The 72,089-nt window shown below is 39.7% G+C and overlaps 2 protein-coding genes and 2 long non-coding RNA genes across 4 annotated transcripts; 3 read left to right on the top strand and 1 right to left on the bottom strand.

Annotated features, from left to right (window-relative positions):
* Positions 1–10,085: 10,085 nt before the first annotated feature.
* LOC124271529 lies at positions 10,086–12,295 on the top strand. The gene is made up of 2 exons (XR_006897067.1): positions 10,086–10,167; positions 12,205–12,295. It is a non-coding gene; the product is annotated as an uncharacterized LOC124271529 (long non-coding RNA).
* A 12,500-nt stretch (positions 12,296–24,795) lies between these two features.
* LOC124271524 (ras-related protein Rap-1b-like) lies at positions 24,796–31,322 on the top strand. Its single transcript, XM_046706667.1, has 3 exons — positions 24,796–24,946; positions 28,720–28,893; positions 30,672–31,322. Exons 1-3 carry the CDS (start codon positions 24,805–24,807, stop codon positions 31,034–31,036), a joined length of 681 nt encoding a protein of 226 aa, XP_046562623.1. The 5' UTR covers positions 24,796–24,804; the 3' UTR covers positions 31,037–31,322.
* Positions 31,323–46,972: 15,650 nt separating this feature from the next.
* LOC124271530 lies at positions 46,973–48,299 on the bottom strand. The gene is made up of 3 exons (XR_006897068.1): positions 48,287–48,299; positions 47,487–47,492; positions 46,973–47,110 (listed from the first exon to the last, which is right to left on the bottom strand). It is a non-coding gene; the product is annotated as an uncharacterized LOC124271530 (long non-coding RNA).
* Positions 48,300–53,354: 5,055 nt separating this feature from the next.
* Positions 53,355–56,160, top strand: LOC124271522 (ras-related protein Rap-1b-like). Its single transcript, XM_046706666.1, has 3 exons — positions 53,355–53,556; positions 54,168–54,341; positions 55,006–56,160. Exons 1-3 carry the CDS (start codon positions 53,415–53,417, stop codon positions 55,368–55,370), a joined length of 681 nt encoding a protein of 226 aa, XP_046562622.1. The 5' UTR covers positions 53,355–53,414; the 3' UTR covers positions 55,371–56,160.
* Positions 56,161–72,089: the final 15,929 nt, after the last annotated feature.

The raw sequence follows: 72,089 nt of genomic DNA, 5'->3' as shown, positions 1-72,089 counted from the left end.
TCGATTTGTGGGTGTGATCTGACAATAAGAGGAAAAGGCTCGCGGCGACATGGTAGGAGATAGTCTCTCTAATTGGACACGTTTGCTGCACCAAATGCTCAACAAAACAGATCTGATAATAGTGATTCGGGATCATGTTCTTGTCTCAAGTTAGCAACATCTTTCAACAACTTCCGCGTAAGGACGGATGGGTAAGGAGGTGTTATGTTTCTGCGCTTATAGTGGTGTGTCAAATTATGAGACAAACAACTAAACATGTGGTTATCTGTTTGTAATACAGAATACATACATTTATGATTGTGCATCTGCAGGGCACACGGACCACAGCCTTCTCTAACGAAGCTTCGCTGGCCCTGTCATCTACACAGGGTTTGTAATCAATGTACACAACGGTATATGTGGACAATTTTGCTCGCTTGTTTATACGCATTTTATGCATGTGAAAGGATATATTGTCATATTCAGACTTGTTTCCAGCACAATGCACCAATACAGTGCTCCTGTAGTTTTCTGGTCATTTGCCTGCATTTGGATGGATGTGGTATATAACACTAGGTAAAAGATCTTACGCAACCTGACACCCGGCCATGCCAAAGCAGGCACTTGCAATACCTCACCAACAAACATTATAAGGTTTGGAAAATGTTACGAGGGTGAAAACTGAGTTGGTGAAGCACTACAAACTTAAAACCATAAACACGGCTATGACGTCATATGAAAGGCAGCAGCATCAAATAGCTGCCTCGTTTGTTTCAGCCACCAACAAGAGTATACATGTACATCTTTTTGTCCGACAGTGTGAGAGAGTTAATATTTTGATTCTTAATGTTTCACTGTGATATAACTTGTTATGGGGTAATAGTCACCCTTTACCTGTGTTATATCCCCAGTCTGACCTCCGTGTTTTTCCATCAAGCACAGGAAACCAATGGAAATATGTGACCCTATCTTTGATTTCACTACAAAGGAGATGTTATTACGTCCATCCATGGATGTGTGTAAACTAGATATATAATATTCGATTTCATCCAATTTTAAAACATGCTGATTAATAAGAACAAGTTTTCCATTTTTCCATTTCTCTTGTAAAATTATACGGTAATACGGCAACTGGCAAGAGAATGGGATGTGTTGACAAACAGGGTGATCATGTTCTTGTTCCAATAATGATCTTATCGCCAGGACGCTACGACTTCTTATACTCTAATATTTGCAAAAGTAGAACTGGCACAGCTTTGTGGAATAGGACCCAGATCACTTACGATCCCTGAGAAGATTGTCAACAGAACAATGCCTATCTTCTCAGACAATCAAATCACGAAGCCATCTGTGGTAGCAATACGAGGATATTTATACTTTCCTGTCACGTAACATGTTTATGTCATCCAGTGAGCAATGTGGATAATTTTACGAGTGGTGAATTGTCACGGGGTGAAATGAACATGTTATTTGACAAGCAAACTTATTTCTCACTGATTTTCACGCTCGTACTGCTATGAACTTCTGTAAACTAGAGTGTCCTTGAGCAGACTAACGCATGATACCGCAAGGCTCGCAACTGCGGCATACAGTGTTATCATGATACCGCAAGGCTCGCAACTGCGGCATACAGTGTTATCATGATACCGCAAGACTCGCAACTGCGGCATGAAGTGTTATCATGATACCGCAAGACTCGCAACTGCGGCATGAAGTGTTATCATGATACCGCAAGACTCGCAACTGCGGCATACAGTGTTATCATGATACCGCAAGACTCGCAACTGCGGCATGAAGTGTTATCATGATACCGCAAGACTCGCAACTGCGGCATGAAGTGTTATCATGATACCGCAAGACTCGCAACTGCGGCATACAGTGTTATCATGATACCGCAAGACTCGCAACTGCGGCATGAAGTGTTATCATGATACCGCAAGACTCGCAACTGCGGCATGAAGTGTTATCATGATACCGCAAGACTCGCAACTGCGGCATACAGTGTTATCATGATACCGCAAGACTCGCAACTGCGGCATGAAGTGTTATCATGATACCGCAAGATTCGCAACTGCGGCATGAAGTGTTATCATGATACCGCAAGACTCGCAACTGCGGCATACAGTGTTATCATGATACCGCAAGACTCGCAACTGCGGCATGAAGTGTTATCATGATACCGCAAGACTCGCAACTGCGGCATACAGTGTTATCATGATACCGCAAGACTCGCAACTGCGGCATACGATGTTATCATGATACCGCAAGGCTCGCAACTGCGGCATACAGTGTTATCATGATACCGCAAGACTCGCAACTGCGGCATAAAGTGTTATCATGATACCGCAAGGCTCACAACTGCGGCATACGGTGTTATCATGATACCGCAAGACTCGCAACTGCGGCATACGGTGTTATCATGATACCGAAAGGCTCACAACTGCGGCATACGGTGTTATCATGATACCGGTGTTATCAAGACTCGCAACTGCGGCATACGGTGTTATCATGATACCGCAAGACTCATGAAATCTTTATTAATACATCTGGTTTTCCAAAAATTTCCGCCATTCCTTTTGTAGCTGAATTATACTTTGTTTGATAAAGAAAGAAAGAATTGATGCCGAACAGTCATCGCACTTTCTAATGCATAATGGGCATTGCGAGTCTAAATTACCTTGCGCCTTACAGCAGTATACCGTTCCTACGCTGTCTGGGTTATATCTGGGGCTGTGATTAACCGCTCCTCAATAGAGGTCACATGTCATGCCATTACACTGCTGCAATTCTAGAGTGAATACCGTGCGTAATGTCATTTTACTGCACACATTATAGTATTACCTATTCCTTTCCCAAAATACACCATATTACATTTGGAACGGTTGCTTTCATACTTAAAGGCACAATGTCACACCACAGCACTCTAAATATACTGTAGGAGTTCGGATAATTTATACTTTAGAAATGGGTTGTTAGGTGGAATAGAATAGTGTTATAGTGTTACGGGTTGTTTATATTTATTTATCGGCAGATTGGGTGATTTTTATATACGTGGTTTGCTAATGTAAACAAATAGGTTGGGTGGCTTATAATTACGTTTCTGCCTATTTTGCAAGTACTGTATTGACGTCGTTATCTTGTAGTCATTTATTCTACTTATTACTCACGTTTAGCAGTAAAATGCCGTTGGAATTTCCTTCGTCGGTCATGTAAGGTAGCTGGGTATCTGTCGTATCCCTTCGCTGTCCGCCATGTTGGGAGCGGAAGCGGAAGGTGCGCAGTGCCGCGATGAAGTTGTTTACTGTTGCGTAGCCAATCATAACACTTCGTCGTGACCTTTCGGAGGTTAGCTCACGGGGTATATAAGAGCCTGATGCGACTGATATCGTTGTCTTGCGTATCGGTGTTCCGAGCAAGTAAGTCCACTGCCTATACGGGGGATGTTCCCTACGGCTCGTTAGGGTTGGTTTATTTTTTTTAAGACTCGTACTGTTGAAGTAGTTTCATACTGTAGTCGGGTGAGGTAAGAAAACATAGATTATGACATAGTTTATTTTCTCGGGTTTAACATGTAGGTAGTGTGGGTTGGGGGAGAAACTAGTGTTAGGAATTAATTAGGTCATGTAGAACTTAGGAATTAGTGTAGGGAATAGGTTTGTTTTAGCGAGTGAAAGAGAGATATTTTTGTTCAGTTTTTGTTATCATTTGTTTTGCTTGTTTTCCTTTTTTTTATTTAACAGAATAAATTAGTATTATCTACATTTCTGCCTTGTGTCATATTTTGCTGCAAGAGTTGACAACTGCCACTGTACCGAAGAAGACTGTACACTGTTCCGCTAGTTTTTTTAAGCTTTCCATCATTTAATAAAAGTACACAACGCAAAGTCTATAATAAAACTATGAACAGGGAAACACCGAGGTACATTCTACATTGAACTCCTGTCACTGGGTTGCCTACTAGAGGGCGCCTATTACAATACATAATGCATTTCTCTCAATAATACTATCCATCAGCCCTCAGGGAAGCTACCATATAAATTATTCCTAAAACAATTACGTATTTAGATTACAATATTAAATTAAAAAGTTTGAATGAATTAATGCAACGTTGCAGATTTCAACGTACGGAGCAATCGTTTATATTCCAAAACCATAGCATATGGCAAGTGTTTCTGTTTGGAAGCTGTTCGCCTCGAAGTTTCAATTATCGATTTCAGGCAAGTCCTAAGGGATAATAAGTCTTTTATTGCATCAATAGGAAGCTAAAGGGAGGGCATATGCCCCCAATATATAAAATATAGGCCAAAATATTGTAATTGTGCCTTTAAGCATGCTTCCGTATTCAAGACAAACATAGTCCTAATGAATACCTCCTACCCCCTTCCCCGTCCACGCGCACTAGCACACTCGCCCACCCCAATGGAACCTTCCCAATTACGTGTTTCATAAAGACGTGTTTCTTACATCCATGCCCACGTCTCCCTCGCCACCTTCGTGTTGGAGTAGCCATCCCTTGCTGGTTATTACTTGCCCAGGTGTATACACCACGATGAGCTGGTTAATGTAAGGCTGCTCTTGTCTTCACCAGACCTCTGTCTTATTAATGAACAGAAATCAAGCTAGATATCCCGTGAGCATTTCTTCTCTGAAGTGACCGACATCACCCTGTTGTTGTGTTTCCACGTCAGTGTGGGGAGCAAGCACATGTCACAAGCACGCAGGATAAAAGGGACCAATCAGAAGCATTGCTGAAGTCCAACAACTGATCGCATGATTACAGTAAAAAATAAAAATAGGCATGTGATGCCAGATACAATCCTCTATAACATACTGACACGCATTGAGAACGCTCCAGAGATGTAAAGAGAAAATGACGGTAAACAAAGTGATATGTGATTTTCGTACACTCTCATTCGGATAACGTCGCAAAAATATTCGTAATGATAAAGCTCATTAGAAAGTACATATATTTGTACAGTAAAGGAAGACACGGGAGGTCAAAGGACAAACTCGATATCAATTACAACCACCTCTTGACGCAATGCAAGCCACAGCACAGCTCCTAACTGACACTATCAGGATATACCACTATACTACGGTCTTATTGGTCTTCATTAACTCATGCTCGTCGTAAGAGGCGACTAACGGGATCGGGTGGTCAGGCTCGCTGACTTTGTTGACAGATGTCATCGTATCCCAATTGCGTAGATTGAAGCTCATGCTGTTGATCACTGGATTGTCTGGTTCAGACTCGATTATTTACAGACCGCCGCCACATATAGCTGGAATATTAATTGCTGAGTGCTGAGCTACATAGACTCGATTATTTACAGACCGCCACCACATAGCTGGAATATTGCTGAGTGCTGAGCTACATGTATGTCGAAAATGCCATTTTCATTTAAGAAGTATCGGCAAAGTAAGGCATCTTATATCCCAGGAAGCTGCCTCTGCATTAGTTCGAACACTGATATTATCACGCCTGGACTATTGCAATAGCCTATTGTGTGGTGTGTCACAAGATTCTGTTTCAAGGCTGCAAAAAATACAAAATACTGCAGCCCAAATTGTGTGTCTTGCTCCAAAGTTTGCACATATACAGCCACTTCTACGATCCCTACACTTGCTGTCCATCTCAGCTAGAATTGAGTTTAAAGTTCTTGTACTCGCATACCAGTGCCTTAACGGTATCGCGCCATTCTATTTGTGTGAACGTGTAAACCAGTATAATCCAACCAGAACTCTCAGATCCCAGTCCCAAATTCTGTGCACAGTGCCTAGATACGGACTGAAACGATTTGGATTCAGATCATTTGCCCACCAATCAGCTGTTCAATGGAATTCTCTGCCTGAAGATCTCAAAACAGCCCCTAGCCTGCTCTCCTTCAAAACTCTCCTCAAAACGTTTTTATTATCACACCGGCATGTAATGCGGAGGGATATAGTCGTCGCCTCGTCCGTCCGTCCGTCCGTCCGTCCGTAATCATTTTGTTTCCGGAGCATAACTCAAATACCGTTCGATATTTTTCAACAAAAATTGGTAGATATGTCAAACATAACCTAAGGTGGTGCCTTTTGCTATTTACAGATTATTGTCATTTTTATTTTTCTCGGTTTCCATGGAAACGTTTTGGACTTAGTCTTAAAGAAGGATGGGCTTCGTTTCCGGAGCATAACTCAAAAACCGTATAATATTTTTCAACAAAACTTGGTAGATATATCAAACAGATCCTAAAGTTGTGCCTTTTGCTATTTGCAGATTTTTGGCATTTTTATTTTTCCCAGTTTCCATGGAAACAATTCGGAAACAATCCCAAAAGTGAGGGGTGGGCTTCGTTTCCGGGGCATAACTCAAGAACCGTTCAATATTTTTCAGCAAAACTTGGCAGATATGTGAGGCAGATCCCAAAGTGGTGCATTTTGCTATTTGCAGATATTTGTGATTTATCATTTTCTCGGTTTCCATGGAAATGATTTGGAAAACTTCTTAATATCTTTCAGCAAAACTTGGCAGATATGTGAAGCAGGTGCCAAAGTGGTGCCTTTTGCTATTTGGCAAAATTTTGGCATATTTATTTTTCCCGATTTTCATGGAAACGATTCAGACTTAATCCCAAAAGGGAGGGTGGGCTTCGTTTCCGGAGTATAACTCAAGAACCGTTCAATATTTTTCAACAAAACTTGGCAGATATATCAAACAGAACCTTAAGTGGTGCCTTTTGCTATTTGCAGATTTTTGGCCTTTTTATTTTTCTTGGTTTCCATGGAAACATTTTGGACTTAGTCACAAAAGGAGGGGTGGGTTTCGTTTCCGGAGCACAACTCGAAAACTTCTCAATATCTTTCAGCAAAACGTGGCAGATATCTGAGGCAGATCTTGAAGTGGTGCCTTTTGCTATTTGCAGATTTTTGTGATTTATTATTTTCTCAGTTTCCATGGAAACAATTCGGACTTAGTCTCAAAAGGGAGGGGTAGGTTTTGTTTCCGGAGCACAACGCGAAAACTTCTTAATATCTTTCAGCAAATCTTGGCAGATATGTGGGTCAGATCTTGAAGTGGTGCCTTTTGCTATTTGCAGATTTTTGTCATTTATGTTTTTCATGATTTCCATGGAAACGATTTGAACTTAGTCTAAAATCAAGCTGGTCTCGAAAACCGATCATTATCTTTCTTCAAGACTTGGTAGATATATCAGACATAAGCTAAAGTGGTGCCTTTGGCTATTTACAGATTTTCGGCATTTTTATTTTTCTTGGTTTTCATGGAAATGTTTCGGACATAGTCTCAAAAGAGAGGGGTGGGTTTCGTTCCAGATCACAACTCGAAAACCGTTCAATATCTTTCTACAAGACTTGACAGATATATCAAACAGATCTTAAAGTATTGCCTTTTACTATTTACAGATTTTTGGCATTTTTATTTTTCATGCTTTCCATGGAAACAATTTGGACTTAGTCCCAAAAAAATCAAGTTGGACTTGACAAGTAACTCTCAGATGATTTGTTCTTTCAAAGATGTGGGGACCGGGGGGATAGGTCATCTTCTGATGACTCTTGTTTAACAAGTACTTTGTCTAGACTCTCGCCCAAATAACTTTACATGTAGCGCCATGGACATACCAGCTGGCGTGGAGTTTGGCGCGTTACAAATTCACTCATTGTTATCATTCTTATTATTATACCTGGAATATTGCTGAGGGCGGAGTTAAACAACAACTGACCAACCAACTAAGGCGACGTCAACCACGTTGACGTCCGGTTGCATTTCTGAAGTCAAGATTGATGAAAACCCGAATCAGTTGGTGATTTATGGTCGAACCTTGAGTGACTTAGAGAACACCATGTCAGTGTCGACGAGCATTTCGGTGTGTTGGGGTCAGAGATCGGGCACGTAAACCAGCAATGAATGATAACGGTGATTGAGTGAGTATGGTTTTGACGGCTACCCCACCGACCCTGAACAGTAAGGCACTGAAACCTCTCTTCGAGCCAAGACGGTAGCTGTGCAGGAGCTATATATACTAGACAAAAATAGTTAGGGAAATATGTACATTTTGAAATTATCAATAATGATCTATTTATTCATTGAAACACTAATAAAATATCAATCATAACAATACCAATATCCCTAACTTATTTTGTCCAGTATATATAGCTCCTGCACAGGAAGCATCCGATGATATTACCAAATATCGGGGTTTAAAAAAGTGCCCTTTTTTTGTGCAAATTGAGTTTAGAATGTAATTATTTTTATCATTGATTTTCCCAAAGGTCTTACAAGGATTCGTGTGCGTGCGTCAGGTGACTACATACAGTATGTGTGGGCGGTTAAACCATGGACACATGGAACGGCCATAGATTCAATCAGGCTCAAAATACACCAATTACAAAATCTTTAAATGGGTTTTCTCTGTGATAATGTGCATTGTGAGAATTACACTGTCGTCACCGGAAATTACAAAAATTATGTTACATTCGTCCATATAATATGAGCCCATGGTCTGTTGATAAAGTCTTGCCAGCAGCAAGGAGTGAGTGAGTGAGTTAATATTTAACGTCACATCGGTAATATTTCAGCCATATCGTGACGAAAACAATTTATACAATAAAAAGTGAACACATTTTGAAGATTAAAACCTGTCGACGATGGACAGTAAAAATACTAGATAATCATAGATATAATATAAAACTAGCGAGCAAAGCTAAAACATTCCAATATAAGAAGACAATACAATGTGAAACATGGGCTATAGATCGCCAACAACTGAAGGTAGATCACCATACTATGAACCATGGGGACTTACATTACTTTTGCTACCTGCATATAGCCTAGCTGGATTTACACCATTCCTTCAGCCGCTGGCCATTGTAGGATAATTTAGCCGAAATTTGAAAGAACAAAAATACTACCGTAACGTTTAAAAACCTGGTACATGAAAATTTTACTTTGAAAGTTTTGGGGACTTACGTACCCTCGCCAGCAGCAAGGAAAGCGAGGTAGATAGTAATCGATCAAATGTCTACACGGAAAGATTAAGGAAGACTAATTTCTAATTGCAACGTACATTTTAGACTCAGTATGTTTTACACTTAGTCTATATTATAGTATTGATGTGAAAATGCGAGGTTACAAAGAATTCTGGGCCGATAAACAGCGATGACGTAGGTCTTCTTCGCGCAGAATAGTTTACTTTTAGCTATAAACACACAAACAAAGAGGATAAATATATTTTGGATAATTGTAATGTGGTACACATAAAATATATCAGATTATTCTTAACAAATACATGAAATGCAACTCTCCTATTGTCCTCTCCAGAAGCACTTAATCAGTAACCCGTTTGCAAAACACAAGATCCACTTCCGACATTACTGTTTCATACATCAGCTCTTTCGACTATAACTTTAGCATCAGTCTTAGGCCGCAATACCATCTCACGTATCGGTTGTGGATTAAGCAGTAATGGTAGGTGGCATTTTCTTTTTTTTTGTAGAATGTTTTTATTGTTCCCAAGGGTACATCATTAGAGCACCAATTAACATTCTTGAGTTTGTTAGATAGAGTTCAAAAATACACAAAAATGCACATTTTCAAATTAAAATAGCGAACTGAGATTATTTTCATTGTTAGGTTGGGAATATAGATCTCCATTTTGTGTCATGACTTTGGAGGCTATTATTTTTAATTGCAATGAACTTTTCCACATTATTACCTCAAGTGACAGCTGCTTCAGGTGTAGATTCAGAGGCGTAGCTACCATTATAAAACAAAGCCAGGGCTTACACATGATTTTTGCGAAAACGGTTGGGCAAGCCCTCAATACTATCTAAATATAAAGCTTTGCAACCTATCGGGCTTACACGAAAACATTGGATTGCTACGCGCCTGAGATTACACAGTAGCCGTGGGTGCATGGCTAACTCAAGCAGCACTGGAGTAAGCACGACACTATAGAACTAGGGAAATCAACATTGACAACCGCCTGAACAGGAATGGCCTGACCGCCACCCCCAACATCCTCAGTGTAATCATTGAGGAAAACACCGTGTGGACAGCGGGAATCTGTGTGTGGGCCACAAGAGCAGCTGTTGTAAAGGGGGAAAACACTACTCTTCAGCCAGGATGCAGATAGGAATCTCCTTTGGAAGATTTCCAGACTCTTCAGTTTCAGTCAACAACAACAACAAGTAATTGGCCTGCTTCTTTCGGTTGGTTGTGTCATTAGTTTCAGTCAGGTGTCGTTTATGGCAATAATGCAGAGACGATCTTGTCACCTCTTGCACACAGACTCAGACTAACCCTTTATGATATATGTCAAATCTTGTGTGGATGTTCCGAGTCACAATTAGCTTTATGTATTTGAGGTAACAGACAGGATCTAACCTTTTGCAAGTTGTTTCGGCGTATGCTTTAGAGGATACCGTACAAAAACACCATATGAAACAGGATTTGGAGCCTTATCACTAACTTTAGCTGGTAGTTTGGCGCACCAAGCGTAGGAATACATTGTTTTCATTTACTAAGACGTTTAGGGACCGTTCATAATTTATGGCTTGGGGTTGTGATGATGATTTTAAGGGGGGTCACCCATTTTGTTCTGGGGAGCTAGGGGGGTCAGCAATTTTGTACACACGTACGGGGAGGGGGTGTTCAGCAATTTTGTACATAAAATTGTTTAAAATTATACTTAGAAATTATGGGAAGGGGAAGGGGTCACTGAATTTGTTCATGACATGCATGGGGGTCACTTATTTTGTACATAAATTTTAGGGGGGGTCATTCACATTGTACATGCTTCAACATAAAAATCATCATCAGCCCCCTAGCCATAAATTATGAACTGTCCCTTAGCCATCCTCAGATGTAAAGTCGTATATACTTTGGTTCTATAACGCCAAATGTAGATGTCAAAATTAATAACTCAACATTTTACCTCATCAAAACTTGGTTTACTATACTGAAAGCCATTAAAAACGCAATTGGTATTTGTTGTCCTGAAACTTACAAAAGTTCTATTGAAGATTTTTTCCTGCGATACAGAGAATGTAGGGATAAAAGGCTGTTATTCTGGCCCATTTCAAGTTCGAGTCCCGGAGCATTCCTCTCACATGAACTTTGATACTTAAAACTGAACCTTTGACATTTCTCGTAAACACAACCACATTCATGAAACACGTTGTGCACATGCATTACCTGCACCCAGGCCCTGTAAAAGCACAAGGAATTGTGGAACTCAATCACTTTGAGAAAATGCCACACTTGACACAAGACGATAGGAATCAGGTTATCGGTATGGTCAGCCAAGGCGCTTCAGATGTGATGATTGTCATGCACTTTAATGTGCATTCATCCACTGTAAGTCGACTCAGACAACGTTTTCGGGCTACCGGAAGTGTTGCTGATCGTCCGCGACCTGGTGCACCACCTGTGATAACAGCTCGACAAAACCGCAATATCCGAGTTTCAAACTTGCGAAATCGGTTCCAAACAGCTGGTGATTAGGCAAGGAGGACAATTGGGACAAGTCAACGTCATTTCAGCGCCACAGACTTGCCAGACAGCGATGGGCAGCAAATGGGGCCAATCTTGGCAACAGGACATGGCCAGATGTCATTTTTTCAGATGAATCCAGGTTTAACTTATCCTTTGCAGATGGACGTCAACAGATTTATCGACGTAAAGGAGAAAGACTTGCGCCAAACTGTGTCCTTGAACATGATCGTTTTGGAGGGGGGTGGTGTCATGATCAGACCACAGACCATCAGAGGCTGCAGACCATCCAACAGCTGTTCCTGAGAAATGTGTGTCTTTCAATGCCCCAAAGACTGCGAGCATGTCTTGCAGCGCACGGTGGACACACACGATATTGACTGCAAGTGACCCCTCCTTTGTGTGATGTCGTTGTTGCGTCACTGATGTTGTTGTTGACTGGACATTTTCAGATGAAATTATTCACAGATGTTCACTTAAAACATATCTGCCAGTTAGGTTTTTATATGTTGAAATTAGTGTGAGTAAAGAAAGTATGAATGTCAAATTGCATTTTTAATGGCTTTCAGTATATGTGTTCACTCATCACAGGTACGACCAATGCGCCTGATAACATAAAGTATACCTATGTACAGTGATGAAAATACACCTGCTTCGAGATGTTTTAGTACTTATGACAGTGATTGTCAGGTGTGATCTTAGTGATGTTGTTTTAAAACAATTCACTGTTCTAGTGTCCCCGTAGATTCCGTATTCGACCTGGCCTACATCAACAGCTGACCCTCTTTACTGGAACGCTGTAAAACAAGAAACAGTTCCTTTACATAAGAAGCCCCGTCGGAAAGTCAAATTAGGTGCGTATTATATATCATACGGTACATTGTTTACACAAGGCCAGTCTTTACACGTACCTGCCTGGTGTATTGAACATAGGTCTCGGGTAACCAACAGCCCCGTATGAATTCAAAGGCGATCTCATTACTGTAGAACTATTATGATATATTTCGACACGTTGTGCACCTGGCCCTGTGTGCCTGCGTCTGCACTTGCACCTGCACAACCTGCATTGCGTTAGCATGTGCACAGGATGAATGAAATGCACATATTTAGCAGTACCTGTGGGTAGGAAGTAATGGGTTGACAGCTGTGTTATCGTCCTTGCCCCGGACAAAATACCACTTATACAAGATATTGACACTGGTACTATGTTGACATCCATAGTCTGGGAGACTGTGATTCCACAACAAGCCCCTGACGTGGATTCGTTTGAAACCAGTGCCGGTGAGGTGATGGAGCTCGTTGTGGAGATGGAGTGTAGGCGTGTGGCGAGGGGCCGCCTCATGATACAGTCGCCGATCTGTACATACAGTGACCACTGACAATGTTCCGATAATAAACACCAGAACTCTGGTGATGTCGAAACCTTAAGTGATGAATTTGGTATGTAATCAATACAGGCATTATGAACATTGTGCACATAACACTTCCGTCGGCTATTCCTAGCACTGACATTATCTGTAGCTTATATCGACGGACGGATTTGTTCAGAGTGTACACTGTTCGAGGTGAGGTGAAATTGGGTTTAATGTCGTGCTTGAGAATATTTCGCTCATATGACGGCGTGCATGCGTGCGTGTGTGTGTGTATGTGTGGCTGCTTGTACTAGCCCAGACTTAAGCTGATTTTATAGTGCTAGCCCACTGAGATACCATGCCGCAGTGAAGCATGAATACCCCACTCAGACACATTATACTGACTCCGAGCCGACCAGTCCTTGTTGTACCCATTAATGCCGAGCGCCAGGCAGGGACCAACAAGTACCATATTTTAACGTCTTTTGGTATGACGCGGTCGGGGATCGAACCCGCGACTTTCCGCTCCCCGGCGGACGCTGTTCGAAGACCGGACAGTATATACCTTTATGTAAATCAAGTGTAATTACTTCATCGAGATCGAGAGATCGAGATCGAGAGTTTCCTTGCACGCCTTACCACACCCCTCTTCCTGATTTAGCTTCCTACCGTTTCATGGGTTAATCCCCACCATATGTTGCGATACGAATATTTTCTAGCAGAATAATTGTTCCTCAAGTGTCTGTTTCATCTTCTTTAGTTCCCTCCACTTGGACGCCGCTACCACTATGTTTTGCAACTTATAACCAAACCAATAGCATTAACTCTTGTCTTTTTCCAAACCAACCCTGCTGTCTTCTGTCACGTTTTCCAACACCCATTTCCATTTTAAATATATCTCCAATAAATATTTATAGAAGACTCAAGTACCATCAATCACTTTCTAATGTAGATAATTTGTATAAATACTGACACATTAATGCCTGGCGTGAGAAGCTGTAACATAACTGACCTAATTAACACGCTCATGAGCTGTGTACCATCAACATGGGTTTCTTTGCAATATATCTCTAACAGTGGTGAGTGTAGTTTTATGCGGAAACGCCCAACTGCACTATTTATAAATATACTACCCATCAAAGGTTTAGACTGACTGACTGACTGAGTTTGGTTTTACGCCGCTTTTAGCAATATTCCAGCAACATCACGGCGGGGGACACCAGAAATGGGCTTCACACATTGTACCCATGTGGGGATTCGAACCTGGGTCTTCGGCGTGACGAGCTAACGCTTTAACAACTAGGCTACCCCACCGCCCCTCAAAGGTTTAGAATCACTTAAAGCACTCACTATATGTTATGTATATATATATATATACGGTTACAATTAAGAAGAAATTTCTCCACTAACTTGGGGGAACCATCTGCATACCTTATGCAGATAAATTGCACGAGGATCATGCATCAGTTTTCTGAAAATCATGTACAAATATCGTGCATGTGAACAGCTGCGTTTTGGCGAAAAGTTTTGTTAAGATTTCACCAATTTTCACTGAGTTTCATGATTTATTGAAAATAATTTTTCAACGTTACGAATTTGTTTGAAAATACATCAGTTCATGTGTAAACAGTACCTTTAAACATTATGGAATATTTAGCAAAATCTAGTTTAGAACAGTTGACTGAAGTAAGTGGCTACATTTACACCACTGAGTCTAAACCTTTGATGTGTAGTATATTTCCCACCGGATGCACTTAAGTTCTAAACCTTTGATGTGTAGTATATTTCTCATCGGATGCACTTAAGTTCTAAACCTTTGATGGGTAGTATATTTCTCACCGGATGCACTTAAGTTTTAAACGTACATGGACTGTCTTGAGTTTCGTCAAATGTGCAATCAAACCTGCTTGGGTTCAGTATAGATCTGACATGCTGTTTCATGACGGAAATACTGTATGAAATACTTCAACACTACATGCCATCTCGAGATAGACGTCACCTCCAGAGTGATGGTTAAGGGAAGTAAACAGAATAAGTTTCACGAAGGGTCCCCATGCTGGGTATCGAACACTGGTCCTCGGCATGCCGAGCGAACGATTTAACCACAGGACTACCTCACTGACCTGTAACCATATTGAAACTGAACTGACATTTCCTTTGATATACTTATTGCTGTGCCAGAGGTTTTCATGTATATCAACAAAGAGCCCATCAAGAAACTCGAAATAACACGTTCAGTCCTGTATCTGAGGATAACTGTTTGATCGGCATTCCAGACTTTGTTGAGTAAATAACGAGTATTACATATGGCTTTAAGGATAACAACTTCTTGTTTATTGCATAGAGTGACGTTTCGATGTAGATCCATACATTGTTATCAAGACGACGTTTTGCCTAATAACGAAAACCACATCGAAACTTCGCTCCCCGTGATAAACAAGAAGTTGTTCCCATAAAGTCATACGCTTCATTATTTATTAAAAGTATTGATTCCATTCCACAACTCCGAACAATGCAGCTAGATAACGAAAGCATTTACCCTTCATTTCGGTATATCTGTACTTAAGTCATCATATTTACAGCCTGTTAACTTATTACCGAACTGTCATCCACTTGCTGATTCCGTCTACTCTCCATTTCATCAGCTACGCTCTGTTCAAGCGACAACTCGTTGTTCATGCTAAGACCAATGTAGAGACGGAAGATATATACCACTCCAAGAAGCTATTAATCAGATAAAGAAGGAAGACGGTCCTTGTGTTGAGAAGACCGAAATGGAACAGCTGAACTGTGGGGAGTGGATGGCTTTCAGCGTGATCAATCGGACGACATCCTTCTGTCAGTCTCCATACGACTCAGTACTCACGGAGATCAGCACGATTCCATGACAGGAAATATCATCAGTCCACCTTCAGAACGTAGCTCACAGAACATCAGGAAACAGTTCAAGCGAACATGTATCGTTTGAAGGGGATGCATTCGTAGTCTGTACATCTCGTGGTATTTATAGAGCGTTTCTACGCTATATTACTCATCTGAAGTAACGGTTTTCATGACCATAAGAATGCAGAGTCTATTTATGCAAATCAGACTATATGAGTGTTTTGGAATCACTATCAAAATGATCCCCATGGTCCCTAGTATGGTGATCTACCTTCAGTTGTTGGCGATCTACAGCCCAATTTTACATTGTATTGTCCAGAAATAATTTTCTACTTTTAAAGATATATGCTAGCTAGTTTTAACTCAATCTGTGATAATCTAGTGGTTTTTACTGTCCTTCGTTGACAGGGTTTTATATATCATATGTATGTATTATAAATTTAGAACTAGTTTTAGTCACGATATGGCTGAAATATTGCCGATGTGACTTTAAATCTTAACTCACTCACTCACTATCAAAAAAGTGAGTGTATCTTGTCCTACCTGTGGGAGGGGTCACAAACGCATGCAAGGGCAAGTACGTATTTCTTGTTCACGTTTTATAAGGGGGACACATATGGTACCAGTCAAAGTAAGGAACAAATGTGACACCTAAAATGTACATTTAGATATATGTTTGGTGTAACTGGGAGAATGTTATCTCCCAGAGACATGTTATCATACATGATGTACCTATAAATTATCGGATCCATGAGGTGTATCAATAGATTCCTAGGATAGATCTGGCAACAAATGATTGGACGGGTAACGCTTAAAGGTTTCCAAGAGCAGGAACAGTGCGGAAGAGTGAGTGAGTTTAGTTTTACGCCGCACTCAGCAATATTCCAGCTATATGGCGGCGGACTGTAAATAATCGAGTCTTGACCAGACAATCCAGTGATGAACAGCATGAGCATCGATATGCGCAATTGGGAACCGATGACACAGTGCGGAAGAAATGGCAACCCGTTTGGACATATTTAAATCACCGTGGGGACTAAGTACAGAGGGGCGGTGGGGTAGCCTAGTGGTTAAAGCGTTCGCTCGTCACGCCAAAGGCCCGGGCTCGATTCCCCACATGGGTACAATATATGAAACCCATTTCTGGTGTCCCCGCCGCGATATTACTGGACTATTGCTAAAAGCGGCGTAAAACAAACTCACTCACTCACTAAGGACAAAGTATATCATGAGTGTCATTGTGGAAGTCGCGGTGGCTGAGCGGGTTAGGCGGTTGACTTTGTGTGCTAGCGATTAGGTGCCTGATTGAGAAAGTGTAATCCCAAATATAACATATGTTACATCGTGAGATCAGATTAATTATGAGTGAGTGAGTTAAGATTTAAAGTCACATCGGCAATATTTCAGCCATATCGTGACTAAACCTAGTTCTAAATTCATAATACATACATATGATATATAAAACCCTGTCAACGAAGGACAGTGAAAATAATAGATTATCACAAAATGAGTTTAAACTAGCTATCATATATCTTTAAAAGTAGAAAACTATTTTTGGACATACAATGTAAAATGGGCTATTGATCGCCAACAACTGAAGGTAGATCACCATACTAGGGACCATGGGGATCATTTTGATAGTGATTCCAAAACACTCATATAGTCTGATTTGCATAATAGACTCTGCATTCTTATGGTCATAAAAACCGTTCATGGAATAATTGGTGACATGAAACAGTATATTTCTTGCTTGCTTTGACGTTGTGTACAAGATTGCTTTGGAGCTATAATAGAACATGTAAGTAAACATAAATTTCAACACGCACGTAAAAAACACAAACTATTTTAAGTGTGTTTTAGTTTGCTTGTCAAAGCTATGCTGACAGGTTGCTTACCATCTGTTATTGTCTGGGATTGTCTGGATGAGCAGCATTTCACCACAGAGCATCATTAGGCATGACACCATACACTGCGGAGGTGGGGGACTAAGAATAGCACAAACCATTAACTCAACAGTGTCATTTTAAAGCTATCGAAGCTCGAGCAAACTGCAAGCGTAGATGTTACTGTTATCATCAATAAAGAATATAAACTATCCACAAAATTGAAATGTGAAGAAACTATTTGTTTTATGGTTACCTTGGTGTTTATATCTGTATTTTTAATATTCGTATCGTGCGATTGTGAAGCGTTTTCAAATGTTTATATGGGTTGGCATTTAAATATTATCTATGTAAATGTTGAGATTTATAGCTGATAATATATGACTGACTGACTGACTGAGTTTGGTTTTACGCCGCTTTTAGAAATATTCCAGCAACATCACGGCGGGGAACACCAGAAATTGGCTTCACACATTGTACCCTTGTGGGGATTCGAACCCGGGTCTTCGGCGTGACGAGCCAACGCTTTAACCACTTGGCTACCCCACCGCCCCTGATAATATATGAGTTTCATAAATGCCAACATATCAGGGTGAACTATGCTCTTCGGAAAGTAGTGATTATGAATGCATGTCTTTATACTCAGAACTAGTACAAAGATATGTGATTGAATCAACAAACATCCTGTGCAAGTACCTGGGTACCTGTAAAACTTCACACTGAAGCCTTTGTTTACACGTGCCCCCCACTCGTGCTTATGTTGTTATTCCTGATTGTCTGTGGACGATTATTTCTGTCATCACTATTGATTTTGCTTAGCACACAGCTGTGATTTACATAATTCCAGTCAATATTTGTGGGTGAACCATGCGGCGCCTGTAAGATGAGGTGCTGTTGTCAGAATGCAGTGGCAGACAGGTTTCAATCTCTAAAACACAGACGATTGAGCACGTACCGTCAAATCAAATAAACGTTGGGTTCAAGTCCCAGATTTTCGATATCATCTTATCCAAGTTTAATCTTTAAACGTTTAAAGATAAGATATATATGTTTTGTGTCCGAGAAACTGTAGTAAATATTTCGTAAACATCGTACAAAGCTATGACATATTTGGATATTTCCAAGTGACGACACTGGGATTTCCCACAAGAACTAAAACGGAATTCACGATTACATGGTCAGGTCACATCGTTTAATAACCAAGTATATCAGAGACGAAAACCTACTTATATGATACGTGCGGAGGTTTGGTTCATGTGATAAGAGATACCATGACTGCCCTACCAAATGACATCTTTCACGTAAATGTCAATTAAAATTATCAACAATACAATTTGAATAATGTTTGAACTTTAACTACACTTTAAGCCCCAACGAAAGAGCAGGAGATTAGTCTCCAAGACATTTTGATATGAAGAGGAACAGAATGCGACCTAAGCCCCTATACTGTGAAGGGAAACACATCTAGTGATATCCAACCATTGATAAGAGGAACAGAATGCGACCTAAGCCCTTATACTGTGAAGGGAAACACATCTAGTGATATCCAACCATTGATAAGAGGAACAGAATGCGACCTAAGACCGTATACTGTGAAGGGAAACACATCTAGTGATATCCAACCATTGATAAGAGGAACAGAATGCGATCTAAGCCCTTATACTGTGAAGGGAAACACATCTAGTGATATCCAACCATTGATAAGAGGAACAGAATGCGACCTAAGCCCTTATACTGTGAAGGGAAACACATCTAGTAATATCCAAACCATTGATAAGAGGAACAGCAGATCGCAATCGTGCCATTTGACGGTAAGATTAACGGATTTCTATCCACAGTTTTAATGTGAAGAACAAAGGTCTCAGGATTCAAAGTAACGTGTATCACAGATAAATGTACATCGAGCATGAATTTAACACTATTAACATGTAGCTGACAACTACCTGTCTCGTGTGCATCTCTCTCTGTGTGTGTGTGTGTGTGTGTGTGTGTTTATATATATCCATATAGCGTGTGCTCTTTTAACTTATGTACTGAAGTAAGATCTGTCTGTCTGAACAAATATAACACCTATGAATCATGCATCAATCATCTTTATTCAAAGCAGTCGATAATAAACCCTAGTATACATTTAATATGAAGATATCGTTACATATTTCAGCGTTTTGTGTGTACAGCAAACAATCAGAAAACAATTATCAGTTGCAAATATAATAACATTTTATTCAATGTATTGATCTAGTCATAAGTGGGTGGGTAACTTATTTGATCACTGGTATCGAAACATATTTTAGGGATGATTTACGTACCTGGATACTCCAGGGAGATGACCTAGAGTCAGAAAATGAAGTACTACTTTCCTGGCAAGTTTCAGACTGTTCAAGTAGCAGGATAAGAATAACAGCAGATCCTTTGAAATCCTCTGAAATTGATTCACGTAAATGTATCATGTATTAGTCTATGGTGCAAGTAAAACTAATTTTTCATCATTGTACCAGCAGTCAAACACATAAACGGTTGAAAAAAAAATACACAGAAATTCCTAATGACATTGACGCTCGAAAAGTTGGTACTATACTGTATATCTTGTATGACTGTCATTTGTGGTTATGCAAGCCAGTACCCATTGCCTCACGGGCACCCTGAGTCGGCACATGATGTCACAGGGATCGCCCTTCACTCTTGGCGCAGAGTTTCTACGGGTTGTTTTATGCTATGTGATTGTCGTTGGAGTATCAGTCGTCTGCGAAGATCAGCTCATGCGTGTTCATTTAGATATGTCAGTAGAACGGCCGGCCATGACAAAACATTGACGTCAGCAAGACGTGGGTGGACCTGCTGCTTGAGATCTAATGTTATCTTGTTGAAGAATGTTCCTCGTATAAGGGGCATCTTCTTGTACCAAACCTGATCCCAGTGTGCATAAACCTTGCCCCAACACGCATCCCCATACCAATACCCCCCTTTCCTTCAAACGGATGCACGTCTTGGACATATGGGTAGGGCCTGCTGTTCACCTCTCCGCCGCTATACCTTGACACTGCACGAAGCGGATTGAATCGACCTCAAGCGCTAAACATTACTCCTGCCGAACGTAAATGCCTCGTGACTGCTATAACCAAATGGACGTTGTAATCGACTGTCGACGACCTAGACCTCACCTGGATTGATTTGTGATTGATTACGGCGATTTAATAATGACCATAAAGAACATTATTTGCGTTGTTATTATCATCAACTCAGTTGTATTTTATACATATTTTTCTCTATTAAAGAAAGAAGACTAACGCTTAGACTCTGTTACAGCTCCATGTAAATTGAAAAGGAGTGAGTCAGTTTAGTTTTACGCCGCACTCAGCAATATTCCAGCTATGTGGCGGCGGTCTGTACACAATCGAGTCTGGACCAAACAATCCAGTGATCAACAGCATGAGCATCGATCTGCGCAATTGGGAAGCGATGACATGTGTCAACCACGCCGGCGAGCCTGACCACTCGATCCCGTTAGTTGCCTCTTACGACAAGCATGGGTTACTGAAGGTTCATTCTAATCCGGACTTTCACGGGTTAAATTGAAAAGGATCCCCACTGAGAAGAGAGACTGGACACGTATTACATTTACAGCATTTGCATTACAGGCATTGCGGGGTCGATGGGGAAACTGTATGGTTCAGGGACTGTGAGACAGGCAACGTGACTTCTATAAATAAAGCTTCATATGTGGTTGATACTGGTTCCATATTCCATAAAATTGTTTTAACATCAATTCCTTACCATTGGTATATTTTACAGGAGAGGTTTTTCAATCGTAAAATGTGAATTCTGCCAACAGGTTCAACGTGCTGTGTACATATGTTGCGTTCTCTACATGCAATGTTTTCATTAGACAGGGAAGCTATACAAGACAACAATGTATATGATCAACAATACACTATAACTGAGGTGTACGTAAGTCCCAAAACATTCAAAGTCAATTTAAATCAATCCAACATTTTTAATCGTAGAATATGTGTGTTTTTAATATGTGGATAAATGTGTCTAAACCGCTAACGGCTGAAGGGATGGTGTAAATCCATGCAGGAAGCAAATGTACTTAAGTCCCCATGGTCCCTAGTATGGTGATCTACCTTCAGTTGTTGGCAATATATAGCCTGTTTTTACCTTGTATTGTCATCTATATTTAATTACTAGTTTTAAATTCAAATCTGTGATAATCTAGTTATTTTACTGTCCTTCGTTGACATGTTTTTACAGTTTACCATTAATTACTATGTATAAAATTAATTGTTCTCGTCATGATATGGCTGAATTATTGCCGATGTGACGATAAATTTTAACTTACTCACTCACCCATAACTGAGGTGTTACAGTTGGAAGCGACAGACGGATTAAAGAACATTCTGGAGTCAGCAGCTGATGCAGCTGTGATCTGTTCCCATCTTCACCAACCATTCCTCAAGAGCTTGGTCGATCCAGAGCAGTGAGATTCTGTACACGGCCACAGTGTCAATTCTTCATTCTTCGAACTGACTTCTCACGTGTATCCTCTGAGAGTCTGCCACGAGCGCGATATGAAAGAGAGCAACAGCTGCGCCAGCCAGTCTAGAAGAGACATAAACAGAAATCAGATACTTTGTATCTTGCTGTAAACACGATTGACGTTGACAATTGACATTGAATAATCCAAAATGAATCCAACAGGATCGGTTTTAGAACAAATTAACGATATAGTCGTACGAGTACGGACTTATGCACTATAAATGCAATATATAGTGCACCAGAGACAGATCTGCTAGGCTTTCTTATTATGATGCTTTAGTGAATGAGTGTAGTTTTACGCCGCACTCCAGCGGTCTGTAAATAATCGAGTCTGGACCAGACAATCAAGTGATAAATAGCATGAGCATTGATCTGCGCAATAGGGATACGATGACATGTGTCAACCAAGTCAGAGCCTGACCACCCTATCCCGTTACGACAAGCATGGGTTACTGAAGATCAATTCTAACCCGCGTCTTCACGGGCTATGATGTTTTATGATGCTTTAGAAGTACAACATAATTGATGTATTAGAGGTGATAAGGCATATACGTTCAGGAATTATCGCTTTCGATCATTTTCCAAATGATAACACTCGAATAAGTAGTAAACCTCAGAGAACGACTATATAGCACTCATTTCTTACAAAGTAATATCTCTTAAGATTACAGGTTTTGACTACTTGACTTCAGTACAGTGTTGAGTTTCATCTTCGTTAGAGTAATGTAGTAAATTGTAGACCCTTGGCTAAGGCATTTACCTGATGGTTAGTAAGCAAATGCCTTAGCCAAGGGTCTAAAATTTGCTCCCACTTCTGCATGAATTAACTCTGATATAGTTATCGCCAATATCGAGAATGACCTTCACCAACTAGCGCTTGACAACGGTACAAGAATCTGTATCGAAACGTCGCACTCTCGTAATAAAGAAGTTGTTATCCATAAAGTTTGTAAATTTTGTACTTCCCATCTTCTAAAATGCCACTCAAAGAAGTTACCTCAGTAGAGTTTAACATTGATTTACATGTTTTGATTATCAACGGTCGTGGTATATTATGTTCATTTAACTTCAATATAATTTACTTTAATAACATTCGTTTATATGTTTTCATTACCAAAGACTGTGGCATTCTCAGTGTTAAAGATTAAACTAACCTCAAGCTCTCTAATTAGCGGGCTAGTCCATTTTGCGCAAAGGGTATATGCCTGTTGTTGTTTTAATTACTCCCTCATTTGCTGTATGACTAGTGGGAGTAGGACTAATGGGACATGACCGATTTCAATTGTTTAGACTACAATGACACTTCGATCATCATGCATGTTGGTAGGATGGGAGGTCATGTTACGCCAATTTTACAATCGTCTTAGCTAAAAGTTACACCCGTTCCACTAACCGATCTTAGGCCGATCGTAGCCGGTCCCGATCTTACGATCCGATCTAAGCTTAGATCGAGACTTTTTTCGTGCCAGAGATAGAGAAAAAAGTTATCTCCTTTTGTATAGTCTAGCAGACGAAGGAAGTAGTTTTGGAACCAAGTGAAAACATGGAGAAAAAAACTCGAGAAAAAATATTATGGTAGTGAGCACCTTGGTTTAAGGTGCAAGTGCGCGTGAACTCTGTAACTCTCTAACTTATGACTACTTAGAGAATAGTTGTATTTCATGAAATCTGTATATATTTATATATATTTTAAAATATTATATTTATGCAATGGTCAGTATCGATGACGTCAAATCCTCCATTTCATGTTGTATTATACGTTGTATGGGAGCGGTGTTAACATAAGCAGTAATACTTGTTCACCAATCCCAATTCATCTTCATGAATAAAAATATGTTTAAATCAATTGATTGAGCCGTCCTAACGACTTGGTACAGTGATCCCAGCTATAGGGTCATCTGCCCTTTGTGGTGGAGATAAAGGTGATCTGGGCGGTTCCTGCAGAATTGGGTGATGTGGGTTTTCTCCGGTAATACATTTCAGAATTGTGGTACTGTGGCTGCTTTAGGGCTCATTTATCAAAAACTCTGCTGACAGTAATTTTACTCTTGTTACATTTGTTTTGACTCGCTGTTGTTCATTTTGTGCCAAATGGAATCCGTTTCGGCCGGCGGGTAATCTAGGCTGATACTTTTATGCTTACACTTTTAATTCAGGCTGCTATTCCCTCAGATCACTTTGAAACACAATGAAATAGTACTTGTTTTGCAGTTTATCAATTGTACTTCTTTACGTAATGATTGCAGGAAATATGGCGGACACCAATGAGCATGAAAAGAGAATAACTTACGGAATGAAAACTTATAAGAAATGAAACCAAATCAAAAAGGTAAAACAATTATATACCAGTGAATGGTATTTTGTCATAAACGTCACGATTGTCGTCGGTGGGCATCAATTATACTAACCACACAAACCTAAAATTGTATAATTGTAACTTATGTTCTTTTAACACTCCACGTTCATGTAGAGAAGACATGTAACACAATATATCGCTGGATCACACAGGGCTTCCACTTTATGCCTGCTGTAGGTGGATCAGCCTGCCTATATATAAACCTGGCGGGCGGCTTGGATGCCACAGCATCTGGGTAAGCGGAGGGGAAAGGCCGCGTATATCGGGCCACTCACGCTTTGATCCAGCACCAGAACGATTACATAGCGTCAGCTGTCCGTGATGAAGGACTGTAGAATCATCTTCCTTGGATCAGAAAAGGTTGGCAAGTCCTCACTCATTCACCAGTTCATGGAAGGTTCCTTCACAGACGACTATCGTCCTACAGTGGAGGAAAGCTACAGAAGGATGGTTCGTCTCCCAGGTCAGTGGAAATAATTTTCTCCTCTCCCTTTGTTTCACCTGACTTAAGTCTTTAGCATCGCACAAATAACGTTGTTTCATATAATGCATAGGTCAACCGGTTTAGCAAAAAGGTCAAATTCGTATTGATATTCATATTGATACTAATTTGAAGACATGCTGTTTTGAATTGATGTGGCTCTCCACAATTACACAACAAATGGTGTGTAAGAAACAACACATCATTCTGTCAATTGCCGTAATAGCGCCATGGTGGGCACACAAGCTCTGCTAGTTGGAGGTAATAAGTTAAGAACATATGCTACCTTTAAGGATGAATATCATCCTGAATTTTATTTATTTAGCCACATGCCTCGCTCTTATAGACGTGCCTTAGCACTTTTTAGATGTGGTATTGCTCCTCTAAGATTTGAAACTGGACGTTATAATTGTACTCCTCTAAAAGAAAAGAACATGTTTTTACTGTAATGATTTTATTGAAGATGAATGTCATGTTTTACTGCACTGTCCACTTTATTTTTTTGAAAGAGGTGTCCTTTTTAGTAAATTTGAACAGCTTATTGTGAGCTTTTTGTCTTTTAGTGGCTTTGATAAGATCCCATTTTTACTGTCCAATCCACAGGTGTCTTTTAATACAGCCAAAACCTGCTTTCTTATCATTCGGCGTCGACATGCCCTTTTATATTCTTAACTTCGTACTGTAAATATGTATTATATATCCTATATTCTTTTAGTTTTGTATTTTATATGATATAGTCTCTCATAAGTCTGTAAAGATTGGCTCAACGTTTTATTATTCCCTTCTATGTACATATGTATGATGTTGAGGTGAGACTCAAATAAATTATCTGTCTGTCTGGTTTCATGTTTGCCAGCCATTAGATATGACTTTGATGAGAAACCAACGTAAACCTGAAACGTCAGATCCGCTGGAATGTTTTGTTAGCCTACATTTGTTTTTGTTTAGATGTCGCATATCTTTTTAACGTTAAGAATACAATGTCATTTACACATTTGTTTATCCTTACTTTGCCATCGCACTACGGGGGATTAACAGTCACTGTGTTTATACAAACACATGGGTGATATAATGCCACAAGCGCTCGGAGAAGTAAGAGAACTCAACTAAGGATTAGTAAGTAATGACCCGTGACCATGTGAACTATGTCCACTAAATTAAGTCTTTTGAAAACAAGAATGCAAACAAAATATTTTCACTTAAATTGAACATGAACATGTAATGTGCTGTGGTCAGTTCGCAAATAACGAATGGGTGAGTATATAAATACTGGGAACGCTTGTGGCACAGGCCTCGGAGTATATAAATACTGGGAACGCTTGTGGTACAGGCCTCGGAGTATATAACATTTCTAGGAACCTATATAAATACTGGGAACGCTTGTGGTACAGGCCTCGGAGTATATAAATACTGGGAACGCTTGTGGTACAGGCCTCGAGTATATAAATACTGGCCTCTCGAGTATATAAATACTGGGAACGCTTGTTGTGGTACAGTACAGCTTGTGGTACCCTCGGAGTATATAAATACTGGGAACGCTTGTGGTACAGGCCCGGAGTATATAAATACGGGAACGCTTGTGGTACAGGCCTCGGAATATATTGTGGTACAGGCCTCGGAGTATATAAATACTGGGAACGCTTGTGGTACAGGCCTCGGAGTATATAAATACTGGGAACGCTTGTGGTACAGGCCTCGGAGTATATAATACTGGGAACGCTTGTGGTACAAGCCTGTTCCCCTAAAAATAACTAAGGAGGAGATGTAACCTTCCGAAGTTTGCTTGGAGTTGTATTCTCACCAGAGGAATGGAAATAAAAATCTAGTGCATACCCATCCATTCTACCCTTTCAGCATGTACCTGGTGTGTGGATAGGTATATAATATCCAATTTTCGTTATTAAGGCCAAAGAACTTAGCAAATGCATTTGTACATGAGGCGTTCGGTCTCGACAGTTGCTGGTGAAACGAACTCAAATATTGACATTATTATTGGACATTGTCCACAGATAGGTTATAGTTTTGTGTGGAGGCTTAAAACTAATAGGACATTATGGAAGTCGATTTTGTCAAATTATTCATTGTAGGTTTCGTCTAGGCTGTAGTGATCCAAAATTATCATAAATTTGAAAGACATATCTCAAACGATCCCTCCTGTTCGTGCGGCGCTAACCGTGAAGATACACAACACTATCTGCTTATCTGTCCAAACTACGCTGTGTTAACAAAATGATGCGGTATATTATAAAAATGGGTACAGTTTAAACAGAATTCTGGATGGAAATGGTGAAATTTCTGATCTCGATAACCTAGCTTTCTTAAAATCTGTATACCTCTTCATCACTGCTTCTTGTAGATTTGGTACCAAATATGGTTGAAGAAATGTTAGCTTTAAGAAATATATCGGTTGTAATAATGAAATTGCTGTTGAAATATTAACTATCATCTGACTGTACATTAGCCTTGTGGTTTGTCATGTGATTATCCTGTATGATAATTTTGTGTTTTATTTACCTTTGTAAATTGTATTAGAGCGGCATTAATAAAAGCTTGTAGCTTGTTTGCCAATCCATTCGTTTCACGAATAAATACGTTTAAACCAATAGGAAATTGACGACTCCTGCTGTTCGTTGTTCTCCTAATCAGAATGCCTGGTTGGTTTACGTTTGTCATAAACTGAGGTATCCACATGTGTTCTGAAAAAAGCAAGAGCTGAAAGGGCACGTTTTGAAAATAAGAATTGTGTAAAAAGTAGTGTCAAAGCCAAACCAATACACATGTCACAAGTAACTAGCACAAATATTGCATAGAATCGATTCACATTTTTGACAGAAAAGTCAGCTGTGATAACAGGTCCTACGGTTGGTAACAATAACACCAATCTTGATTTAAACAGTATTTTATTTCCCGAAACACATGTAATATACAATAAAGAATAATAATATACAAAAGGAAAAGAGATCAGCAAACAAGCCCATATTGATGATTCACCTAAACATCAGCTTTTATAACTAATGAGTATAAAGATACATTTGTGGAAATTACAGAAAATGCGCAGACCAATGTTTTCATAATATTATAATTTCGAACTAAATACAGCATATGTACCACACTTTATGAACAAAGGTTGTACGAATTTGTGTTCGTTTTAGAAAAGGAAATTATTGGTAGATCCTGATATTTTTTTAAATATTGCGGGAAACGGAATATTACTAAATTTTAAGGTTTTAGTTCCCTTGTTTGCAAATTTCAAATTCAGGAATATACGTCTTTTTCTGATATCAAAAAGCATACTCTCTTGTCGGCACTGTGGGCTGTTACTGTCTATAGATCCATCCATGAGCAAAAGTTGCTGGATTCATTAATTGTCTTAGAACAACACAGAATATCTTATTCTTACTTGTTGCAATGATCCCTATTGTTCCTGAACAATAAAAGAAGCCATTTGGCATTCCCCGCTTCAAACTCAGCTTAGATACAAGCATCGCTAAATTCCTCATACATTTGGCACTTAATTGAGATGATGAAATCAAGTGAAGTCTGGTAGGTTTGCAAACAAACGCTGTGCTTGGGAAACTACACTTGTTTTAGAAAAAGCAAATCAATTACGATTTGACACTGCGTCATTGCCTCCTGTGTGAGTGATCGATTCGTCTACTTGTGAACAATGAGCAGCTTTATGAACATATATTGATGCTATAAATGTCGAGAAAGAATATACCGCAGTGTGTTACAATTTATGGTTTCTGTTTCAGATGGTAACTATGCCAACATAGAGATTCTTGACACGGCAGGGAAATCTGACTTCCCGGCTATGAGAAGGTTGAGAATCGAGCATGGAAATGCCTTCGTTGTCGTCTATGCTGTAAATGACGAACATTCATTCCAATCAGCCCTCAGCCTCTGCAGGCTCATCTTCTCCATCAAAGGTGGGTCTAGCTTGCAACATTATGCAGATCCGTTTTGTTGCTTACTTAACAATCAGTACAGATTCAAAACGTATGTTCCAGCTGTTACAATCCACCACAATCCGTAGTGATATGTTTGGTGTGATATTCATTTACTGTCAACACGCACGCATGCATGTACATACCCACACACGCACCCACAGTTATACGCGTTTGTAGTTTGTTGCCGACGTCACCAGTATTAGGTACAGAAAACCCTATTTTGACACGGAGTTTTCAAGACATGCTTCTTTCGACCGAGTCGACCGTCCATGAGAATTGCACAGAGTTAATTGAGCGTCGTGGTTTGATTTTGACGTTGGCGTACACGTCTATCAATGACGCCCCACACGTGTTCAGTGGGAGAAAAGTCAGGACTGAGTGCTGGCCATGAAATGCTATGTAAGTTTTGCTGTTTGGGGTCATTGGCACACAGCATGATTAGCACTTGCTTCTTGAAACACGAAACGTTGCCCAACACATTTGTGAGGTGGCACCTCGTGTGGTACAATGATGTTGTCCTGATAGTATTAACCGGTGACTATCATGGACTATATGGAAGCCACGCACTGTGAAGTCGACAGGGCACCTGCATTTGTCGGAATACATGTGATTAGCGCAATGTCGATTATCCCAGTGCTGGCGTTCCCTGCAAAACTGGAAACTGGGGGGTGGTGGGGTAGTCTAATGGGTAAAGCGTCCGCTCGTCACGCTGAAGACCCGGGTTCTATTCCCTACATGGGTACAATGTATGAAGCCCATTTCTTGTGTTCCCCGCCGTGATATTGCTGGAATATTGATAAAAGCGGCGTAAAACCTTACTCACTCACTGCAAAACTGGATGATAGACGATTTCTATTCTGAGACGTTTCCAACGTATTTATCGAGGCCGTCGTTCGGACTAACGACCTAAGCTGCAGTGGCCGCCAATGAGGTTCTGGAGCTGCGGCAATCATCAACGTTATGTGTTTTGTTAGTATCCGTCGTACACCTGCAGGTGACAGACTTAGAAGATGGAGTGTTGGGGAAACAATATCCGAACGTGTTCTCGCCTACAATATGCGCCTCGTGTGGAACGTGGTGGTTCAGTACGTTGCAAACGTCGTGTGATCAATACTGTTGCTTCCTTCCCTTCTGAAGATTATCTGTGTTGAATTTATTACCCTTAACCTTGGTTTCAAGTAAGCAATATGCGCCTGTAAAGGTTAGATTTTCTTGTATTACGATGCAATGTTTATGCGTACGTCCTTACACAGTTGTCAATAATCTTGTCTTTACTGTTACTTAACAGCTTCTAAAATGTCAATAAAACGAGTTCATTATGCATCCGCTACCAACCAGGTTTGACTGACAATGATTACAGGTATCACGCACTGTCCCAGGTCACTGCTTCATGACTGTTTGGTTACTTTCTTTGCCTGTATTCCTGTAGTTTCGCACTCAAAATCAATTATCACCTGGTTGTTTGCATAACATCTTGACAGTATTTTATTTTTATTATTATATTCAAGGCCCTATTTTTGTTTAAAAATACGACTTTTTTAGCCTTTAAGGTAACATCACGAACATATTCCACATTACCAAAAATACAAGACACTATGTGTTAGCCCAGTAGAAAACCCCTTAAGAGTCGCCTCAAGAACAAGTTCTGTTTCACGTATCGTTAATTGCTTGGAAGCAGTCCATCCCAGTCACACTTGTTTGAGTACATATTGATACTTTCAGTAGCTGCATGTATATGGTTCTGGTTTCCGCTGCAGGTCGAGCAAATGTCCCTGTCGTCCTCGTTGGCAACAAGTTGGACTGCGACACGACAAGGAAGGTGTCAACCGAGACCGCCACGAAACTAGCCCGGGATGAAATGGGTTGTTCTTACGTGGAGTCCAGTGCCAAATGTAACCTGAACGTTGATTGCTTGTTTGATGTATTGCTTCTCAAGAAGGTCCAACAAGAAGAGGTTCAGGATGGTCAACCGAGGAAAACAAGGAGGAGTCATAGTTCAAGGTCACTGTGTTCCCAGGGCAGCACGCGCAAACAGCTGCAGAGGAACTATAGTGTGTGCAGCTGTGTCATGGCAACGTCCGACAAAAAGAAAAAGCATGTGCATGGGTGCAAAATCATGTGACACTAGGCACATTACTATTTACCCTCATCCCAAGGGTAGAAGATGCATTTTATCAAATATGAGCCGGGTGGGTTCGGAGCCTTTGTGAAGTGGTGCAGTATAAAGACGCTGTGATGTTATAATGATTGATCTTGCTGTAACTCCGAGATGGCTTAGAGGAAAGCCGTGACATTTGTAGGTGTGACAAGGCTTGATGGCACTGGCTGGCTGATGGTGGTAACGCGACACCCAACTATATAAAGACACTGTTGGAAATGTCAGTCTGTAATGCTGCTATTGAATTATACCCTTTGGGAAAAGACAACTTAGGTATTTTTTATTGACACATACAGCGAAAACTCTTCATACCAGACTGCAATGTTTGCACGAAAATATCTGTACAGGAGGACGCAGTGGACAAGTGCTTCGATTTCACTGTAACAGATTTCATGTGGAAAACTTACTCGGTGTATGCTCGTAGTATCCAAATGGATAACGAAGAAAGCGAGCTCCATAAGACTTTAATCCCGCGTGATATTACTTTTTTAAGCACAGTATTGAGCATGTTATTTTTTATACATTTTCATTGTATTTCTATGTTATTATCTGGGTTTATAACCCTTGCGTCACTGTTCACAATGTGTAATAAAATATTATGCAAACATAATCGTTTACAGTTATATTATCTTTTCAAAACTATTTCAATCGTTGCTGGTCAGCGTTGTCAACTGTACGTGTATGCAGAATGTGTGCACAATAACAAGCAGATTTAGGCACGCATAGTTGTACAATATTTTCTTACACACCCGTGGGTGAGAAACCCATGTGAGAAAACTGGTATCACACATATGTGTGAGATCGATTTCTAAGCCCGTGATTGGCTACTCCATGGTGATGACCCAGGGTCAGGGTATGACGGACTACTTTCCTGATTAAAATTCATTGATAAGTTACTCGTGCTTCAATCGAACAGAAACCTGTTACTCGTGCAAAAAATACCCCTTTACACCTACCTGTTATTTTCGCGATTGCAACATAAACAGGTATTTATAAAATGAGTCACAAGTAGAATAAATATAACACAAATCTATTTATTTTCTAATTCCTTTTATTAAAACTTTTGATTTCTAGTCATGAATTCAAAATGGCTCCAACAATCAGTGATACCCGTGTAAACAATTATGTGAAAATCACCGTTAGAGATAAAGCCCTTGATTCCCTTCGAATATTCAAAATGTACAACACTGGTACTTTTACTGGAGAGATGCGACAAGTGTCACGTCTTGCAAAAATACCTGACTCGATGACGTCAGTGCCTGTCCATTGTGAGATCGATTTGCCTCGTAGTTTATTTGATGCATTGATGAAGATGACATTTTTCACTGAAACACATGATGAAGACCCACTTCCAGCTCCGATGATACTATTGTGATTCCAATGTTATCAAATTCACTCATGAGAATCTGAACCAAAACACACTTGTTGAAACAATGTACAACATGGTACGTTTTGCAAGGCTTCATGAGTGCAAATGGCGGCACACGTCCTTTCTATTCAATCGAACATGTACAGGAACGGTTGATCTACACATAAGTCATTGCTCAAGATATTCCTCCGACGCATGATAATGAAAAGTTTATGTCTTGATAACTTACAGGATGTAATCAACTCACATTTCATACTGACAACTCCGTAAATTCCGTTACATTCCAAGTGGCAGTTTCTGGCTCGGGAAAACGAGAAGGATGTGGCGAAGAAGAGTAGTCCCCCATTGACAGTGAACGTAACCTCAGCAATGTCACATTCAAGCACACTAGGTGCACCTAATTACACACACTCAAAAGTTTTGGCTCCGGTCGATGGGAGAACATTGAACGTAAACTGGTACACAAGTACAGATCCCCAATGTGCAGAGATATCCAAAACAATCTTCCGATGACGACAACCACCAAGCGATAACGATGACGTCACTCGCTCAAATATTTTACGCTTGCAAGAATTAAAATCATCCACATTTGCATGGTATCATCATCGTTTCAGAGGGTTTAATTACTTTTCTGTGATCTTATCTAGTTATCATTATCACCATTGCCTTGATGATGCGAAGAGGTGGCAGAAACCTTTTTGTGGAGGGTCACCATGGGGATGAGTAGTGATTAGGAAGCCAAGTGACGTCACTCATTCATAAACGTTGTGTTGTGTATTATTGCGCACCTACGATGAGAAAACATGAAATTTGAATCTATTCGACCATAAAATGGTGCGATTTTATGGTGTGTAAGAAACAGATTACTGTACTCGTGTCTGTCAGATACCATTTATCTTACAACTCGTTATTTCAAAACGTATTTAACTCGCTTTCGCTCGTTAAATACGTTTTGAAACAACTCGTTGTAAGATAAATGGTATCTGACAGACACTCGTTTAGTAATCTCTATTTATAAGTTACTCGTGCTTCAATCGAACAGAAACCTGTTACTCGTGCAATAAATACCCTTTACACCTACCTGTTATTTTCGCGATTGCAACATAAACAGATATTTATAAAATGAGTCACAAGTAGAATAAATATAACACAAATCTATTTATTTTCTAATTCCTTTTATTAAAACTTTTGATTTCTAGTCATGAATTCAAAATGGCTCCAATAATCAGTGATACCTGTGTAAACAATAATGTGAAAATCACCGTTACAGATAAAGCCCTTGAATCCCTTCGAATATTCAAAATGTACAACACTGGTACTTTTACTGGAGAGATGGACAAGTGTCATGTGTCGTCTTGCAAAAATACCTGACACGATAACGTCAGTGCCTGTCCATTGTGAGATCGATTTGCCTCGTTGTTTCTTTAAAGCATTGATGAAGATGACATTTTTCACTGATACACATGATGAAGACCCACTTCCAGCTCCGATGATACTATGTGATTCCAATGTTAGCAAATTCACTCATGACAATCTGAACCAAAACACACTCGTTGAAACAATGTACAACATGGTACGTTTTGCAAGGTTTCATGAGTGCAAATGGCGGCACACGTCCTTTCTATTCAATCGAACATGTACAGGAACGGTTGATCTAAACAAATAAGTCATTGCTCAAGATATTCCTCCGACGCATGATAATGAAAAGTTTATGTCTTGATAACTTACAGAATGTAATCAACTCACATTTCATACTGAAAACTCCGTAAATTCCATTACATTCCAAGTGGCAGTTTCTGGCTCGGGAAAACGAGAAGGATGTGGCGAAGAAGAGTATTCCCCCATTAACACATTCAAGCACACTGGGTGCACCTAATTACACACACTCAAAAGTTTTGGCTCCGGTCGATGGGAGAACATTGAACGTAAACTGGTACACAAGCACAGATCTCCAATGTGCAGAGATATCCAAAACAATCTTCCGATGACGACAACCACCAAGCGATAACGATGACGTCACTCGCTCAAATATTTTCCGCTTGCAAGAATTAAAATCATCCACATTTGCATGGTAACATCATCGTTTTAGAGGGTTTAATTAATTTTCTGTGATCTTATCTAGTTATCATTATCACTATTGCCTTGATGATGCGAAGAGGTGGCAGAAACCTTTTTGTGGAGGGTCACCATGGGGATGAGTAGTGATTAGGAAGCCAAGTGACGTCACTCATTCATAAACGTTGTGTTATGTATTATTGCGCACCTACGATGAGAAAACATGAAATTTGAATCTATTCGACCATAAAATGGCGCGATCTTATGGTGTGTAAGAAACAGATTACTAAACGAGTGTCTGTCAGATACCATGTATCTTACAACTCGTTATTTCAAAACGTATTTAACTCGCTTTCGCTCGTTAAATACGTTTTGAAACAACTCGTTGTAAGATACATGGTATCTGACAAACACTCGTTTAGTAATCTCTATGTCTAAGGTTGTCTCCATTTAGCAGTATGCCACTAATTCAAGCTGTAAACAAAGGGCTAACATAATCAAGTGTTTGCTATTATGAGGAAAGATCAAACAGTCAATGACTGTATAGACCCAGGAAAGAGTCACCTGGCCAGCCCATGCACTCAGCTGTGTACTGACTGGCAATGATTTGTTAGTTATATATTATGTAACTGAATTGTATAACATTTCTATGGTACGTTGGTTTCACGCTGAATTTCTTGTGTACATCGTTTCAATCTGAAAAGCGATACGTATGAACGTATAATGACGTGCGAACTGTGAGATTCCTTACTACACAACAGTTGAGACCAGAAATGGATCAACACTGCATCCCTCATACATTGATGTGGACGATGTTTTCTTTGAATGGGACCACCTCCCTGGTGTAGTGGTTAGAGCATCTGCCCGGAGAGCGGAAGGTCGCGGGTTCGATCTCCGACCGCGTCATACCAAAAGACGTTAAAATATGGTACTTGTTGGTCCCTACCTGGCGCTCGGCATTAATGGGTACAACAAGAACTGGTCGGCTCGGAGTCAGTATAATGTGTCTGAGTGGGGTATTCATGCTTCACTGCGGCATGGTATCTCAGTGGGCTAGCACTATAAAACCAGCTTAAGTCTGGGCTAGTACAAGCAGCCGCACATACACACGCATGCACGTCGTCATATGAGCGAAATATTCTCAAGCACGACGTAAAACCCAATTTCACCTCACCTCTTTGAATGGTATGACTGCTTCCATAAAATCCGAAAACTGATGTGTGAACAATGATACTGTTACAGGGGAACAAATAATAGACTTCCTAGGGACAACGTATGTTCCTGGGAAGGTGATACCATTGCATTGACCAATTGCAACAAAATTGGGTTGTGCTTACCAACTATTAGGGATTTACATCACTATGCATGATATTAGGTGGTTTTTGAACTAGGTCTTTGAATGGCATTTAGAAGTGATACACACAAGGAAGAGAGTTTTTTATGCAGGTCAACTTCTTTATTATGAGGAACACAACGTTTTGGAGGAGTATATCCTTACTCCTTCATCAGGTGAATGAATGGTATGAGGCAGATAGCATATATATGTACATGTAAGAACAACAAAAGTAATACGACATCAGAGATACGGGCAAAACAATGGAACAAATGAAAGCCAGCACTTAACATTTAATTAGCGCTGAATAGATGCCAACACTAAACAGTTAATTAGTTCTGAATAGAAGCCAACATTTAACAGTTAAGTAGTGTTGATAGGTGATGAACAGTGGACACCTGGAAGCCATATTATCTGGAGAATGGACAAAGGGCAGATGGGAGGTAGCCTGTAATAACAATAATAGATAAACGCAATAGGGATTGACATCTAGACGCCAGTAGAAACAAATCGACCCAGAAAAAAATGATTAGCACAGACATTGATAAAGCAATAAGCGCAGACAACAATGATGAAAGTAATAAGTCCCAGGGCAGGTGGGTTCCCTGGTCGCGGTTCATGGCTGGCTGGTGTCTCCTGATGTCAACGGCGTCTTGCAGTTTTCTTTGTCGCCAGTTGTTGCCTAGAATCAGTGAATACAGAGATAATAAAGTGATGTCAAAACTGGATTTGGGTGGTTACCCTTTGTTTACAGTGATACTTTGAAACCACAAAGTTAGTCAGCTTCCTCAGCATCATTTCAACAGATTGGAGGTTTTGGTTCATGTGACAATGGATTTTTGGTTTAATATTTAAAACGTTACAAAATATTGTGTTTAAATACTTTCTGCATTAGTGTATGTTTAATGGGAAGAGTTATTTCAGTTTTAAACATGATGCATTATTGCGAAAATTTAAGTTTATATTTAATAGCTAATATGATGTCACCTTACGGTCCGAAAATTGTAAAACGTTAACTTACATGATGTTGAAATATAATTTAATGATGTACAGTCATCGAATAGTTAATATACGATATACGTGTGCATATATAACGGCACTTGATACCGGTAATTTGTTTGGATGCAGCATGAAAAATCAGTCTTGAAAAAAAGAAAGGCGCAGCTGCAAGGTCACATCTCTGGAACGGACAGTTGCTGGTCTCCATGGGGACGAATGTAGGTCAGTCTTGAGTAGGTCTGGCTCAAATGAAAACATACGTAAGTCCCAAACCTTCAAGGTCAATGTAGTTCTACCAAACTTTTAATCGTAGAACATTTGTTATTTGAAATAATGGCTAAAACTCAACACAATCGCCAGCTGCTGAAGGGATGGTGTAAATCCAGCTGGGGTCCGTGCAAGTAGCAAATGTACTGTAAGTCCCCATTGACCCTAGTATGGTGATCTACCTTCAGATGTTGGTGATCTGTAGCCTGTTTTTATTTTGTACTGTCTATAGTGATTTAATTTTACGATAGCGTACTAGTTTAAATTTATATCTGTGATACTTTAGTATTTTCACTGTCCTTCGATGACAGGTTTTTACGTTCTAAATTTATTGATTTTAACATTGGTATAAATTAATTTGTTCTCGTCATGACATGGCTGAAATATTGCCGTTGTGACGCTAAATATTAACTCACTCACTCAAATGAAAACATTGAAGTGAATGATATTGGAGACAATAATTACTTGGTCAGCCTTGGTAAGCCTTATAGTAAAGTAAATATCCGCGGTTGGAACATTCAGGGAATTCACTCGGTGCTCAACGACTACCTGTTTCATGAGTACCTACTTTGTTTTGATATCGTAGGACTACTGTAAATTACGAAATCATGCATGGTGGCAACTCAGCAGTTGATGGTGTTTTACCTAGTTTTACGTTTTGCTTCGCGGTGTATATTCGTCATTGAATTTCTAATTATTTCACTAGGATTCATGACGAGTGGGTGGACTTCGATAAACAGAACGTGTATGAATGGGATTTGTACACAGAGAGAGAAAATGTTTAGTTGAGTCTCACTTTCTTGGTGGAGTTTAAAAGTAAAGAAACCATCCGTTAGGTTATGAGAGACTATTAAAACCAATGAAAACATTGTAAACATACAGTATGTACACACATACAAACGTATACATTTGAAGTTAACAAGTACAGGTATGCATACATGCATAACATACATACAACAAACATACAAACATACTTACACAGACATAAATACCAACATACATACACACAAACACATATACAAACAGCCATACAAACGCACATATTACACGCACACACATACACATACCTATATCTAAAACGAAAAATACCCATATATTCCCAATATTGATATACAAGTATATGTTCAGAAACAGCATACTCTATACATTTGGTACATAATAATAATAACCAGTTCAAGTGTAATACTCTTCATTAGAAACGTGGCAAGATAATCAATGATGGATCAGTCAGGTTACAAGGGGGAGGACTTATTTGAAGATCTTGTGGAAGATCAGGCCTACACCTATCTTGGAATGCAAGTTCGAGACAAGCTCCAGAATGCCCAGATTCAAGAAAAACTTCGGGTCGAGTATAAATCTTGCTTACAAGTATCACGAGCTCAGAGCTAAATGCTCGAAACAAGGTCAAAGCCAACAATACTTTGGCTGTGCCAGTCCTTTCATATTCCTTTGGAGTAGTTGATTGGACGAAACAAGACATCCAGAGTCTTGACCGCCTGACCAGAAGGATCATGTCTGATAACAGAGCTCACCACCCTCGTTCCTCTCTCAATCGTTTATACATGCCAATCAATTCTGGTGGTCGGGGTTTGATTAATGTGGAGGCTCTTCATGATAGAATTTTATTGTGTACTTTTGCACATATTTATTTATCGGATGATCCTCTGGTGATGCATGTCAAGACTCATGATGAAAGCAAAGAATTCCACAGCTATTTTAAGCGTGCCAAGGTTATTGGACAGAATCTGAAATTTGAGGTTGATTTTGCTGATGGCGATGTACTGCTGGACGGTACAGCGATTAGAGTAAACCAGGTGAAGTCCTTCACCAAGTCTGCCCAGAGTCGGTCTTTTGTGGAGAAGCTTTCTGAGAAACCATTGCATCGTGTGTACATGCAGTGTGTGGAACAGAATAGCAATCTTCGCCTGGATGAAGTCGGCTGGTCTTAAATGTGAAACTGAGCGCTTCCTTTTTGCTGCTCAGGACCAGTCACTTCCCACTCGCAATCGCCAAAATGTGATTCTTAAAGAAAATATATATATGAAATGTCGACTATGTAATGAATTTACAGAGACTGTCTAACACCTTGTCAGAGGATGCCCTTCTTTGGCACAAACAGCATATCTTAAACGACATGATGGCATGGCTCGTTGCTTTTACAACCGTCTCCGCCATGTCTGTGGCTTTGACTCAGAGGTCCATCCATGGTACGACCCTGAACATGTCCAGGGCGTCGTGGAAAATGATGCTTTCAAACTTCTGTGAAATAGGCCCACATACAGCCTCAGAAGAATTCCTGCCAACAAACCTAATCTTGTCCTTTTTGAAAAAGCCAATGAATTTATTTATATCATTGAATTTTCTGTCCCTTTTGACAACAATGTGATTGGCAAGATTCAGGAAAAGCATGATGAATATGCGGACCTCGCCTTTGAAATGTCTCGCTTGCATCCCAAGTACACTGTTGCCAGGCACTGTTCTCGGTGCCCTTGGTTTGGTACCTCCTGATCTCTTGGCGCACATCAGGAGAGTGCCCGGGTTCACCACCGGAGCACAGCCCTTCTGACACTCTGGGTAATGCAGAAGGCTGCATTGTTGGGGAGCCTTCATATTCTCCGGAAAGTTCTTGGTGGGTTCGACTAGGCAGTCTTTCCTGGGAGAAGTCCCATTCGCCGTCTGGGCTGCGTGTAGAGGGGGCAAGGGCCCTGAGCTGATGATGAGCCTTATCAGCCTGACTGTGCCAGGATCACCCGAACCCTCTCTGCTGTATTTTCATTTTTAATCTGTAAAACATAATAATAATAACATTTCAGTTTATATTTTCATATATTAATTTATCTGAATATCCTCTGGTGATGTATGTCAAGACTCACGATGAAAGTAAGGAATTCAATAGTTATTTTATGCGTGCGAAGGTTGTTGGACAGAATCTTAAATTTGAGGTTGATTTTGTTAATAGCGATGTTGGAGGGTACAGGGAGTGGAATAAACCGAGTGAAGTCATTCACCAGAGTTGGTCATTTAAGGACAAGTTTTCTGAAAAACCTCGGCTTCGTGTATATGTGCAGTGTATGGAACAGAATTCAACCGACTCCTTCGAATGGATGAAGTTGGCTTGTCTCAAGAGTGAAATAAAGAACTCTCCTTTTGAGACCTTTTCGCAATCGCCAAACTGTCATTTTTATAGAAAATATTAACATATGAAATGTCTATTGTGCAAAGAATTCACAATCTGTGACATTAGGCTTGAAGGGACTGGGTGATGTACAAGTGCATCCCCTCAGTGCTCTTGTTAGAGTGAGGGTAATATGGTGTTGTGTGGAGCCGCATTATTCTGCAAAATTAGAAAAATGACTTTTAAATAAGTTAGACATGAAATCTTCACTTCTATCAGATATCAAAGTATGTGGACTTCTAAAACGGCAGAATACTTCCGGCTGCTACACTAGTTTTCTGAGTTTGAGTCGAAAGGCCTCACAATGTCCGGTGGCAGCGTCTGTACAAACTGAGACATAAGATGTTAAAAACAAACAAGGCAAAAGCATGTTTTGGTGATATTGAAATGACAATAGACAGAAAGTACATATTTGTCCTCAGTTGAACCATATGGCAAACCAAGGATCCAAGATCAAGGTTATGTTCAGCCCACCATTGAGATTGTGTAGATTGTTTGTTTCTCTATGTCTGCCACAGCTGATGTTGACTTCAAACTGGCAACGTGCAACAACATTCGCATTACCATAAGGCTTTTTGAATAATGTCAAAATTGTAGATTGCCAGTTCAAGTGACCATATACCTAATCTGCCCGCAGCATTTGTGATTGAATTTATTTTTCATTTCAATTCTAGATGATATGTGAACACATTAAATTTTGAATAAGCAAGATAAGGTCGGAATTTTCTGATAGCTAAGTATTGTTGAATCTTATTATTGTGTAATACTCCAGTGCCTTTTTTGTATATAGCTGACTATCAACCCTTTAACAGTTGCTGATAATGAAGGTATAACGTACATAGTTCTAGTCTAGTTCTCACCCAGAAGATCAACAATTTCAGTCTGTCTGCTTGGGATAGGTCAATACTAAGGTCTGGGCACTCCTGATATGATCAGTTGTTTCAGCTGTGCGTTTGTGGCTTACTGAAGGATCATCTTAAACCACAGTCGACGTAACTGTACCTACCAGCAGCTTTGTTGTTTTTGGGTGTTTTTTGTTTTGTTTGCTTTTTTGGGGCTTTTTTTTTTTTTGGGGGTCATTTTGGGGGTAATGGCCTTTTCTTCATTGGAGGTTTAATACTTTTTAAGATACAATGGGTGTCTTTTGTTATGCATTGGGCTCTACCTAATGCTATCGTGTTGGGGTAAAGAAATGACTGGTTCGATAAGCAATAAAGAACAGTTTCTAACGTGGGGACTGATGATTGGGACATGCTGGGTGGTACAATAACTTTGGCTAAGCCAGAGTCATTTTGACTCGAACTGTTGACAACATTCACATGCATCCTGTTTCAACTGCTGTTGATAATTAGAGCACTACCAGAAAATGAGGTATTTCACAAGTACCTTTGATTGCAGGGTGATGTAACGTAGGGAGCACATGGCACTTTTGTGAGAAAATGTCACCTTCAATGGAAAACGGTACCTCAGAAAACAATAGTACTGTGAAGACTTTACTCCTACTCCTTTCACATAAGAGATGTGTGTATGATACCTACTCATGTAGGCTTGACAACGTTTGTTTTCGGGGTCTTTTTATCTGAAAGGTGCATTTCAAGAGACCCTGGGGTTTTCACTCAGGAATTAGTTTTCAAAGGAAACATTCCATCTTGTTTAACCATATTTAAGATGTCATCAACCACCTAGGCCACCTTGTCAGCTATGATGTAGTTGACCTCTTCACAAACAGTCCCAGCGAAGAAGCCCTAGCCATGATCAGAAGAAGAGTAGAAGAAATCCACTACACCTAAGCCACCCACCTCCCGACTGGCAGTATCAATACCTGCATCCGTTCAGCTTACTTCACCTTGCAAGACAAGATTCTCCAACAAGGGCCCCTCCCTTTACGTATAACACTAAATTTCAGTGACATATAGTGGCGTCCCTTAGGACTGACATGTAAGTGAACGAGCTGAGAAAATATTGCAGAAATTTATTATGAAGTCAATGACGGATGAAAGAATACGAAGTACATGAACTTAGCATATACTCCTGGAACATCACAAGCAGCTAACATGATCGATCTAGCCACTCATAGAGCTAGAATCGGCAAGTTTGTCCACCCACCCGGGACACGACAGGTGAGCCATGTCTGCACGGACACGGGCTATACACCCCACACGCACACCTCAGACATGCCGCTACGACTCTCCGTGTGCTCTGTACTACTCACTATGCATTTGTTGCTCTCAGCAATGGTTTTGATACATGCAAACTGATTTACCAGAAACCTACCTAGCTTAGAGCAGTTCATTCCTCGTCAAAATGATTGTGTTTTGATCACTGACGTCACATGCCATTGCTTCATGTTCACTGGAGCGAATCGACATACTGGTATTGCAGATGGTGGGTCACTGATTTTTTGTGACAACAGACCTGAACATGTAACTAGATTACAGTTAGTGCTCTCAAACGATGTTGAGACTTACCCTGGCCCGGTAACTATGAAAGATCTAAACGCTCTGAAACCCGTGAACTAAAATCAGACGTTCTCTCTAAATTGAAAGACTTTATATTCGGAGATGAGTGAAATAAAGACTAAACTCAATGATCTGGGTAGCAAATGTTCCTCTCTGGAATCTTCAATGTCGGATATAAGAAATGATATAGAGAGAATAAGCCAAGAGCTAATTACTTTGTATAGCGACTTGGACGCACTAGCCGAGAAACTAGATGACATTGAAACTAAGGTTTTGAAACACGAATCAGATATTGACAGACAGGAAGTTTTTAGTCGTCGAGACAATATTATATTCTACGGTGTATCAGAACAGCAGATGAATCCTTCGATGCTTGCAAAGATATAGTTGTTTTTGTCCTAAATGAGTTCAAACATTGGTTGAAGTCAGATATTGTGCGTGCTCGTCGTATTGGCAATAAACAATCATCCCAGGATAAACCTCGTCCTCTCCTAGTTAGATTTGCTCTGACCGAGCAGAAAATATCAGTCCTAAAACACCGCAACGACCTCAAAAACGGTAACATTGGTGTAGCAAACGATGTAACCAAACAGCAAAGAGTGACTTTGGCCGATTTGAAAAGTAAATGGCTTATCGCTTATTATAAGAATGGCAAGCTGATTTCAAGACCAGGTACTTCGGACACGAGTGGACAAGACAAGAAGGTATGCCTAGACCGGGAAGTTCGGTCAACTCCACTCCCATCCCACAGTCCAGACACCGGACTGGAGACCCGTCCCCACCCATAGCTGCAGGGTCGTGCACAGAACCGCCCCATCTGTAGCTGCAGGGTCGTGCACAGACCTGCCACCCTCTATAGCTGCAGGGTCGTCCACAGGCAAATCTGGCTAGCTAAGGCTGGAAGATTATCTGGTGGAGTGATTGTCTTACTAAAACACACTCTGTCCTACAATAGCCAACAGATTACAGCTGATATAGATAATGTTGTCTGCATAAAGTTAGACAAAACCAGCATCGGTAATGATAAAGATATACTTACTTATGCTACCTATGTTCGACCCATTGGCTCAACATTTTATGCTATTAGTTTTAACCTTCCACACTAGTTTTAAATCTAATTGTGATATTCTAGTTGTTTTAATGTCCTTCGATGACAGGTTTTATAATATACACATATTCCATTTCATTGTAAAATGTTCTCGTCACGATATAGTTGAAATATTGCCGATGTGACGTTAAATATTAACTCACTCACTCACTCACTCAACATTTTATGTGGCAGCTGACAAGACGACTGCTATCGAGCAGATAGATCAGTGGCTGATTGATAACGCAGATCACGGGTGTGACGTCATCATATGTGGAGACGTAAATGCTCGTGTAGGTGGGGGTAATTACCCACCAGAGACACTTAAAAAGCATGGACTAGACGAAGCAGCATTTCCTGAGGAAACCTCAGTACCGGTGAATGAAGACAGTCATGTGATAACTGTGTGGATACGTTTGGTCGTAAACTCTTTGATTTCTGTTTTTAGCATAACTTGTACATGTTTAACGGTAGAACTCCCGGTGATAGAAAGGGAGACTTCACCTATATATCAGAACAAGGATGTAGTGTTGTGGACTACTTCATAAGTAGCGTTGATTTGTTGTATCTGTCTCATGACTTAGTTGTCGACTGTCGAGTCGAATCAAAGCATATGCCTGTAATCCTTTGTTTTAATTCTACAACATTGTCATCGAGATTTTGGAAGGAATTAAGAAGTCTCTCTCGTACAGATATTAGTACTTCAAACATTGAACCAGACATGTGGATGAACCATTTTAAGAATGCGTGTAATGGTATAGATACCCATTTGAATATAGATTTTAAGGTGTATGATGATCAATCGTTAGGTGAAATTGATAAATGCATTCTTGAATCGCCTATTACTGATGTAGAAATTCATGATGCCATCACCTATATAAAGAATGGTAAATCATCTGGTCATGATCATATTGTTGCCGAAATGTTTGAATGTTCTGAAACTCGCATTACTCCATTTCTAAGAAATATATATAATCGAATGTTTGATTCAGCATTATTTCCTGAGCAGAGGACTAAGGCAAATTTCTTCCCAGTACATTAGAAAGGCAATAAGGATAATCCAGATAATAACAGAGGAATTTCACTTCTTTGAATATATATATTTCTATTTAAAATATATGCATGTATACTAAATAACAGATTGACTAACTGGGCTAATATACTTACAGAAACCCAAGCTGGATTTCGACATGGGCATTCTGCTATGGACCATATCTACTTTATATGCTTTGATACAAAAAAAATATTGAAGAAGAAAAAGAAGCTTTATGTAGCCCTTGTAGATTTTAGGCGTTTGACTCCATTAACCGTAATAAACTTTGGGAATGTTTATGTTCATCTGGATTAAGTGGAAAGATGTTACGAGCACTTCAGAGTATCTAGAGATCTGTAAAATGTTGTGTTAGAAGTAATAATAATATGTTCACTGATTTCTTTGAATGTCCAGTCGGTTTGCGGCAAGGTTGTATTTTAAGTCCGCTTTTATTTTCTCTCTTCACAAATGAACTTTCTTTAGAAATTGCTTATAATGGAAAATTGGTGTTCAGCTCTTCCCTGATATGATCGAGATATTGTTATTATTATTTCCTGATGACGTGATTTTAGGCTCCGATGTAATATCTGGTCTTCAAAGACAACTTAACATTCTAGAACAATATGCAGATAAGTGAGGTCTAACAGTAAATTTGGAGAAAACAAATATTGTAGCTTTTAGAAGAGGTGGGCGCCTGTCGAAGCACGAAAGATGGGTTTATAAGGGAAATAATGTTCTAACAGTAGATTCGTATAGATATGTAGGTGTTCTCTTTGCGTCCTCATGTAAATTTAAGAAATGTATACAAGATTTGTCATCTAGGGGTCAAAGGTCTTTATTGGAAGTTATTCATCACCTGTATAAACTAGATATTGTCGATTATTCTGTTTTCTTTAAGATATTTGATACACAAATCCAACCAATTCTTTTATATGGTGTTGAAGTTTGGGGTAATAATAATTTCTATAAAATTGAAAATGTCCATCTTACTGCAAAGTTTTTAAACGTTGGTCCACAGACACCAAATGCCATTGTATATGGTGAATGTGGCCGATATCCACTGTATATATATGCACAATGTCGATTTGTAAAATACTGGTAAAAAGTTGTGCCTATGTGTCATTATAAAATACCAAAGAAAGCTTATGAAATGTTACTTTATTATGATAAGTGTGGATATACAACTTATATATACTTCCTATATTTGTAATCTTCTATTTTCACATTGTTTTGGGTATGTTTGGTTGTCTCAAGGTGTTGGTGATATTTCATAAACTGAGACCAAGGTAAAAAATCTTAATCCCAATATCCTCATTGTCCATCACATAACTCAACATCACATCTTCCCTTGTTAATTCTGCAATGTGTAAACATCATTAGCATTATCAAACTGTACGCCAACTGGATAAATATAACTTTACTCAACAAGATAGACCATGAGCCAGACAATTTTTTGGAGTGGTTATGGTCTCTACATAATAAAAATGTATGATGGCCATGACGGTTCGGTAGCTCAGACTCAGAACGAGGCTAAATTCAAGATGACCGCCCAAAACCCCAAAAGTTTCAAAACATGTCAATTCCAGGCTTTAATCATGGGTAAAGTTCAGCAAATAGGTTGAAAATGAAAAAGGAGGTAAAATGGTGCAAACATGATTACAAAGATTTAATAATATCAAGTTGTGTTACTTGATACCTTAAAATCATATTTTTTCCTGGTTTTGTAAGAGGCAAAATTGTAAGAAGAAAGGACGATTTCAAAAACTTATAATTTAGTTTATTCTGAAAACAGTTCTTTAATTTCAAAGAGTGAGAGCACCTTCAAGTTCCTTAATTTGTGTAGTGATTAAGTGAGAGCACCTTCAAGTTCCTTATTCCTATGTGTAGTGATAGTCACTGTTCTGCACCATAAACAATTTTGACTCTTACAAAGCCAGGAAAAATATGATTTAAAGGTATCAAGTAACACAACTTGATATTAATTAAATCTTTGTAATCATGTTAGCACAAATTTACCTCCCTTTTTTCATTTCCAACCTATTTGCTGAACTTTACTCATGATTAAAGCTTGGAATTAACATTTTTTGAAAAAAATTGGCAGCCATCTTGATTTTAGCCTCGTTCTGAGTTTGAGCTACCAAATTGAGTTGTCCATCATACTTTTTTGATATATAGAGACATAAAGGTATATAAAAAACACTAAAACTTTTGGTCCCTCTGAGTGGTACCAATTTGTCAATTTTCAGCTCCTGGCTCCTGGCCTAAGATGAATGCTTTACCTTTACAGTACATCAAGTACTTGATAACGATGATAGCATCTACACTGAATAATAGATTGTAAAAAGAAGCCGTATGTCCATAGAACCATCCGTTCAATGTAAGTGGAAGCTGATCCTACTAAACAAATAATGCGTTGCCTAGCTTTAACAAATACTCTCAAGTGAACATAGTGTGTGTTTGTATTATGGAACTCTCAAAATAACCACTTGCCTGCTTTGTAATTGATCTACTTCTGCTGCGCCTGCGACTGAAGGAAAAATTAATTTGAGATTTGTAATTGATGTTAACCATCTTGTAACGCTGCTGCAAAATAGATCGATTTCGTTAGAAAATATAGCTATAAATATCATAAATGACGTCAATCTGTTTGTAGAACACTAAAGTGAGTTAATAATGAACACTATCGTGCTGTGCCCATTCCTCAGACAGAGATATGATTAACAGTAGTATTGTAAAAGCAGTTACATGTTGAATCCAAAGTTGAAACGCGAAGGTTAACACGGAAATATTTATGAAATCATGAATGAATAACCACACAAGAGCAATGAATACCTCCGAAACACAATAAAAATTGTTAACAAATATTGTAGCGAGCAGCGATATAGGGCTCCATGGTCCTTTTTGGCTATACCCCAAAAGAACTCATTTAGAACTTCTTCATTGTCAAATTTCTGGTTTCCGAAATACAGGAATTCTGTGAATAGAAGAGAAAAAACTGTACACGTCCATAAGTCTCAGAGTCGATTATAAAATTCTGACTTGGCAATCCAGTGAGATCATATTTTATGGTTTCAGAGCAAATAGTAATACCATCTGTCACCTGGTTCTTAAAAAATAGTAAATGGTAATTTTGTATGGATCATGTCACTTCCAGTAATAGGAAATGCTTCCTTCAATAACTGTAAGATTGAATTATCGCCGAACAGGAAGTATTGGAAGTTCAGATCAATTCATTACAAAGCATATTTTCTTGCATTTAAGAATAATATTTGGAAAATGACTCTAAAATCGGAGGAAACTTTTGCTGAAACAGTCAGGAAAACAGAACCTTTTATGACCTTAGCTGGAAAAGGTGCAAGGTTCACATTATAGGAATTCAAACAAAGTCTATCTTAAACATAATAACAAGCCTTTCCAGTGACTTATTTCAAGAATACATACAAAACATACCAAGGACATTGCTTCATTTTACACGAGACCCTCGTCCATTGAAATGCAGCTATGGGAACATTTCAGCCATTTTAAGGATGCTTCTTATGTCAAACATCCAATCTTGACCATCTTGACAAATAGTTTCCATTTGGTGTAAATGGAAAATAGTTGTGAAATAATATAAAATAAATCACTGAAATTTAGGGGTGAACGTGTCCTGTCCTACCGTGACATAGCTCATTCATTAAACGTGGCTAAAACTGGAAATATGTTTAGTCTGACGCCGCACAATTGTTTTCCTGCCATTAGACGTCGGCTTGAAAACAAACCAGGCAATCAAGTGATCAATGAACCAGAAAATCCAGTTGCATAATTGGAATTACGGCTGTTCAGAGATTCTAGTACTTATAAGTAAAGAAAAACAGTTTTAATGCTCAACACACACACTGCAGAAGGCCGAATTGTCACTGAAAGTGCATTGAAAAGCAGGCGAATGGGGATTGTTTGTAGATTTTCATGACGCTTCCTTTAGCTAACTCAGTTTCCTCTTATGTTAAAAACAAAAAACACACCCTGAACACGTGCGAGCGGATAGCGGAAATAGAGCCGAGGTCAAGGTGTCACGTATATTTTATATAGTTCCGTAGATGAAATAGTTCCCTCCTCAACAGGTTGTATCTCAGCTGTTCTTGGATCTACAGTCAAAACAATTAGTGTTCTGAAATGACCACGACCTCAGCTATCAGACACATACAGACGCAATGGTTTCTTTGAAACTCGTTTCAGTTTTCACCTGGTAAGTTTGCTTTTAAAAATCGTGAAGAAGTCTTGGAAAGTTTTTGAAGAGAACTTTAGCCCGGAAGTAGCACTCAATATGGCGGCCATCGAAGGCACATCCTGTCACTTTCTGTGCACAATTTGCATAGTGGTTACTGGACATTAGTTCTGAAAAGTTTGGAAGCTCTTGACCTGACGGTTCGAACCCAGCACATTTTGTGAGCAAACTACTCAGAAAACTGTTAAAAACGTAGCTAAAAGCTTGAAAGAGCCATAGTTGCCAAACGCTGCATTTTACCGACTTGACCTGTTCAGGCAAAATTGTTGGGAATTCTGCTCTGCTCAAGAAATTTGGAAGTCTTGGAACCATTTGATATATGCTGTCAAAGTTTGAACTTTTGGAATTAATTTTGAATTATCTGCCTTTTGTTACTGGGCATAGAGTCCTGGGTGTTTGGCGCAAACGACTTCAGCACTGTGAGCACCTTGGTGATTTTTAAAAGCGATTCTGAGCACTGGTTTAGGAGGTATAATAAATAATAATAATAATCCGAACGATTAAAATACGTCTCCTTTCCTGGAGGCATGGAGCCCTAATTACAAAATGAAATACATTGGGTCGAATATGTTGAAACAGCAACACGCAAGAGACCTTTTTACATAATAAGTAACTTTGATAAAACCCGTATCCATAATCACAAGAAATCTCAGGTAAAAGACTATATCAAGAGCATGTCATACTGAGCATTCTGAGGAAAGAAGTTGTGAAATGCTGGACTTCTTCATTGATATCATCTGCGAACAATTTGGGGGAAAGTATTTAGACAAGCATTTAGCATTCTCATGGGCACCAATTGTGCTTCCCTTCTTGCGGATCTGTTTCTTTATGCTTGGCTTGGCAAAATCGAAACAAAGATAATTTGGCCAAGAAATTGATCAAAAGGTTCAAGTATTTTGATGATTTGTTATCGTCTGATTCACAAACATGAACTGGAAGAAATGAGACCAGTGAGACAGCTTCATGTGTTTCATAATTACACAAGGTAAATGGCTAACATTACGTTCAATTGCTAGCAGCTGAGGGGATGGTATAAATCCGACTTACGTTCAATTGCTAGCAGCTGAAGGGATGGTATAAATCCGACTAGGGTCTATGCAAGTAGCAAATGTACTGTCAGTCCCCGTGGTCCCTAAAAGTACTGTCGGAAATAGAAAAAAAAATGTTTTTTAGCATTGATATCTACAATTAATGTAGTTGATATGTGTCAGTGTGAAATATCTGTTAAACTAAGTTCGGCCTAACTACAGTCTCGGTCACAGGGGCGTGTCACGCTTAGAAACAGCGTTAGAAAGACATATAGGTATATAGACTCTACCCTAGTACTATATAAAAGGAAAGGGATGTAACGACGGCACCACCCCCTCCTCAATCTAAGTTAGATTTCACCACGTAAACTATTTTTAAGGCCCCGTCGAGGCCTACGCATCAAAAGCGAGATGATTTCCCTACAAAATGAGCTATAAATGGTCACAATCGGATCATTATTTCAAAAGTTATACGCCACGACTCACCGAAAACAGCTACCTCTGCAATTCCAAGCCAAAATCATGGATCACCCAAGACAGCGAAAACTCACCTTTTAAATTCGTTTATTAATTCCAGGCACGTTGACAGCACCTATGTAGGGCAGGACGTGCATTTCATGCTAGGTGAGTCGATGGTCCGTCGTCATACTTGGCTGAGCGACTTAATTGCCATTTACAGTCCGATCTATTGTTTTGAGCAGCTATTCGTATTTTCTCTAAGTTTTGCCCGATTTTACGAGTAAACATGCTTTTCTGGATATACCATTACGCATCCCACTGAATGCCCAGTTAGGCCGATATGGGTTATTTCGATATATGCTATTTGTAAATTTGTTAATTTTAGGGATACAGAATAACAGCCTAAAAACATTTTTTTTCTATTTCCGACAGTACTTTAGTATGGTGATCTACCTTCGGTTGTTGGCAATTAATAGCTTCTTAACTCACTCACTCACTCATAATACGTTCAAAGTAAATTTAAACTTACCAATTTTTTGTAGCGTAGTATTTTGTTATTTTAAGTTTCGACTAAATTTTCCTACACTCACCCCATAATCGCCAACTGTTGAAGGGTTGATATAAATCCAGCTAGGGTCCATGCAAGTAGCTAAAGTACTGTAAGTCCCCATGGTCTCTTATATGGTGATCAGCCTTCAGTTGCTGGTGATCTATAGCCCGTTTTTTAAAATTGTTCTCGTCACGATATGGCTGAAATATTGCCGATGTGACGTTAAATATTAACTCACTCCTACAGACACCAGCGGCTGATTTTTTAAATAAGTCTAAATATATTTATTCTAAGTACATAACGTTTCGTCGTCACGATATGACTGAAATATTGTATTTTGTATTTTTAAGATTGATATTTTATCAGTGTGTCAATGAAAAATAGATCATTATTCATAATTTCAAAATTTACATATATCCCTTACTATTTTTCTCCAGTATATTATCTCCCTCGCTCACTCATACCAGGCAATCACGTGATGTCAATGACAGGTCACAATTGAACTTCTTTAAAACAGCATGTAAATTAAAACATCTACGCAAGCTAACCAAGCATCTCTATTATCTGATACGGCAGATTCTACCTTATGCAAGGTACAGAGGGTCAAATAATTCGACCTCCAGTCGGGAACAAACAAAGGTTAGAAAGAGGCGAGTGGAGCATACAAGAAGGTGTTTATTAAGCATGCTGGACTTGATATTTTAAAACAGAAAATATACTGTCAGAATTGCGAAATACAGACGCCAATTACTACTGGAAAACATTAAAATAATAAAGCAAAGACAAAGAAAACACAAATTTACCCTCAGTCTTTGCTTAGTCTCAACTCAGAAGATGAGGAATTTAAAGATTTACTCAACTGTATGACCGATATGAGCATGAACCATATCAATGGCCGATTCACGGATGAAGACATGATTAGGGCATGCGCTAAGTTGAAAAATAATAAAGAAGGCGGCACTGACATATCGTGACGAGAACAATGTTAGTATATATGATAAATATATGTCATGAAGGACACTAAAACATTAGCAGTGTATCACAGAATTCAAGTCTGAAGAGCTATTAGCGTTACCCAGCATCCACCACGAGCAGGCTGCTCTTCAAGAGTGCCACATTCCATAAAAGGCTAACGTTTTTCGTAAAGGTTTTTTATATCGTATTTGCTAAAAGTATAGTCAGTGTTACTGTCAAACCTATATACAAAAAAGATTATCCATTTAGGAGATAAACATCATGTGTTGGCCTATTTCCGGGTGTTATTGAGTATTTGAAGCACGGGAATTCATTTGGAACCGACGGCGTCAGCCAACACAAGATGTTTATCGAGATTGTAAACACAAAAGTAAACCAAAAGGTCCACACACGTTTTTGTGTCTGCACTCATTGACATCGAGTACGGGTACAGCAGAGAAATGTCATCAGCAGGCCGTTTCGGCTATCTCCCATGGTAGCATCTGGAAATGCTCATTTGTGACGTCATTTGGACTTTACGTCACAATATGATTTTAATGACGTCATCACAGCTGACGACGTAACAATACAATGGTGTGAGCGATGTTTGTATGTATTAATACGCAGCGAATTTCCGGGAATCGAATACCATTTGATCACGTTTTTCAACCAATCAGATTAAAGAACACAGTGACTTTTGGTTTACAATTTACCTGTAAACTATACACAGATTACCCTTACCGGTTGTCTTGTTCACTTCGATATTGACCTCAAGACTGACCTTATTCATTGAATACACTATCTGAAACAGACTGTCATTAGAACATCTTACTCCAGAACAGATCATATTTTCAATCTGCGTGTATTTAGGGAACTGCTTTAAGTACGCAGAAAGAGAATATTTGTCTTTTATCGACTTTCAGAAAGCGTTCAAAAGTTTACGCAGAGTAGGTTTGTTGAATATATCAGTTACATTTGGAATACATGGAAAGTGCCTTAAAGTATTTATAAATATTCATATATATATAAGGACCTAAACCCTAAATTTAATGAACAAAACGTCGTGTATAAACTGAAACTTGGTAACGGGTCAATGTTGTTGTACTAAACCCCCGCAATACAAACTGGATACAAACACAAGCACGAGGCTCCGCCTTGTACAACAGCTACACTTGAATCAGCCTGGTTATATATAAACCTTGGCGGCGGCGGCGGCGTGGAATCCACATCTTGGTAAGCGCAGAGGAGAGGCTGCATAATCCGGGCGGCTCCAGCATCAATACTGTTACACACAGACACTGGCCGTGATGAAGGACTGTAGAATCATCTTCCTTGGATCAGAAAAGGTTGGCAAGTCCTCACTCATTCACCAGTTCATGGAAGGTTCCTTCACCGATGACTATCGTCCTACAGTGGAGGAAAGCTACAGAAGGATGGTGCGTCTCCCAGGTTAGTGGAAATAACATTCTCCTCTTCTGACCTTACGCAACTAGCTGTTATGTCATACAATCGACTGTTTTTTTCGTGAAGTGCTTCTCTGATTTGGTTTAGCAAGCAAGTCAAGCTCATTTGTAGATAAACTGTTGTTCTTAAACATTAAATGACATAATATATACAGTATGTATGTGCATGTTATGTGCAATAGTTACCCAATAGTTAAGTGAAAACACTTGACACAGATCGCTGGAATTGAAGTGAAACAACCAACACATTATTGTCGTTTCAATAATAGCACTGTTGCATACATATACTAATAGGGAGCTGTGTTTTGATTGTTGCGAAATTGTTACAAATACGTCTGTTAAACCATTATGCAATGTTCTATAAATGCCATGTGTTATACAGTAATCTGCATACACCCTTTATGAACTAAAAGTACATTTGTTATTCATTAAGGAGGGCAAAATATCATTCGAAGGTGATGTATATTCTTCATGTCAGAAATCTCAGGTTGTCACAAAAGCATGTTTACACATAGCCTGCAAGATTTTAAATTTTTAATCGCTTTGATGTACACTCTCTCTCCGCAATGTATTACAAATTTATGGTTTCTGTTTCAGCTGGTAACTATGCCAACATAGAGATTCTTGACACGGCAGGGAAATCCGACTTCCCGGCAATGAGAAGGTTGAGAATCGAGCATGGAAATGCCTTTGTTGTCGTCTATGCTGTAAATGACGAACATTCATTCCAATCAGCCCTCAGCCTCTGCAGGCTCATCTTCTCCATCAAAGGTGGGCGTAGCAAGCAGCCTCACAATGGTGTATTATGCGATTTTGTTTAGAGATCATAACAAATGCGTCATTACTTTGACATACGATACAAATCTATCAATTCTATCAATCAACTATACAGTTGCTATCAATTTGCTGAGAAATAATGCATGAACGCACACATACACACGCATACACACACACACACACACACACACACACACACACACGTGTGTGACGTGTATTTGTGTGTTGTAAATGTTAATAAATGTTATTAGAGTTTCTGTTTGAACTGTTGTTCCATGATGTAAGTCTGTGGTTGCACACAACAGATAATAGAACCTTGTGAACAGTCAGCCCGCTTCATACTTCCTCTTCAGTAACCCATGCTTGTCGTAAGAGGCGACTAACGGGATCGGGTGGTCAGGCTCGCTCACGTGGTTGACACATATAATCGTATGCTGATGCTGTTGATCACTGTTTGTTGACTCGATTATCTACAGACCGCCGCCATATAGCCGGCATATTGCTGAGTGCGGCGTAAAACTAAACTCACTCACTGACTCATACTTCCTACTCCGTGACATTGCTGGAATACTGCTGAAAGCGACGTACAATCCATCCACTCATTGTTGTTAAGGTACAAACTGATGCTAAACAGTTGCCATTCTAATTTCTATTGCAGGTCAAGTGAATGTCCCTGTCGTCCTCGTTGGCAACAAGTTGGACTGCGACACGACAAGGAAGGTGTCAACCGAGACCGCCACGAAACTAGCCCGGGATGAAATGGGTTGTTCTTACGTGGAGTCCAGTGCCAAATGTAACCTGAACGTTGATTGCTTGTTTGATGTATTGCTTCTCAAGAAGGTCCAACAAGAAGAGGTTCAGGATGGTCAACCGAGGAAAACAAGGAGGAGTCATAGTTCAAGGTCACTGTGTTCCCAGGGCAGCACGCGCAAACAGCTGCAGAGGAACTATAGTGTGTGCAGCTGTGTCATGGCAACGTCCGACAAAAAGAAAAAGCATGTGCATGGGTGCAAAATCATGTGACACTAGGCACATTACTATTTACCCTCCCCCCAAGGGTAGACGATGCATTTTATCAAATATGAGCCAGGTTGGTTCGGAGCCTTTGTGAAGTGGTGCAGTATAAAGACGCTGTGATGTTATAATGATTGATCTCGCTGTAACTCCGAGATGGCTTAGAGGAAAGCTGTGACATTTGTAGGAGTGACAAGGCTTGATGGCACTGGCTGGCTGATGGTGGTAACGCGACACCCAACTATACATCGTGTTGGAAATGTCAGATTTCAGGCTGCAATGCTGCACTTTTGAAGTGATACCTTCTGCGAACGCGAATTGATTAACTGAATTTTTTGTTCACACACACAGCGCAAAGCCTTCATACCAGACTGTGGCGCTCGCATTAAAGTAGTCACGTTTACCTACAATACGTTATCGAAACAACGTCCCTATGCATGTATTGACGGTATTTGTTCGAAGGGAGCCGCAGTTAAAGGTGCACGGAGAGATTGATAAGGGCTTTCACTGTATTCTCAATAGCAACAGCAGATTAACTCTGGAAATACCTGCCCAATGAACGTTCGTGGAATGCTTACTAACCTGCAACTTTGAAGTAAGCAGGTTCCGTAATATCCCAAACCCTGTGTGATATTTAGAGTATACTGTTATAAACAGATACGATACTAGACACGTTATTTTTCTATTCTTGTGGGAGTGTGTTATATGGATACAATATCAGTAGATAGTATTCATCATGACATCTGTGTCAGTTTTCAAAAACGAAAATAATAAAAATAATAAAATATTGTGCAAAGTTCTTAATGGTTGTGTTATTTTGAAGAACTATAAACATCATTGCTTATGTCTCGAGTTGTTTTACGTGTACATACAATGTCTGCACAATGAACAACACAAACTTCATTCATACTGGCTTATATTTATTATTTATCTGAATCTCGAGCTATTGACAACTTAGTTTTGTTTGCTGGTTAACTCGGCAATATTCAGCAATATGTGTTTTTAAGAAACATTGATTCTGACAGAACAGAGCTCCACGTCGTCGTGGCTTCGACACGCCTGTTCACCCGATCCTAGTACCTAACTCGGACTAAGTTGTACGCACTGCTATACTTCAACGGAAAATGAACAAAGCTTTGGTTTGAGACGTCGCAGTGCGCCCTTTATGCATTGTGTCCTTTAATGAGGATCCGCTATTGTATCCGATTATTTTCCCTGATCTGGATATGCCATGGTGTGTTTCGAAATAATGCACAATAGACCAGAAATGGTAACACATTTTCACATACATGGCATGGCACATGTACACAATGCAGATATTGCACAATAGGTAACTTTTAGGTATTCTGATAATGAATCACCCGTCCAAAACATACTTATACTGAGGAGATAAACATACTATGTTGGAACATCAGAGGTATATAACGAAATTATAATAGCTCTAAATTTGATTTAAAACCGGACGCGCAGCATGTTTATCTCCATTCTACCATAAACGCGTTATTAAGATTTTAAAAAATACATACTGTGTTGGAAAGTCAGAGGTATATAACGTGATCATATACCTCTCAATGACTTAATTAACCAACCACAATCCAGTATTTAGTGAAGTCGTGGTAGAATGACCAAAACCTGGTTATCATGTTCAAGTTCACATTGTCAGTCGAAAGCACAATATCAAGTTCAGTGTCTTCGTCACATTCAAACGATAATTTATTATTATACACCTTTGTCGACAGGCATATATCTAGTCTATGCCACAAATCCCCAGATAGTTCAAGATAACTGGACTCCACAGAACATATCTCATTTACGCCGAGTTGCATCCAACCAGAAATATCAAGGGATCTATTGTGTTGCATTAATCTACAAATACACCATCTACTGCGTCGGTGTAACGGGATTCCTGTGTAGAAGACGATAGGAAGACCATAGACGTCTAGGATGGATTACGATGAATGATCTCTTGTATTTGACAGTAGATGATTCTTTGGTGTTCGATATGTGATCAAAAAAAAAGGTTTATATTAGAAAGTTGGGCATCAAATGTGTGCTCAAGCCATACTGATAATACGTTATTATACTTTGAACAAAAAAACACCTCACTCACTCACCCTTTGAACTGATTATGTTAGCGTATATAGGTATATGTATATGTTATATGTAACTTACATATACCGAAAAGATCACTGGAAACACTACATTTACCTTCTAAATTTAAATTGAAGCCACGCTGAAAGATAAAACATGTCACATAAAAATGTTTATCAGTGTATAATACTGATCGATGTTGAACCAGGTTAGAACTAAACCCCTGCAATCTACGATTATCGCGTCACAATGGAACAGGTTGGTAGGATCTGTAACTCTGTTCATTGTCTGTCATCTACCCGTTGTCTGGTCCGCCATCTACCCGATGAAGTTGTTGATTGTCTGTTGCCTACAAAATGGTGTGGAATGTCATTCATCTTATACTACGGTATTGCAAATTGCCATCGACTCAATGGTTTTATTGATTGTTAGTCATATATCGATGGTGTTTTTGATTGTAAGGACTCTACCTGATGGCACCTGTTATTGTCTGCTATCAACCCTGTGGTGCTGGACATTATCATCACCCGATGGCGTTGTTTATTGTCTGTTATCTACGTCATCTACCCGATAGTGTTGTATTTTGTCTAAAATCTAAGTCATCTTCCCGATGGTGTTGTTTATTGCATGTTATCTACGTCATCTACCCGATAGTGTTTGTTGTCCGCTATCTATGTCATCTACCCGATGTTGTTGTTTATTACCTGTTATCTATGTCATCTATCCGATGGTGTTCTTTATTGTCTGTTACCTTTGTCATCTACCCGATCGTGTTGTTTATTCCCTGTCAGACATATATTGCACATAACACGACGTGTATTTCTACAGACAGACAGACATTGCATATAACGGAACCAGTAATCTTACAGACACACAGACAGACACACAAACAGACAGACATATATTGCACATAACAGGACCGATACTCTTACAGACCGATATATATTGCACATAACAGGACCAGTACTCTTACAGACAGACATATATTGCACATAACAGGACCAGTACTCTTACAGACACACAGACAGACAGACAGACATATATTGCACATAACAGGACCGATACTCTTACAGACAGACATATATTGCATATGACAGGACCAGTACTCTTACAGACACACAGACAGACAGACAGACATATATTGCACATAACAGGACCGATACTCTTACAGACAGACATATATTGCACATAACAGGACCAGTGCTCTTACAGACAGACATATATTGCACATAACAGGACCAGTACTCTTACAGACACACAGAGAGACAGACAGACAGACATATATTGCACATAACAGGACCGATACTCTTACAGACAGACATATATTGCATATGACAGGACCAGTACTCTTACAGACCGACAGACAGACAGACAGACATATATTGCACATAACAGGACCGATACTCTTACAGACAGACATATATTGCATACATATACACATACAGACAGACACTCAAACAGACCGACATATATTGCACATAACAGGACCAGTACTCTTACAGACACACAGAGAGACAGACAGACAGACATATATTGCACATAACAGGACCGATACTCTTACAGACCGACATATATTGCACATAACAGGACCAGTACTCTTACAGACACACAGACAGACAGACAGACAGACATATATTGCACATAACAGGACCGATACTCTTACAGACAGACATATATTGCATATGACAGGACCAGTACTCTTACAGACAGACAGACAGACATATATTGCACATAACAGGACCAATACTCTTACAGACAGACATATATTGCACATAACAGGACCAGTACTCTTACAGACACACAGACAGACAGACAGACATATATTGCACATAACAGGACCGATACTCTTACAGACAGACATATATTGCACATATGACAGGACCAGTACTCTTACAGACACACAGACAGACAGACATATATTGCACATAACAGGACCGATACTCTTACAGACAGACATATATTGCACATAACAGGACCAGTACTCTTACAGACAGACATATATTGCACATAACAGGACCAGTACTCTTACAGACACACAGACAGACAGACAGACATATATTGCACATAACAGGACCGATACTCTTACAGACAGACATATATTGCATATGACAGGACCAGTACTCTTACAGACAGACAGACAGACAGACATATATTGCACATAACAGGACCAGTACTCTTACAGACAGACATATATTGCACATAACAGGACCAGTACTCTTACAGACACACAGACAGACAGACAGACATATATTGCACATAACAGGACCGATACTCTTACAGACAGACATATATTGCATATGACAGGACCAGTACTCTTACAGACAGACAGAGACAGACATATATTGCACATAACAGGACCGATACTCTTACAGACAGACATATATTGCACATAACAGGACCGATACTCTTACAGACCGACATATATTGCACATAACAGGACCAGTACTCTTACAGACACACAGAGAGACAGACAGACAGACATATATTGCACATAACAGGACCGATACTCTTACAGACCGACATATATTGCACATAACAGGACCAGTACTCTTACAGACACACAGAGACAGACAGACAGACATATATTGCACATAACAGGACCGATACTCTTACAGACAGACATATATTGCATATGACAGGACCAGTACTCTTACAGACACAGACAGACAGACAGACATACAGGACCGATATTGACAGACATATACAGGACATAACAGGACCAGTACTCTTACAGACAGACATATATTGCACATAACAGGACCAGTACTCTTACAGACAGACATATATTGCACATAACAGGACCGATACTCTTACAGACAGACATATATTGCACATAACAGGACCAGTACTCTTACAGACACACAGACAGACAGACAGACATATATTGCACATAACAGGACCGATACTCTTACAGACATATATTGACATATATTGCAGACATATATTGCATAACAGGACCAGTACTCTTACAGACACACAGAGAGACAGACAGACAGACATATATTGCACATAACAGGACCGATACTCTTACAGACAGACATATATTGCATATGACAGGACCAGTACTCTTACAGACACGACAGACAGACAGACAGACATATATTGCACATAACAGGACCGATACTCTTACAGACAGACATATATTGCACATAACAGGACCAGTACTCTTACAGACAGACATATGTTGCACATAACAGGACCAGTACTCTTACGGACACACAGACAGACAGACAGACAGACAGACATATGTTGCACATAACAGGACCGATACTCGTACAGACAGACATATATTACATATGACAGGACCAGTACTCTTACAGACAGACAGACATATATTGCACATAACAGGACCAGTACTCTTACAGACAGACATATATTGCACATAACAGGACCAGTACTCTTACAGACACACAGACAGACAGACATATATTGCACATAACAGGACCGATACTCGTACAGACAGACATATATTGCATATGACAGCACCAGTACTCTGACAGACAGACAGACAGACAGACAGACATTTATTGCACACAACAGGACCGATACTCTTACAGACCGACATATATTGCACATAACAGGACCAGTACTCTTACAGACACACAGAGAGACAGACAGACAGACATATATTGCACATAACAGGACCGATACTCTTACAGACAGACATATATTGCATATGACAGGACCAGTACTCTTACAGACCGACAGACAGACAGACAGACATATATTGCACATAACAGGACCGATACTCTTACAGACAGACATATATTGCACATAACAGGACCAGTACTCTTACAGACACACAGACAGACAGACATATATTGCACATAACAGGACCGATACTCTTACAGACAGACATATATTTCACATAACAGGACCAGTACTCTTACAGACAGACATATATTTCACATAACAGGACCAGTACTCTTACAGACACACAGACTGACAGACAGACATATATTTCACATAACAGGACCAGTACTCTTACAGACAGACATATATTGCACATAACAGGACCAGTACTCTTACAGACACACAGAGAGACAGACAGACAGACATATATTGCACATAACAGGACCGGTACTCTTACAGACACACAGACAGACAGACAGACAGACAGACATATAGTGCACACAACAGGACCAGTACTCTTACAGACCGACATATATTGCACATAACAGGACCGATACTCTTACAGACAGACATATATTGCACATAACAGGACCAGTACTCTTACAGACAGACATATGTTGCACATAACAGGACCAGTACTCTTACGGACACACAGACAGACAGACAGACAGACAGACATATGTTGCACATAACAGGACCGATACTCGTACAGACAGACATATATTACATATGACAGGACCAGTACTCTTACAGACAGACAGACATATATTGCACATAACAGGACCAGTACTCTTACAGACAGACATATATTGCACATAACAGGACCAGTACTCTTACAGACACACAGACAGACAGACAGACAGACATATATTGCACATAACAGGACCGATACTCTTACAGACAGACATATATTGCATATGACAGGACCAGTACTCTTACAGACAGACAGACAGACAGACAGACATATATTGCACATAACAGGACCAGTACTCTTACAGACAGACATATATTGCACATAACAGGACCAGTACTCTTACAGACACACAGACAGACAGACAGACATATATTGCACATAACAGGACCGATACTCTTACAGACAGACATATATTGCATATGACAGGACCAGTACTCTTACAGACAGACAGACAGACAGACAGACAGACATATATTGCACACAACAGGACCGATACTCTTACAGACCGACATATATTGCACATAACAGGACCAGTACTCTTACAGACACACAGAGAGACAGACAGACAGACATATATTGCACATAACAGGACCGATACTCTTACAGACAGACATATATTGCATATGACAGGACCAGTACTCTTACAGACCGACAGACAGACAGACATATATTGCACATAACAGGACCGATACTCTTACAGACAGACATATATTGCACATAACAGGACCAGTACTCTTACAGACACACAGACAGACAGACATATATTGCACATAACAGGACCGATACTCTTACAGACAGACATATATTTCACATAACAGGACCAGTACTCTTACAGACAGACATATATTTCACATAACAGGACCAGTACTCTTACAGACACACAGACTGACAGACAGACATATATTTCACATAACAGGACCAGTACTCTTACAGACAGACATATATTGCACATAACAGGACCAGTACTCTTACAGACACACAGAGAGACAGACAGACAGACATATATTGCACATAACAGGACCAGTACTCTTACAGACAGACAGACAGACAGACATATATTGCACATAACAGGACCGGTACTCTTACAGACACACAGACAGACAGACAGACAGACAGACATATAGTGCACACAACAGGACCAGTACTCTTACAGACAGACATATATTGCACATAACAGGACCAGTACTCTTACAGACAGACAGACAGACAGACAGACAGACATATATTGCACATAACAGGACCAGTACTCTTACAGACAGACAGACAGACAGACAGACATATATTGCACATAACAGGACCGGTACTCTTACAGACAGACAGACAGACATATATTGCACACAACAGGACCAGTACTCTTACAGACCGACATATATTGCACATAACGGGACCAGTACTCTTACAGACACACAGACAGACAGACAGACAGACAGACATATACTGCACACAACAGGACCAGTACTCTTACAGACCGACATATATTGCACATAACAGGACCAGTACTCTTACAGACACACAGACAGACAGACAGACATATATTGCACATAACAGGACCAGTACTCTTACAGACACACAGACAGACAGACAGACATATACTGCGCACAACAGGACCAGTACTCTTACAGACAGACATATATTGCACATAACGGGACCAGTACTCTTACAGACACACAGACAGACAGACAGACAGACAGACATATACTGCACACAACAGGACCAGTACTCTTACAGACCGACATATATTGCACATAACAGGACCAGTACTCTTACAGACACACAGACAGACAGACAGACAGACATATACTGCACATAACAGGACCAGTACTCTTACAGACACACAGACAGACAGACAGACATATATTGCACATAACAGGACCAGTACTCTTACAGACACACAGACAGACAGACAGACAGACAGACATATACTGCGCACAACAGGACCAGTACTCTTACAGACAGACATATATTGCACATAACGGGACCAGTACTCTTACAGACACACAGACAGACAGACAGACAGACAGACATATACTGCACACAACAGGACCAGTACTCTTACAGACAGACATATATTGCACATAACGGGACCAGTACTCTTACACTGGTCATTTGCCTGATAACGGTGTCAAGATCTAAACCGAAACGTCGCATCTATTGCATTAAAGATGTCGTCTATCTATGACAAGTGTTCCTCTTCAGTACTCCTACAGCCAGTGCCATATTGCACATACCAACTGCTGTCATGGACAACTCGACTAGTATACATGCAGCCAAGGGGCTATTGCATTTAATCTTTTGAGCTTTTTGAAAAAAGCCACAGAAACGTTTTACAAATGTTTAAATAGCAGTTTCCCATCGTTTCCGTGTCCGGAAGAACAAAAGTACTATTACAGTACAGAACACAGGATTTACACAAACTGGACATGAAGTCAGTTGATAATTTAAAACTCAACATGACGTTGTTTGATGTTTGTTAAAGATAAAGTATTCATGGCAACAGTCTCTGTTTTAAAGGTAATTTGATTTGCGACCTGACCACATGGCCATTTTCCAACAGTAATTGATCTATTTCAGCTGCACTTGCGATTAAATTACATTGCTGCAATCGATATAACCGTCTAAAAATGTCAGTCCCAAATAAACAATTCTAGTGAGGTTATGAATATGTTCAATGCCGTCTTAACATTTTGTGAGACATAAACGTAGATACATAATTGACAATAACGAGTTGTTTTAGATCGACATTTAATTACCATTACCATAAAGGGTACATTTTGATTATGTTCCAAACTGTTCGTTAATTTCACATGCATTTGACGCCACAGTTGACAACCTGGCTCATCCTTCAATACTGAACATTTAATAAATGTTTTGTATAGTAGTTCCATATTCACTGCAATGTGTCAATGTATGTGTGCTCCCGCGGTATAGCGGGAAGTGTACATGTGTATGCCTTCAGCTCGCTCAGTGCAGTGTAAAACTATGTAGTCCAGAAAGTGACCGTACCGCTAGGATCGTGGTATATACTTTAACATAGACTTACGACTGTCGTAGCGCTACGATCGCTTTGAGGAACGGTTCCAGGAACTATGCCGTGTTTCGGTATCATCACATTTGGATAGGGATTCATGGACACATCATAATCGTACAATGGACTCTTTTTTTGGCGAAGATATTTTAAGAATGAGGAAAGTGTTTTGCCGATGTTATTTACATAGGCTAGACAATGAGCTGCAAACTTAACAGTGGAGGACAGGAATGTATAAAACTGATCTGGTTGTGAACATAATATTGCTTCACATTTCCTTATGTTCAAGTTTTGACATGTGAATTGAATTTATAGTGCTGAGCAACTGTTTACACGGTCATACGATTTCACTTATCTCGTCTATGGTAAGAATATATCATAAATATGTGAATATACCATGATCATAATAATTATCAAATATCAATGATACCAGGGCGCATGAGTGTATCCTGCCACACTAGTGACACCAGTCACAAACACATGCAATGACATGTCAATTGTCTAGCCAAACGGAAACAAATGAGAACAAAAGTCATGTCCGAGACAAATTACAAAGGATGCATAGTACACCCTAAACAGTTAAGTAAAATACCAAATACGCAACCTGTTTCGATGGTTGGTGATTGGTCGACGATTCACCACACGTAGTAAACTGGGCATATTATAAAATGTATTTCAGAACACTTTGGGGGAATCATCTAGGCATTACAGATGTGTTAATACGCCGGGTCTAAGGCTTATGGCTCCTGATTAGAAAGAATTTCACTATAATCATCTCTTTAATTATTTCTGTCGTCAGTAATGAGATCCTTCCGATTTGTGACCGTGGGTGAGTTTTCTTTCACAACTATCAGCCAGAGACTAAGCAAAAGTCAAAGAAGCCGTACATGTAACGTCTCCGAAAAGGTCTGTTCTATCTCCTGACAAGTGATTGCGGTTTACTGGCATTCCAAAGGAACATTTTAAATGGTAGACTACCTTCCCAAAGGTCAGACCATTAATGGCAAATTCTATGCTAATCTGCTTCGGCAACTTGGTTAGAATATTTGAAGCTAAACGGGGAGCAAACCACACACTAGGTAGTAGGTACACATCCTGCAATGCATTAATGTGACCCTTGCTGTGAACATACTGAGTACTCCCTGTATTCACCAAAGGTAGCACCGCCAGATTACAACCTCTTCCAAAATGTAAGGAAAGAACTGTCTGAACAGCAATAGGCAAATGGTGATGGATTAGTTTGGAGGGGTGCCATAACACTCTTTGACATCGTTTCAGAAAGGGCATGGTTTATTGTACCTCACAGGTTGTAAGAAGTAGACAACTAAAGCTGCCGGGATATTTGCGGACATAATATCATGGAAAATGTAGTATGATGACACAAGATCAATAAGACACCGTGTAAATATTTTATATAGGAGAAGCCTTTAGGATCAGTCAAATCAAATTAGCTTCCCTCGGGGTGGGAATTGTTGGAACTTTTCACACCATGGCGGAGCATGCCCTGTATCCTAGGGGGAATTGAAACAGGTAAGTAATGGTGTTTGGTCACATGGGAACCAATACCGGTTTTAATACGATCCGTCCTTGGCGCCGTATATGTATGACATTTGGAATGTTTAATTACCTGTTTACAGGTAATCCCGTGTAATGAAACATAACAACTGCAACCATACCTTATGATGTACATTAAAATTGGAATCTCCTCTTGTGGTTAACGGAATTACGATTTAAAATTCTTTCTTTCGTTGGCTTATATGTTGCTTGTAATTGTTGCCAAATTGATTATCGTTTTGGCATTGGTTGTTGGTCTTAGGACCGTAATTTAGATGAAAGATCCATCCAGTACATGTATTTTCTTGCTCGACAGTGACGGAAATAACATGATTTGATTTATCAAATTATTCTGTGGAAATTATTTGTTTAACTATTTACTTTGCCTCCGTTTCTCAATCACAGATACTGTATGCCAACAAATGTCGTCAGCAAAATATACAACGGATCATCGCAAAAATCAGAAGAAGGATGGAAAAAACTCAAATCGTCCAAGTCTACATCAGGGAGTTCATGTTTTCATGTGTAGGTCCTCAGAGAACAGCATGAGACAAGGTAGGAATCAGTTTAATGTCGACGTTTATTTCTATTATCGTCCAAGTCTACATCAGGGAGTTCATGTTTTCATGTGTAGGTCATCAGAGAACAGCATGAGACAAGGTAGGAATCAGTTTAATGTCGACGTTTATTTCTATTATCGTCCAAGTCTACATCAGGGAGTTCATGTTTTCATGTGTAGGTCATCAGAGAACAGCATGAGACAAGGTAGGAATCAGTTTAATGTCGACGTTTATTTCTATTATCGTCCAAGTCTACATCAGGGAGTTCATGTTTTCATGTGTAGGTCCTCAGAGAACAGCATGAGACAAGGTAGGAATCAGTTTAATGTCGACGTTTATTTCTATTATCGTCCAAGTCTACATCAGGGAGTTCATGTTTTCATGTGTAGGTCATCAGAGAACAGCATGAGACAAGGTAGGAATCAGTTTAATGTCGACGTTTATTTCTATTATCGTCCAAGTCTACATCAGGGAGTTCATGTTTTCATGTAAGTCTACATCAGGGAGTTCATGTTTTTTCATGTAAGTCTACATCAGGGAGTTCATGTTTTCAGCATGAGACAAGAGACAAGGTAGGAATCAGTTTAATGTCGACGTTTATTTCTATTATCGTCCAAGTCTACATCAGGGAGTTCATGTTTTCATGTGTAGGTCATCAGAGAACAGCATGAGACAAGGTAGGAGTCAGTTTAATGTCGACGTTTATTTCTATTATCGTCCAAGTCTACATCAGGGAGTTCATGTTTTCATGTGTAGGTCATCAGAGAACAGCATGAGACAAGGTAGGAGTCAGTTTAATGTCGACGTTTTCTATTATCGTCGACATCAGGGAGTTCATGTTTATTTAGGTCTAGAGAACAGCATGAGACAAGGTAGGAATCAGTTTAATGTCGACGTTTATTTCTATTTTCGATTCTTTTACTGTCGATACTGAGGTTTTTTGCAAAGGTTGCTAGTGACTTTGGTCACTAGATCAGATACAACTTAAGTCGACGGAGCTGGTCATGAATATTCTGCTCTGTCAGGTATGCATACATTGGCAAAAGTAATCCCAATGCTGCTTCAGTAATTTGAAGTTCATTCGTGAAATATATATATGGCCATCCCGTTGTTTTCGCTCACTCAAGAAGTGAGGAATTTTAGCTGATGCGTCCACGATATTCTTTGAAGTATTCTCTGAACTGCCGATAGGCTTTGATGTGACAGGTCAGTTAATTTGAGCTTTTTTATATTATTCAGTTCATATTAAGTCAGGTAGGATCCATGTTTAAACCAATCTGATCGGTGCATATACGTCTTTATCGCCCACATCCGATTCAGGCAGTACAAGTATATCATGGGATTGTCTCCAATAGTTCAATAGTGGCCGATCATAGACAGAAATAGCTGCAACTCTCCTTCCAGCGTTCCCACTCCCGTACTACTAATTCTTACTCTTGCGACACTGCCCATGGCTACATACCCATATACGTCACCACACACGCATAGACAGAGACACGAACCACCTCATATTTCCAATATACATTTTACACATAAGTATGATAAATGCGAGAATTTTATCGTGTTTTCGGAAGGATTTTTTTTGACTGATTTTTTGTTTCTATTAACAGTCTTCGACGGTTTCTTTTGCATTATACACCTATTGTATCCCCGAAATGTGTTCATGAATCAGTATCAAACAGTGATGACACCAGGTGTTTATGAATCAGTATCACACAGTGATGACACCAGGTGTTTATGAAGCAATATCAACCAGTTACGACACCAGGTGTTTATTCATCAGAAATCAAGCCGTAACGACACCAGGTGTTTATGAATCGACATCAACAGTAATAACATCAGGTGTTTATGAAACAGTATCACGTGATGACACCAGGTGTTTATGAATCAGTATCAAGCCGTGATGACACCAGGCCCCGATTTCTCGAAACAAACTTAAGTTTTTACTCAATTTCAAACTGATTTGGACAATTTGAAACAGCTGAATTTTTAACTCAACTGCATTTTTAAAATAAAAAGCCCAAACAACTTAAGTCAAACAGTGATGACACCAGTGTTTATGCATCAGTATCAAAACAGTTATGACACCAGGTGTTATGAATCAGTATCAAACAGTCATGACACCAGGTGTTATGAATCATTATCATTATCACACAGTGATGATACCAGGTGTTTATGAATCATTATCACACAGTAATGATACCAGGTGTTTATGAATCATTATCACACAGTGATGATACCAGGTGTTATGAATCATTATCACACAGTGATGATACCAGGTGTTTATGAATCATTATCACACAGTGATGACACCAGGTGTTATGAATCATTATCACACAGTGATGATACCAGGTGTTTATGAATCATTATCACACAGTACCAGGTGTTTATGAATCATTATCACACAGTGATGATACCAGGTGTTTATGAATCATTATCACACAGTGATGATACCAGGTGTTATGAATCATTATCACACAGTGATGATACCAGGTGTTTATGAATCATTATCACACAGTGATGATACCAGGTGTTTATGAATCATTATCACACATGATACCAGGTGTTTAGGTGTTTATGAATCAGCATCACCAGCAGTGATGACATTATCAGATGTTTATGAATCAGTATCAAACCGTTATGACACCAGGTGTTTATGAATCAGCATCAAACAGTGATGACACCAGGTGTTTATGAATCAGCATCAACCTGCCATGACACCAGGTGTTTATGAATCGGCACCAACCAGTGATGACACAGGTGTATGAATCAGTATTGAAACGTGATGACACAAGGTGTTTATGAATCAATATCACAGTGGCACCAAGTGTTTATCAATCAGTAACATGAGTGAATACACCAGGTGTTATCATCAGTATCAACCAGTGATGACACCGGGTGTTATACAATCGGTATCAACCCGTGATGACACCAGGTGTTATCAATCAGTATCAACCAGTGATGACACCAGGTGTTATCAATCAGTCAACTAGTGATGACATCAGGTGTTATCAATCAGTATCAACCAGTGATGACACAAAGGTGTTCGTGCCCAGTTGAATGTATCGTGCCCTTTTGATGCCTCACGTCGCAATTACATGCAAAGGTACGTGAACTGGTCACGTACAACGTGACGATACATGATATAGGCTAAACTTTGGAAATGTCCTCAACACATGTACTTTATAAAGACTTTGAATTGAACATTTCAGTCTGAGGGAAGCTGGCTTTACAGATTCACTGTGGAAACTGGTCCTGGTGTGTTACATGATACTGGGTTTGACGTAACACCGAGTCACGATTTCGTGATGTGAATGTTGCACTTTGTCCTTAAATAGATATTGTTGTTCCACAAAAGTGACCACTTGAGCATGTAATTTCTAGTAGTGTCTGGGATGCATATATATTATACTGAACCATCTTACATCAGCCATCTGTTCTACCGTATGAACAAATCCACAAATTGATAATTTCGTTTAAACATATGTCATCGAATCTGGGGACCTGTGAAGATCCAGGTTAGAATTGACCTACAGTAACCTATGGTTGTCGTAAAAGGGATCGGGATTGGGTGGTCAGACTCGCTGGCTTGGTTGACACATGTCATCGTATCCCAATTGCGTAGATCGATGCTCATGATGTTGATCACTGGTTTGTCTGGTCCATACTCGAATATTTACAGACCGCCGCTATATAGATGGAATAATGCTGAGTGCGGTGTAAAACTAAACTCACTCACTCACTCACTCACTCACTCACTCACTCACTCACTCACTCCTAATCGGGTCGTGATTTTTGCAGACTTAATAGAGCGGACGTCGTCCTCCGGAACTGAACGGCTCGCTAATATCAAGGCGCTACTATTGGTAGTTTACTGCATATTATGAAGTACGTAGTGCGTATCCACTCTATTGGAGCTGCGATCACATATTTTGCTCGTTATGACCAAGCCGTCAGTCAACAAGTAATACCTTCCGTCTGGTAATGTGTTTACGTATCCACTAGCCATGTTAGCCACATGGTATCAGCGGTCATGTGTTAGGCCACGTCCATCAGCACACTACAAGACCACAAGAAGAACTACTTGTTGAGGCACTCACACAAGTGAGATTGATTGAAACAGCAAAAACATGACGGTTAACTTGATGCAAATTGGGACCAAAATGGTGCATTCTGTTTATCACTGTGGTCACACACCCCTGTTGTCGTTACGAACGAACTTGCACTGGTAGGATAACAATCTGACACTGGTAGGATAACGATCTAACACTGGTAGGATAACAATTTGACACTGGTAGGATAACAATCTGACACTGGTAGGATAACGATCTGACACTGATAGGATAACGACCTGACACTGGTAGGATAACAATCTGACACTGGTAGGATAACGAACTGAGACTCGTAAGATAACGAACTGAGACTAGTAGGATAACGATTTGACACTGGTAGGATAACGATCTGACACTGATAGGATAACGATCTGACACTGATAGGATAACGATCTGGCACTGGTAGGATAACAATCTGGCACTGGTAGGATAACGAACTGAGACTAGTAGGTTAACAATCTGACACTGATAGGATAACTAACTGAAACTAGTAGAATAACGATCTGACACTGGTAGGATAACAATCAGACACTGGTAGGATAACTAACTGAGACTAGTAGGATAACGATTTGACACTGGTAGGATAACGATCTGACACTGGTAGGATAACTAACTGAAACTAGTAGGATAACGAACTGAGACTAGTAGGATAACGAGATGACACTGGTAGGAAAACGATCTGACACTGCTAGGATAACGATCTGACACTGGTAGGATAACAATCTGGCACTGGTAGGATAACGAACTGAGACTAGTAGGCTAACAATCTGACACTGATAGGATAACTAACTGAAACTAGTAGAATAACGATCTGACACTGGTAGGGTAACAATCAGACACTGGTAGGATAACTAACTGAAACTAGTAAGATAACGAGATGACACTGGTAGGAAAACGATCTGACTCTGGTAGGATAACGATCTGACACTGGTAGGGTAACGGACTGACACTGGTAGGATTGCAATCTGACACTGGTAGGATAACGATCTGAGACTAGTAGGATAACGAGATGACACTGGTAGGAAAACGATCTGACACTCGTAAGATAACGAACTGAGA

This window comes from Haliotis rubra, unplaced genomic scaffold (genome assembly GCF_003918875.1).
Source record: "Haliotis rubra isolate DU_JTF1 unplaced genomic scaffold, ASM391887v1 Scf161, whole genome shotgun sequence".
Lineage (NCBI taxonomy): Eukaryota > Metazoa > Mollusca > Gastropoda > Lepetellida > Haliotidae > Haliotis > Haliotis rubra.
Note: the sequence above shows the minus strand (reverse complement) of the source record. Positions and strands in the feature narration are given on the sequence as shown.

What these genes read in the sequence shown, in the direction of transcription:
- LOC124271524 (XM_046706667.1), top strand. Translation starts at nt 24,805, where the DNA reads ATGAAGGACTGTAGAATCATCTTCCTTGGATCAGAAAAGGTTGGCAAG. An exon ending in AAGGATGGTTCGTCTCCCAG is followed by an intron (nt 24,947 to 28,719) that starts GTCAGTGGAAAT and finishes TTTCTGTTTCAG; the next exon opens with ATGGTAACTATGCCAACATA. An exon ending in GCTCATCTTCTCCATCAAAG is followed by an intron (nt 28,894 to 30,671) that starts GTGGGTCTAGCT and finishes TTTCCGCTGCAG; the next exon opens with GTCGAGCAAATGTCCCTGTC.
- LOC124271522 (XM_046706666.1), top strand. Translation starts at nt 53,415, where the DNA reads ATGAAGGACTGTAGAATCATCTTCCTTGGATCAGAAAAGGTTGGCAAG. An exon ending in AAGGATGGTGCGTCTCCCAG is followed by an intron (nt 53,557 to 54,167) that starts GTTAGTGGAAAT and finishes TTTCTGTTTCAG; the next exon opens with CTGGTAACTATGCCAACATA. An exon ending in GCTCATCTTCTCCATCAAAG is followed by an intron (nt 54,342 to 55,005) that starts GTGGGCGTAGCA and finishes TTTCTATTGCAG; the next exon opens with GTCAAGTGAATGTCCCTGTC.